Here is a 72,089-nt window from a genome sequence, read left to right as displayed (position 1 = left end):
AGGGGGGGTGGGAATGGCAGAGGAGAAGATAGAGAACAAGGGCAAGGGGCCGGAGGCCATAAAAGTGAAATAAAATGACAGCCATTTTGAAAATTTTGTCATACAATGTGAGGGGTTTGAATTCACCAATTAAAAGAGGGCGCCTATGGGTTGAGCTGCAACATTGGGGAGCTGATGTTGTTTTCTTGCAGGAGACCCATTTTAAGAGCAACTCAATCCCAAGCCTACCCCAGAATATGCTGAATCAGTGGTATCATGCGGTATCCCCAATAGCGAGGGCAAGAGGGGTCACAAATGCGTTCAAGAAATCATGCCCTTGGATTACGGAGACCTTGCAAAGTGACCCAGAAGGTCGGTATTTGTTTGTAAAGGGTACGCTACAGGGGAGACGCTATACCTTTGCTTCAATATATGCGCCAAATGTTGAGACAGCTAACTTTCTGGTTAAAGTATTTAGACAACTGGAAGAATTTAAGGAAGGGTGTGTAGTGGTAGGAGGAGATTTCAATATGGTGCTAGAGCCGAGCGTAGATACCTCTACGGGTAGAACTGCTATGTCTTTTAAAGCTATAAAGCGGGTTAAACAAACCTTATGCTCACAACACCTTGTGGATACCTGGAGAGCTTTACACCCAGGCACCAAGGATTATAGCTATTATTCTAAAATACACGATATGTATTCGCGGTTAGACCTCTTCCTGGTGGATCAATTCTACTTGGGGAATGTCAGCACAAGTACAATTGAGCCAATAACGATGTCTGACCACGCCCCAATAATTCTGACCCTTCAACCAACTCAAATGACTCGGGCGGAACGAATATGGCGTCTGAACGAGTCTTTGTTAGACAAGGAAGACATAGTACAGAAACTAAGGGGTAAGATAAAGGAGTATTTTGAAATAAATAAAATAGAAGGTGTGTCAGATCAAGTGGTGTGGGAAGCACACAAGGCGGTTGTGAGGGGGGATTTAATTGCCTTTGGTACCTATATAAAGAAGGAAAGCAAAAGAGAAATAGACAAACTACTAGAGAAGATCAGAACCCTAGAAATAAAACATAAGGAAAATCTTGACCCAATGGTTGGCAGATGTCTGGAGAGTGCACGGGCAGAGCTTTCGCAATATTTAGAGTATAAAGCGAAGAACAAAATTAGGTTCTTCGCAAATAGAGCATATGAACAAGGAAATAAATGCGGTAGGCTACTGGCAAAACAACTTAAAAAACAACAGGACTCAAGCCACGTGCATAGTTTACTAGTTCAGGGCAGGAAAATAATAGACACAAAGGCCATAGCAAAAGAATTTGGTAAATTCTATGAGGCACATTATAATATCTCCAAAACAGAACCATCTGAAAGGGAAAGCGAGGGACAAGGGAGGGATAAGATAGAGGAGTACATCGAGAACGCTGATATGCCCATACTACCTAGAGAAATAACCGAGATTATGGAACGTCCAATCACTGTGGAAGAATTGAGCGGAGTGATAGCGGCCCTGCCCCCGGGGAAAAGCCCAGGTCCGGATGGGCTGACAAAAATATATTACAAGAAATTTCTCCCAATTTTGGTAAAGCCACTTTGTGATTATTTCAACTCCATAGGTGCTGGAAGTCCACTTTCCTCAGAAGCATCACTGGCTTACATAACGGTTTTGCCGAAAGAGGGAAAAGATCCCCAGGTATGTGCTAATTACAGGCCGATCTCTCTGCTGAACTCAGACACCAAGATATTGGCAAAAATTCTGGCCCTGAGACTGCAGGAAGATGTAGGAGATCTAGTGCACCCAGATCAAGCAGGGTTTGTAAAGGGACGAGAAGCAAGAGACAACACTACCCGTGCACTCCATATACTGCATTGGATGCGATACGGCCCAGGTGAAGCCCCAGGAATCACTCTGTCGATGGATGCCGAAAAGGCCTTTGACAGAGTGAACTGGGGCTTTATGAGAGAGGTACTGGGGAGGATAGGAATGGGGGAGAGGATGCTGGGTTGGAATATGTCATTATATGCGAAACCAAGAGCAAGAATTAAGGTAAATAGGACAGTATCTGAATGTTTTAACATACAAAACGGTACCAGGCAGGGGTGTCCGCTGTCCCCCTTGATATTCGCAATAGTAATGGAACCATTTATGCGTAGAATTAGAAAGAATAAGGAGATAGTAGGGATGCATATAGGCCATACGGAACACAAAGTAGCAGCGTATGCGGATGATCTATTATTTTTTCTCTCCGCTCCCCAGACATCTATAGCCGCATTGATGGTGGAGGTACAGAAATTTGGAAGGGTATCTGGCTTTAAGATTAATTTCGAGAAATCAGTCATCCTTCCTAGTCATGTCCCAGTGGAGATAGAGAGATCACTGAAGGAGAAATACCCATTTATATGGAACAAGGAGTAGCTGACATATCTGGGGGTACAGATAAACGCAGACTATGAACTGCTGGTGGAGTATAATTATGGCTCATTAGTGAAAGAAATAACAGAAGAATTAAAGAAGTGGAAGGGGAAATACTTGACCTGGTTCGGAAGAATCAGTGCCATAAAAATGAGCATATTGCCCAGAATAGTTTATGTGCTGCATACAGTGCCAATCAGGTTGCCAGCGAGTCTCCTTAAACAAATACGTCGGCTATTCGTGGCCTTTGTGTGGAAAGATAAAAGGCCTAGACTGGCTTACGATATTTTAAGAAGGAGTAGAGCGGAGGGTGGCCTAGGACTCCCGGATATAACATTCTATTATAGGGCCATGGCGCTAGTTAGAATAATGGACTGGTGTCATGACCTAAATAGAAAACCATGGGTACAGGCAGAAATGGCGATGGCGGGGAGAAACCTGGCAGGCACCATGGATCCAAGGGCCATTGAGAGGGCTGTCACAATGGACATCACCAATGACCCTGAATACATTAGAAGTATGGGATAGAATGAATAAAGAGGGCAGGTATGCTCCTCAGACCTCCCCTCTGGCTCCTCTGGAGGGATTTCCGTGGTTCCCCCCGGGGGAGAAGACAGGAAGTCTGGGGGCTCGGGGACAAGATGGGAATATTAGATGCGGTAAGTTTGCCCCAAGTGGAGTCTTACTATCACTGACGAAGATGATATTGAAATTCGGGGAGACAAGAATGGCGGAATGGAAACACCGTCAAATGACAAGTTTCCTTAAGAAAATAAAACCGTTAAGACCCATAAATACACTTACCGCATTTGAGAGGCAGTGTGCACAGACATCAGAAGCTGGGCATACATTATCTCGGATGTACAGAATGATCCAAGGAGAGCAAGAAAAGAAACCTCCATACTTTATAATAGAATGGGAGAGGGAGCTAGGCCAAGTGTGGACAGTTAAACAAATAAATAAAATGATATCGTTAACATTTACTACTTCCATAAGTACAAAGGTGCAAGAAATGGCATATAAATTCCTAGCGAGATGGTATAAGACACCAGTTAAGATAGCACAAATCTCTTCAGAAGCTAATGACAAATGCTGGAGGGGCTGTGGACAGAGGGGAACTTTTCTTCATCTATGGTGGTCATGCCCGATAATTAAGCGATTTTGGGAATTAGTGGCCCCTTGGATTAAGAAAATGACGACGGACCACATGGAGTTTGGGCCGACACAATATTTATTTCATGGAACATCCGGTTCTGTCAAAAAGTATAGAGAATAGGGATGAGCCGAACACCCCCCGGTTCGGTTCGCACCAGAACCCGCGAACGGACCGAAAGTTCGCACGAACGTTAGAACCCCATTGACGTCTATGGGACTCGAACGTTCGAAATCAAAAGTGCTCATTTTAAAGGCTAATTTGCATGGTATTGTCCTAAAAAGGGTTTGGGGACCCGGGTCCTACCCCAGGGGACATGTATCAATGCAAAAAAAACTTTTAAAAACGGCCGTTTTTTCGGGAGCAGTGATTTTAATGATGCTTAAAGTAAAAAAAAAAAAGTGAAATATTCCTTTAAATATCGTACCTGGGGGGTGTCTATAGTATGCCTGTAAAGTGACGCGTGTTTCCCATGTTTAGAACAGTCCCTGCACCAAATGTCATTTTTAAAGGAAAAAATCTCATTTAAAACTGCTTGCGGGTTTAATGTCATGTCGGGTCATGGCAATATGGATGAAAATCAGTGAGACAAACGGCATGGGTACCCCCCAGTCCATTACCAGTCCCTTTGGGTCTTGTATGGATATTAAGGGGAACCCCGCACCCAAATTAAAATAAGGAAAGGTGTGGGGCCACCAGGCCCTATATACTCTGAACAGCAGTATACAGGCGGTGCAAACAAGACAGGGACTGTAGGTTTGTTGTTAAGTAGAATCTGTTTGTAATTTTGAACATTTTTAACGTGTTTAGCTCCAGCCAAAAAATCTTTTCTAAGCTTTTTGGAAAACATAGGGAAGGGTTATCACCCCTGTGACATTTGTTTTGCTGTCTTTCCTCCTCTTCAGAAGATTTCACCTCACTTTTTTGTCCCAATGAAAAATGTTTTTTGAAAATTTGGGTTTTTTTGTGGAACAAGGATTGGAAAGCATCAGTGGAAAGGAGAACTTGTTTTCCCATATTAACTCTTACAGGAGAGAATTTCCCTTCCTAGGGGTAGATTTCATCTCACTTCCTGTTGTCTCCTTCCGTTTGCAAGTAGGAGTCGTTTGTAAGTTAGATGTTTGAAAGTAGGGTCCTGCCCTATATACTCAGCAGAAATTTGGGCCTTAGGTGTTGCTGTGGCCACAACACTGTAAGCCCTCACAGGGCCCTGCTGTGAAATATTAGATCAAGAATTGTAATTACATGCCCCTGTTGAACAGGAGCTGAAAAATTAGGCCTTAGGCACTGGTGCTGGTGCCACAACACTGCAACCCCTCACAGACACTCTAGTTGGAACGCAGGAACGAGCCCTGCTGCAAATTATTGCTTCAAAAATTGTAATTACACGCCCCTGTTAGACAGGGGCAGAAAAATTGGGCCTTAGGCACTGGTGCTGGTGCCACAACACTGCAACCCCTCACAGACACTCTAGTTGGAACGCAGGAACGAGCCCTGCTGCAAAGTATTGCATCAAAAATTGTAATTACACGCCCCTGTTAGACAGGGGCAGAAAAATTGGGCCTTAGGCACTGGTGCTGGTGCCACAACACTGCAACCCCTCACAGACACTCTAGTTGGAACGCAGGAACGAGCCCTGCTGCAAAGTATTGCATCAAAAATTGTAATTACACGCCCCTGTTAGACAGGGGCAGAAAAATTGGGCCCTAGGCACTGGTGCTGGTGCCACAACACTGCAACCCCTCACAGACACTCTAGTTGGAATGCAGGAACGAGCCCTGCTGCAAAGTATTACATCAAAAATTGTAATTACACGCCCCTGTTAAACAGGGGCTGAAAAATTGTGCCTTAGGCACTGGTGGTGGCGCCCAGAACCAAAAATGTTCTTACAAGCTATCAGCGTGATGATTGAGGAGGAAGAGGATAATTACTCAGGGATAGTCACTCAGCATCAGCATAGGCAGTCTTTGAAGGGATCTGAGATTTCAAAAAAAATTATTCGGTTACATCAGCATCAGGTGCTTGGTAGCTGGTGGTGATCCAAGACTCATTCATTTTTATGAAGGTCAGCCGATCGACCGAGTCGGTGGACAGACGCACCCTGTGATCGGTTACCACGCCTCCAGCAGCACTGAATGTGCGTTCCGAAAGAACGCTGGATGCAGGACAGGCCAGTAGCTCAATTGCATACTGTGCAAGCTCTGGCCAGTGATCCATCCTCAAGACCCAGTAACCCAGAGGATTTTCGGTGGGAAAGGTGTCCAAGTCTGATCTTGCCCCTAGGTATTCCTGCACCATGTAAAACAGACGCTGGCGATGGTTGCTGGAACCGATCATACCTTGGGGCTGCGGACCAAAAAATTGTCTGAACGCATCGGTCAGACGGCCACCTTCTCCACCGCTCCTTCTTTGACTGACCGAAGCCTCAGCAACACGTTGTCCAGAAACAGGAGTTTGTAACCTCCCAGTCTCTGGGAACGCGTTGCACAGACCTTTCTGCAAGGCCTCCCGAAGATGTTTCATCCTCTGCTCCCTCTGCGATGGCAAGATAAGGTCCGCAACCTTACCCTTGTAACGTGGATCAAGGAGGGTTGCCAGCCAGTATTGGTCCTTCTCCTTGATACCACGAATACGAGGATCCTTACGCAGGCTTTGCAGGATCAGGGAGGCCATGCAGCGTAGGTTTGCTGAGGCATTCGGTCCGGAGTCCTCTGGGTCACTAAGAACGACATGGTCCGCAGCCACCTCCTCCCAGCCACGTACAAGTCCATGTGTTTCTTGGGACTGATCCCTTAAAGACTGCTGCTGATGCTGAGTGCCAGGCTCCACCTCCATACTGACACAATCTTCCTCCTCCTCCTCTTCCTCCTCGTCCTCTTCCTGTGTGATCGGCGGGCACGCAGGAACACTGTCTGGATAAAGGGGGCCTAGAGAGCTAAGGAAGTCCTCCTCTTCCTGCCTCTGTTCTGCCTCAAGTGCCCTGTCCATTATTCCACGCAGCGTGTGCTCCAACAGGTGGACAAGGGGGACAGTGTCACTGATGCATGCACTGTCACTGCTCACCATCCTCGTGGCCTCCTCGAATGGTGACAGGACAGTGCATGCATCCCTGATCATGGCCCACTGGCGTGGGGAAAAAAAACCAAGCTCCCCTGACCCTGTCCTGGTGCCATAGTCGCACAGGTACTCATTGATGGCCCTCTGCTGCGTGTGCAGCCGCTGCAGCATGGCCAACGTTGAGTTCCACCTGGTGGGCATGTCACAGATTAGGCGGTTCTTGGGCAGGTTAAACTCCTTTTGGAGGTCCGTCAGCCGAGCACTGGCATTATATGACCGGCGGAAATGCACACAGACTTTCCTGGCCTGCCTCAGGACATCCTGTAAGCCCGGGTACCTGCCCAAGAACCGCTGCACCACCAAGTTAAGGACGTGAGCCAAACAGGGCACATGGGTCATTTGTCCCTGTCGGAGGGCAGAGAGGAGGTTGGTGCCATTGTCGCAAACCACCATTCCTGCCTTAAGTTGGCGTGGCATCAACCACCTCTGAACCTGCCCCTGCAGAGCTGACAGAACCTCTGCCCCAGTGTGGCTCCTGTCCCCCAAGCACACCAGCTCAAGCACCGCATGGCATCTTTTGGCCTGCGTACTTGCGTAGCCCCTTGAACGCCTACGGAGCACCGCTGGTTCCGAGGAAGAGGCCATGGAGGAAGAAGAAGAGGAGGGGGTGGAGGAGAGAGGTGTGTCACAATCAGCATTTTGGAGGCGTGGTGGCGGAACAACCTCCAACACTACTGCACCTTGTCCTGCATCCTTCCCAGCTGCCAGCAGAGTCACCCAATGCGCCGTGAAACTTAGGTAACGTCCCTGTCCATGCCTGCTGGACCATGAGTCAGCGGTAATATGCACCTTACCGCTGACCGCCCTGTCCAGCGAGGCATGGACATTGCCTTCCACATGCCGGTAGAGAGCCGGAATCGCCTTCCGTGAGAAAAAGTGGCGTTTGGGTACCTGCCACTGAGGAACCGCACATTCCACAAACTCACGGAAGGGGGCAGAGTCTACCAACTGAAAAGGCAGCAGTTGAAGTGCTAGCAATTTTGCCAAGCTAGCATTCAACCGCTGGGCATGTGGATGGCTGGGAGCAAACTTCTTTCGGCGGTGCAGCAGCTGGGGCAGGGAAATTTGCCTGGTACAATCTGACGTCGGTGTACCAAAAGCAGATTGCCCACAAGTACTTGGCTGTGACACACCTAATTCTACACCTTCATTCCTCTCACTGCAGGTCTCAGAGAGGACTGAAGGTCTAGTGGGGTTGGAAATCTCAGCTGATGAGGAGCAAGGAGAGATCCTCTTTGTTCTTTGGTGTGGGTCTTTTAGATACGCTTGCCAACGAACTGCATGGCAGGTCAACATATGTCTGGTCAAGCATGTGGTACCCAAGCGGGAGATATTTTGGCCACGCGAGATACGCTTGAGACATATGTTGCAAATAGCAGCGGTGCGATCTGATGCACTCGTCTCAAAAAAGGCCCACACCAAAGAACTTTTTGAATAACGCGCAGAGACTGCAGCGCCCTGCACATGTGGAGCTTTGGGGTGTGATGCAGTCAATGTGCTGCCCTTAGGCTGGCCCCTGGAGGGCATCCTGCCTCGTTGGTGATGTGCTGCCGCCTCCTCCTCCTCCTCCTCCTCCTCCTCCTCCTCCTCCTCCTCTCTCCTATCAGGCACCCACGTTGAGTCAGTGACCTCATCATCCCCTCCCTCCTCATCACTGGAGCAAACCTGGCAGTATGCTGCAGCAGGGGGAGCATGACTGCCAGATTGCTGTCCTTCTTGGGCACCCCCTCTGTCCGCGCTCATGTTACTGCCTTCATCGAGCTCAGTATCGTCATCAGAGCCTTCCAAACGCTGGGCATCCTCCTGGAGCATGTACCCAACACTGTGGTCAAACAGTTCGAGGGAATCCTCATGAGGACATGGTGGAGCTAGGGAAGGAGTCACTGATGACATTGAGCTGAGGGAAGAGGCCGCTGCTTTGCCAGACAAAGCACCCTGGGCATGGGTGAGAGAGGATGAGGAGGATGAGGACGGCTTGGTCATCCACTCGACCAAGTCTTCCGCATGTTGCGGCTCAACATGGCCAGCTGCCGAAAAAAAGGCCAAGCGTGTCCCATGGCCACGTGCTGATGAGGATGCACCGTCTCCACGACCAGCACTAGACACAGAGCCTGCTTGCCCTCTCTTATTGGCTTGTGACTGTCTGCCTCTCCTTCTTGGCCTTCCAGACATACTAATGGCCTGTAGCTGCACTAAGCTGGGATAGAACACCTGTAATTTTCTTCAAGTAGCTTTATATACTGTAACCAGACAAGCCTGCCTGTCAGTAGGAAGATAACAGGAACGGATCTAGCTGAACACTGTGAGCAGGACGCACTGTACTAAATGTAAATAGTCTAGCTGCCTGACCGTGGTACTAATAGGATCAAATAGAACACCTGTAATTTTCTTCAGGTAGCTTTATATACTGTAACCAGACAAGCCTGCCTGTCAGTAGGAAGATAACAGGAAAGGATCTAGCTGTACACTGTGAGCAGGACGCACTGTACTAAATGTAAATAGTCTAGCTGCCTGACCGTGGTACTAATAGGATCAAATAGAACACCTGTAATTTTCTTCAGGTAGCTTTATATACTGTAACCAGACAAGCCTGCCTGTCAGTAGGAAGATAACAGGAACGGATCTAGCTGAACACTGTGAGCAGGACACACTGTACTAAATGTAAATAGTCTAGCTGCCTGACCGTGGTACTAATAGGATCAAATAGAACACCTGTAATTTTCTTCAGGTAGCTTTATATACTGTAACCAGACAAGCCTGCCGGTCAGTAGGAATTTAACAGGAACGGATCTAGCTGAACACTGTGAGCAGGACGCACTGCACTAAATGTAAATAGCAGGAACGGATCTAGCTGAACACTGTGAGCAGGACGCACTGCACTAAATGTAAATAGTCTAGAAGATAACAGGAACGGATCTAGCTGAACACTGTGAGCAGGACGCACTGCATTAAATGTAAATAGTCTAGATAGAAGATAACAGGAACGGATCTAGCTAAACTGAATACAGTGTATATATATATATGCAACACCTGGGATGCATATATATACACAATACACTGTAAGTGCAGCTAACTGACTGACTGTTCTGCCTAATCTATCTAACTCAAATCAAATGACACTGTCTCTCTCTCTCTCTATCTCTCAGCACACCGGAACACACACTACACAGGGCCGCCGTGCAGGCGGCCTTATATAGTGTGGGGTGTGTACTAAATGCCCTGAGCCGTAATTGGCCAAAGCCACCCTGGCTTTGGCCAATTACAGCTCTCTCTACTGACAGCGCTGTGATTGGCCAAGCATGCGGGTCATAGTGCATGCTTGGCCAATCATCAGCCAGCAATGCACTGCGATGCCGCAGTGAATTATGGGCCGTGACGCGCCACACGAATTTAGCGCGAACGGCCCATAACGTTCGCAATTCGGCGAACGATCGAACAGCCGATGTTCGAGTCGAACATGTGTTCGACTCGAACACGAAGCTCATCCCTAATAGAGAAAGTGTAATTCCACACTTATTAAATGCAGCGAAAAAATTAATTCCGAAGTACTGGAGACAGGACCGGATTCCGTCAGTCACAGAGTGGAGAAACAAGGTTAATATAATAAAGGAAGCAGAGAGATGGGTTCATGTGATTAAAAACCAAAGAAAGAAATTTGAAACGACATGGGCAAACTGGGATCAATGCGCCAAGGAGATATTAGAAGAGGGAAATATAGATGGGTAAGGGAGGAAGAAATGGTATAGTCATTTAGAATAGAGATATAAGAAGAATGGCCCTGAAGGGAAGACGTAAATAGTGAAATAACTTCTCTAATGCTAATCAAAGAGGGAAGGGGGTAAGATAATGTATGGTTGTATGTACATGTGGTTTTTGGATTTTGGATTTTTTATTACTTCCCTCTTGCCCCAGTCTTGACAGATACTGGAGATAGGGGTTTGTGTGGGTTTTTTTTTTTTTTTTTTTTTTTTTTACGAGGGGAGAGAGGGGGGAGGAAAGGGAAGGAAAAGGGAATTACACATATAAATAAATTTATGGACACTAAAAGATTAGAAGGGAGGGGGATTCCCCCCTCACTCATTATTTTATAAAGGGGGAAGGGAGGAGAGGGGGGAAAGGAATGGAAACACAGATACACGATTTATTATTTATTAATTATGAACTATAGGGATATTATTCCCTTCCTTAAGCACGATTGTACTCTGGGGGGGGGTTCTTTTTTTTTTTTTTTTTTTTCTTTTTTTTTTTCTCACAAATCACATTATTATGAATTGAATGAATAGTCATTTGACACGAATTAGAATAAAGGGGGATTTATTTCATAATGAATTGAAGTGATTAATGACACAAATTAGAATAAGGGGGGAATTTATTTATGATTTTACATTTAAAACACTTTATAAGCACGATTGTACACGGAGGGGGATGGGAAATTTTTTTTTTTTTCTCAAATACATAATTATGAATGGAAGGGATAATGACACAATTCAAATAAGGGGAAACTTATTTATAATTTTATTTTAAACACTTTATAATTATAAGCACGATTGCACACGGAGGGGGGTGTTGGGGGGGAAATTTTTATTTATTTTTTTTTTTCTCTCATCGCATATGCAAATGTCTGCTGCTGGGACAAGGGGGAAATTGCGGTAGGAGAGGAAGGATGTAATGTGCAGTATGTTTTTTTCTGTGGATTGAACATAGAGGTATAGAATGTTGTATAAATGATGTATATATAAATTAAATAATAAAATTTTGATTATTAAAAAAAAAGAAAGGATATGGAGGCTCTCCAGATTTTGGATTTCAGACACCGCAGTAGACTCCCAATTTAGAACGGAAATGCTTGACTTTTGGGCTGTAAATGTGGGCTCGGCTGATTCCGCAGTGGTGTGGGATGCCTTTAAAGGGACGACGAGGGGACATTACCAGACCATCATTGCCAGAGTCCGACGGGAGCGTAGGGCAGATTTGGTGAAGGCTGAGTGGGAGGCGAGTAGTGCGGAGGCTCTTTTTGTTCGTACCCGAGATCCTGTGCACTATTCGCACCTTATTCGCAACTTATGACGAAGGAGGTGGTTCATCTCCGTACTTCTCTTACTCAGAAGAAAATGTTGGCTCAATCCCAACGGATTTTTGAGCAGGGAGAGCGGTCAGGCCGTTTGTTGGCCTGGCTCTCTAGGGAACAGGCGGGCGGGATGAGCTTCTCACATATTAGGGACTCCTTGGGCCAGCTGATCCACACACCGGAAGGGATCAATTGCTGCTTCGCGGAGTTTTACGAATCCCTCTATAGGTCCAGGGTAGACTATGGAGGGGAGGATCTGGGGGCATACCTAGATGACATTGACATCCCAACCCTTACAGTAACGTATCGCGACAAGCTTGACGCTCCAATTACGTCCTTGGAGATACTACAGGCACTTAAATCAATGCAGACAGGGAAAACTCCGGGACCCGATGGCATCCCTGTGGAGTTTTATAAACAATATGCTACAGAACTAGTTGACAAACTACAGGTCCTCTTCTCTGAGTCATCGTGCCTTGGGAAGCTCCCGGACACGATGAGCGAGGAGATCATTGTAGTAATCCCCAAACCAGGGAAAGACCCCACGTTGTGCTTCTCGTACCGCCCTATATCCCTTCTGAACGTGGATGCAAAAGTACTGGCAAAAGTATTGGCCAAAAGACTTAACCTGGTAATTACCGCTCTCATCCATAGGGATCAAACAGGCTTCATGCCCGGCAGAGGAACTGACATTAATATCAGACGCCTCCATACTCACATAGACAGGGCGGACGAGGTGACTAACGGGACGGTGGCCTCACTCGATGCGGAGAAGCCTTTTGACTCCGTCGAGTGGGGCTACCTATGGGAAGTGCTCTCGCGATTCAGGTTTGGCCCGGGTTTCACGAACTGGCTCCGCATGCTTTACCATGGCCCCTCAGCTAGAATACGTACCAATGGATGCCTCTCGGGGAAGTTCCAATTGTCTCGTGGCACGTGACAGCGGTGTCCCCTTTCCCCGGGTCTATTTGCTCTGGCGATGGAGACCCTGGCTATATTGTTGAGGGCCGACCCTGGGGTAAGGGGACTTCAGGTAGGACCCATTGAGGAGAAGTTATCGCTGTATGCGGACGATGCTCTCCTTTATTTAGCGGATGCATCGTCCTCTTTGTGGACTGCACTCAATCTGATTAATCGATTCGGTGGGTATTCGGGGATTCGCATTAATTGGGACAAGTCGGTCCTATTTCTGCTCCATCCCTCGACCCCTAGGGTACCACACCGCAGCTTAAATGGGTAGATGATTTCAAATACCTGGGGATAAAAATTAACATTCAAGACTACATGGACAATAATCTGCGTCCACTTATGACACAGCTTACAGCTAGATGCACTGCTTGGCATTCCCTTCCATTGACTCCTGTTGGCAGAGTCAACTTGCTAAAAATGATTTACCTTCCCAAATATCTATATTTCTTTCGCAATACGCCCATACCCATCCCTAGAACTTTTTTCCGGAGGCTGGAGAGCCTGCTGATACATTTTGTCTGGGCTGGGAGGCCACCCAGGGTGGCCAAGCAGATCTTATATCTCCCACTTTCGGGGGGAGGAATTGGCGCTACTGAATTTTCAAATCTACTACTGGGCTGCAGTTCTGGTCACGATTCGGTGGTGGTTCTCCCAGCCCACACAGAATCCGGCGGTCACTCTGGAGGCAGCCATTCTGGGTTCCTTTGCCGCCTTGAGCAATCTCCCGTTTCGGGGTCTCAGGGCCAGTTTGTCCATGACAACTCCGATGCGAACCACTGTAAGGGTTTGGCAGGAGGCTAGGAAAATATATGGGAAACCCAATTACATTTCACCTCACATGCCCCTGTGGGGTAACCCTATGCTCCCTCATTTTTACACCTTTCTGGACCCCTCTCTCTGGGCACAAAAGGGAATTCTTACATTAAAGCATATAGTTAAGGATGGCAGGCTCATGACTTCCTAAGCCCTTAGACAATCCTTTGCTATTCCAGCCTCCTTCCAATTCAGATACTGGCAGCTGAAGCACGCCTTTGAGGCTCAGTTTCCTGCCCCCCCCATTCTGGAACCAGACTCTATTGAAAGGCTCTTGACTTCCAGCGTGATGGGGAAGCCCCTCTCTACACTATACCTATACCTGACAGTAGAGTACGATGCCAAACTAACTAAAACCTGGGAAAAGTGGAGGGTTGATATTCCCTCTTTGGAAGAGGAGGAATGGAAGGAGTGTTTAATATCCTACATTCCTTCCATGATAGCTGCAAAGGATAGGTTCATACAATTCAAGTTCCTACACAGGGCGTATTTTACCCCACAGAGGTTGGCACGCATCTACCCTCAGAGAGATCCCAATTGTCAGAGATGCAGACAGGAATTGGGTACTTTCTGGCATATGGTCTGGTCTTGTCCCAGTCTCCGACTCTTTTGGTCTGCAGTGGCATCCACACTGAGCAATGTCATAGGATCAAACTTACAGGTGGACCCCCAAATACTATTGCTCAGTCATCTGGAGGATGTTGAGGGTGATAGGTATAGCAAATTGTGTCTAACCTTCGCATTGTACTATGCTAGGCGGGAAATTCTACTGCGATGGAAAATGGTAGAGCCTCCTACCCTGGCCTCGTGGATAAGGTCGGTGAATAAGGTACTCCCTCTGTATAGATTGACGTATGAAAGTAGGCAATGCCCGGGGAAGTTTGACAAAATCTGGTCATCCTGGGTCGACGCCTCCGGAGACCCTGAACCCCCTACCCCATAAGCAGGACGTGAAACATAATGGAGGACATCCTACAACTCACGTCTAGTTCTCTTATGCCCGTTTCCCTTCATCCCATTCCTTCTCCTCCTTCCCTCCCCCCCTCCCCTTCCTCCTTTCTTCCCCTCCCCTTCTCCCTCCTTCCCTCTTCCTCTCTTCCCTCTTCCTCTCCTCTCTCCCCCCCCCCACTCCCCCCCCGCTGTCCTTACCAGGTTTGGTCGAATATTGGGCTATTCACTTTATACTATCTAAAAATGTATGATGATTTGAGCCTTGAGAGGTATGGTTAAGTGAAACTTCTGACGTTTGCACATCTGGAATATCTGATAAATAATGGCTATTGTTTAAAGGTAAATCTAACTGTCTTTATTCTCAGCGCAATGACTGTACTAAATTCTTGTATTGTAATGCTGATTTGTTAAATAAAATTTTCTGTTAAAAAAAAAAAAGTAGGTCATCAGCATATGCTGCTATTTTGTATTCTCTTTTGTCTATTTTAAAACCGTGAATTGATTGTTGTAAGTTAATTGTTCTGATCAGGGGTTCAATAGACAAAATGAACAATAAGGGTGATAGGGGGCAACCTTGTCTTGTTCTGTTGTGAATTTCTATTGAGTCAGAATAGGTTTCATTGATTTTTATTTTTGCACTTGGATTGCTGTAAAGGAATTTTATCCACATCATCATATTGTTACCAAACCCAATATGTTTCCAAGTGTCAAACATGTAATCCCAGGAAACCCTATCGAAGGCCTTCTCTGTGTCAGTTGACAGCAGGAGGCCTTCTTTGTCACTCTGTCGGATTCTATGAATCAAGTTGAGTGTTTTACTCGTATTATCTTTAGCTTCACGATTTGGCATAAAACCTACCTGTTTGGGTCCAATGAGTCTGTCAAGTAGGGCTCTAATTCTGTTGGCTAAAATTTTTGCTAGAAGTTTTAAGTTTAAGTTTAATACTGAAGACTTATATCCATGCTACCCCGACTTTCAGGTCATCAGATTGCCTGTTTGTGGCTCCCAGAAGTTCACACAAGGGGGCCAGAGCTTTGTGCAGAGTGACTGTGTCTTGGATTGTGAAAGTGAACTCCCTCTCATATAAGGATAAAGGGGTTGGTCCTGTCAGAAAGAATAATGGTGTACTCCACAAGAAGTGTCTCAACCTCCTACGCAGCAGCCTGTAGAGTCTCAATGGAGTCAATATGCAAGGCGGCAACATGGTTATCCATACACACCTTTATTTCTCATTATTGCATAGATCCGTCATTTTTGACAACTGTTAATTTTGTCAAAACAGTTATCTTGTTAGCTGGAGGCCATAATTAACCCTATTTTGTTTGCACATTATCCCACCCTGGTTAGCTAGTTAATTCCCAGTGGTGGGCTGACATGAAGCTGTAAGGAAAATGGAAAATTGAATATCAACTACTTACCGCAATTTTCCTTTCCTGACAAACTCCATGTCAGCCCAGACTCCCACCCTGGTGTGGAAATCTATTTATAGAATGCCGGCCTTATGTGGGAAAGCCAAATTTATGAGTTAGGTCCTGCAGGTGGGGTTATGGGCAGGACAACCCAGTGGTAGGCTGACATGGAGCTCATCAGGAAAGGAAAATTGCGGTATTTGATATTCAATTTTCCGTACAAAAGTCCTGTTCAAATTCTCTTGATTTTTGCCATCTACAAAAAACTTCAACTGAGGTTGCAGCCATAACAGGTGTTGGAGCACTTAGCAGAAAGTTCAGTGTCAGATGATGTTTTCTAAATATTTTATGTCAAATGTGTTAGCGGTAAAAGGTTTATCACAAGATTCTCTGCAATAACTGTTTAAATAGACCGTATAAATTACAATTTGTAGCAAGCTAAACAAATGCATAAATAATTTTTCCAATAAACAAAACCTTTTTGGCCAAGATTATGTTCTTTTTTAAGCTTCTTGTATATACAAAATCTTATAATAAAGTGTTACTAAACCCAGGTTCCTGCATTCACTATATCTGGTCTCCCACAGTACACAGAACATGGAAATGCAATAGTTTTAGTAATTATAAACTGCTAAATACCCTTTTTCATCAGCAATTAGACCAGTCTTGTGACTTCTCTCAGTGTCTGGTTAAAGCTTGTAGGAGGAGTTTTCATTCTCCCATGATTGTTCTATGAGGCTGACCCTTTGTCTAAACAGTGCTGATTGGCCCTGTGCTGAACGCATGCACTGTCCCAAGAACAAACAAAAAAAAAGCAGCTCTTCACTATGGCTAATAAATCAAAAGTCCTGTTGTATGCAATAAATAATTTAAAAAATATGTGACGTGACGTATATTCAAACGTTGCTCCAATAGTGATACATGTGATGTGCCAAACCACTTACCAGAAAACAGCAAAAATACAGCATCAAATAAATGCACTTCACCCAATGTGCTACGGAAAGATGTTCCACAAGTGTGCACCTCCACCAATCCAAACACTCACCAGATAGCCAGTAAAGATGTGCCTTGTACTGTTGCTATGAAGCGGATTAGCGTTTTACTCAGGTATGTTGATTGTATGGTGGACTCTAGTGGGATCAAGCACTTAGGAATGAAGACATGGATACAGGTCCTGGTGGCTAATGTTACTCATTCCATTGACCCTAATAAAAAATAAAGGTCAACTCAAAATGTGCTTGTTGCCTCACAATAGGCTATCACTTCTCCACTGGCCTCTAGTCTTCTTCTGGCAGCACTTCACTCTTATGTTAGATAGCTGGAGCAGGCAAGTGATCGATGTTGATGGCGTCCATTAACAAACATCAGCAATATGTCCTTGCACACAGAATGCGGTGTACTTGCTGTGGGCACACAACATGTTGCATGACTGATTTTACTGTTGTGGGTTTAGTAACACTTTAAATTGCAAAATAGGTTAACAGTTTACCCTTTGTATAACCACACCTAGTTTAAATTAATGCCCTGATTTAATCAAAGTACATCCTATGCCTACAATGGCTTGCTGGATGTGCAACAAAAAAGTTGTCAATGGAAATGTTTTTTGAACTGGCACAGAGCACAAAAGTACATGCATGCACCATTTCCTGTGTGCCCACATTTTTTAGTCTGGTAACACAGTGGCCTAATTTGCACATCAGTAGTAATTTATGAAGTTTATCATTTATGAATTCTTGATTGTAGTGTTTTTTTTTAATTGCATACTGCTGTGCATAGAGCATAATAGCAGCATATTTGAATCCAATCTGTTATATAAAACACTAAACACGCTTCTAACAAGGTGTATCATGAGCTTTAGGGCATTTTTTCACCTCCCTGCCAGCCCACTGCCCCAGTGTGAAAGCATTTATTGATTTTAATGGAAATAGATTTTCGTGAGCTTTTCAGGCGCTTTTTTTTTTTTTAGCATGTGAAAGGGGTCTGAATCTCACTTGGAAAGGAAAACAATTCCTTGAGCTATCATCAGACACCTCCCTCCAGGCAAATTTCAAATCAACACCTTAAGCCTCGTACACACAGTACAAAAATCAGAAGTGGATTGTCGTTTGACAGGCTGTTGTTCGAAATTCTTACCGTTAGTACGCTCCTTTCGACAATTGTTTTCCAATTTTCGGACAACAAATGTTGGATGACAGGCTAGTAAATTTTTGGCGAACGACGGCTCCACGTCTAATTTTTGAATGGCAGTACACAAATCCATCACACAAAAGTCGAAAGTACAAACACGCATGCTCGGAATCAAGGAACGACTGGGAAGACTTCGGTCTTGTAAAATACCGTTCGTAATTTAGAATTAACATTTGTGACGCGGCAATTGATGAAATGTCAAAATTCTCATCTTCTTTAATGGGATAATAATGAAGCTGCTTTGCATGTAGTTATGCCAAACGTATTTTAAAAGGCATTTGTTTTGTACGATCACCAACGCTCACCACACTTCTACTAACATGAAATTAGCAGAAGGGACCAAAGGGTGGCGCTTAAGAAATTAACTTAATCTTTATACTCTCAAAGTACGTCACTATGTTTGTGTTTGCCAAACGACAATTTGCGGATAGTTAGTATGCTAGACAAAATCCTGCACAGGCCCTTTTGACAAAAATCAGACGCTCGGTCGTCCAACAATCAGACCGTGAGTACGAGGCTTTACTCTAAATTATAGATTTTAATTTACACAGAATACCCAGAGCTGACAAGGAAAGATTTGTTAATTTTACTCTCCTTTCCCTCCACATAACTGTGAAACTGCATTTTTAGACTTAGCTGCCATAAACACAAAATAGGGATCCAGACTTCAGCTTGAGCCAGACCTTCATGTGGCTGTTTCCTCTGTCAAGCCAATATTTGAAACATTATCTCCCATTGCAAAGTCCAAATTTACTGTAAACAGGACTCTAGACACTACTATACTGTATTTTAAAGGTAATAAGCTGGGTAAGTGTCCATTTAAAGCAACAATATAAATTCATGCATACAATGGTAAATGACTGCACAAATTCATAACTGAAGAGATATATTTGTTTAAATATGTAGAGGTTGTTTAGATTGTGTAGACACTTGTATGCAAAGACTCAAGAGGAGGTATCTGGGAGAAATAGTCCTCCAACCATAAGAGATGAACAAGCACATTAGAAGCATCAAAGCTGAACTTTAGGCAGATACAATAGACACAAACGTTTGCAGTCCTGTAATTATTAATACATCCTTGAATGTATTTTTGTAATGCAAACAGTGTAAGTGCCTGAATTTTACATGGTATCATCGTCTTGCAGCCCCTGCAGCAGGGCTCTAGTATTAGCAGGAAAAAATAAGCAGAAGGAGCCAGTCACTTTATATGATGCCAAGCTGAAATCTTTTAAACAGATTACAATAAGATCAATGTAAGTATAGACTTATGCCACGTACACACGATCGAACATTCCGACAATGAAATCCTGGATTTATTTCTGACGGATGTGGGCTCAAACTTGTCTTGCATACACACGGTCACACAAATGTTGTTGGAAATTCCGAACGTCAAGAATGCAGTGACGTAAAACACATATGACGAGCCAAGAAAAATGAAGTTCAATAGCCAGTGCGCTCTTCTGCTTGATTCCGAGCATGCATGGAATTTTGTGCGTCGGAATTGTGTACACACGATCAGAATTTCTGACAACGGATTTTGTTGTCGGAAAATTTGAGAACCAGCACTGAAATTTTTGTTGTCGGAAATACCTATGAGACAATAATGATTTTCACTTTCTGTAGATATCCTAACTGATTGGATAAAACTTGGCAGATAGTAATCTGCATTTGACTAACCTGACCCCTGAACCTGCTGCAGTCGAATTACTAGGTGAAGTTTGTCTAAAGTTATGCCAATTAAGGAGAAATAAAATTACCAAATTCTAGGGTGTTATATCTAATGGGGTAGAAAATCAACTAGCATAAAATACTTGCACACAGAAAAATCAATAATAAATGTGGTAAATATACGTTCCCTGTAAAATGAATATTTGGCCAGACGCTCCTAAAATCGCTGCCGATTAATTGGTGGAGTTGATCTTCCCCAAAATGGCAGTGAGGTGTCAGATCTATATGAGGCGGTCTGATCTGGATAGTCTGGTGATATGTGATGCGACTCTTCCTGATGGTCTGTTCAAATGATGTATTAATGATCCCTAGATGATGGAGGTGTGTCCAGATGGTGTTCAGGTGATGTCCTGGTGTCTTCCTGACTTGCTCTCTTATTGAGTTGCAAACAATACATTCATAAAATGTTTGTGTTTTTCTGTCAATATGGGGTGCTGTGTGTACATTAATGAGGAAAAAAATGAACTTAAATGATTTTAGCAAATGGCTGCAATATAACAAAGAGTGAAAAATTTAAGGGGGTCTGAATACTTTCCGTCCCCACTGTATGTGTTTTTGTATATCAGTGTAGTGATTGCACGATTGGGTGGGAGCTGCTTTCAATTGTGACATAATTATACCTTATTTGTGGTATATTTTTTGCACTTATAATAGCGTGGGGTTTCTTCTATATATATTTCTTTGAAAAAAAAAACAAGTTTTTCTTAGTTTCTGTTATAAAATTTTGCAAATAAATAATCAGACATAATCAGACATATCAAGTCTCCCGCGACTCGTGGGATACTCCCGCATTTGACGGCGGGCTCACGGACACCCAAGAGTGCAGCAGGATCTGCCACTCAGCCTGGAGTAGGGCACCACAGGATACGGACTATCATCATACAGGACTTTGGCTTCCATCCGCCAGAAACCTCCTAGCGACGGCAACCAACTCATTACATAATTGTTTTATTATTAGATTAGTGAGATGTGTGCCCAGCCTTTGGATGAATTTCTTCAATTGTCCTGGTGGTGTGAATGTGTACACAGTGTACAGAGGTCAGCAGTGTGGGGGATGTGGGATGTGAGGTGAGTAGTGGTGTGCATGGTGCAACACTGTGTGCTACAATACATTGTGCACAATGAGATTGGTGGTGGGGGCAGTGAGGCTGCATTGATGGCTCAGTGAGGTTGCATTGATGGGCACTGACAAGGCTGCATTGTTGGCACAGTGAGGCTTCAGATGGGCACAGTGAGGCTGCATTGTTGGCACTGATGAGGATGCGAATGGGCTCAGTGAGGCTGCATTGTTGTCACTGATGAGGCTGCAGATGAGCACAATGAGGCTGCATTGATGGCTCAGTGAGGCTGCATTGATGGGCACAGTGAGGCTGCATTGATGGGCACCGACAAGGCTGCAGATGGGCACAGTGTGACACAACATTATCTTTTAAAGTATTATTTTATTATGGCATTACTGAGCTTGAAATAAGCTTGCCACCTCCCTGAAATGAGTTTGGAATGTCTGAATAATCTTTCTTCATAAATGTAGGTCAAAATGTATTCTGCGACATTTCTTTGGTAAAAATAACCCAAAATCCATGTATAGTATTTAGACTGTGTGAAAGTTATAGAGTCTAAAAACTATAGCATACGCTGTATATTTGATACTACAAGTACATGTAAATTACGCATCTAATTTCCTGATTACCTATCTCATTTTTGGAGGCTCTGGAGCATCAGGAAAACACCCAGAAAATGACCCCATTTTGGTAAGCAAACACTCCAAAATATGTTTCAAGGGGCATAATGAGTCTTTTAAAAATGTCATTATTTGCAACAAGTTTTTGGAAAATGCAGGAAAGAAAATTACAATGTTTTTTTTTACAAAGAGTTATCAATTAATAATATATTTCTAACATGCATCACAGGAATAATTATAGTTGTAGCACTGCCCCCTTGGGGGCTGCTTAGAATTGCATGTTCCTCTGCGCCACCTTGACCCTCTGAACTTTCCAGCCCTCCTAACACTCTAGATTCAAACATGTTGTGTATACCTTTAAATAACACACTGACAACAGGTACATGTATTAGCTCTCTTTTGGTTTTACTTACTCAAGAGGAGAGTCTTGTAAAAGGGTATAAGTCAGCCGAGTCCTGGATAAACAGCCAAGACTCAGTTGAGAAAGTCCGCAAAGCAATTAAATGACAATTGGCAATCACAGAAGAAATACAATATTAATGCATACAGAAAAACAGACAGTAAATGAATGGGTTTCAAAAGGGTTACTGATTGCTGAATATAATACCTCTGCTAAAGGGGAACCCCAGGCTGGCCTATTATACCTTCAATTATAATGATAGATGAAGTAATATAGTGGCTAGTAGTGTGCCCTTTAAGTAAGGATGGAATTAGCAGAGTTCAAAGATGCAAGGCTATCTTCACCGGCAAGTTGGAGCTCAAAGAAGCAAGACTTCTAAATATGGCACAGTGATTTGCAGTCAAGGCAAAGCAGCTGAAACTGACCAGTATCAATCCTTAAAGTGGATGTAAGCCCACTCTCATCCTTTCTAAACTACAGTACTGCCATAGTGGTTATCTATAAGGATATACATGCCTCTTGCATGTATCCTTACCTGTCAAATGTTTCCCCTCTGTCTGTTATGAGACCTGAAAAACTACAGATTCTGTGGGGTGGGTCTGTTGTCCGGAGCTCTGTGGGTGGAGTCGTGATGTCAGTAGACTCCCCACCCATCTCTACACTCCCCATCCCAACATGCATTTTCTCCTGTGTATTTCTTACACTGAACGTCTGCTATGATCACTAACATCCAGCAGCAGCCAATCCTGGGAGAGCTGGAGAAGAAAGGAGGAGGGGATCTGAAGTACAGAGAATGTCTTTCTCAGGCTTGTGCATGAGATATGTAAATCACCTGTCACTCACAGCAAGGGGGAAGAACTGACTACTTTTTCTCTGTGTGTCAGTTTTTATCTTACTGAAAAAAGATAAGAGGATTAACTCTTCGTGGCAAGACTGGGCGCAGATGACATAAAATCCTATACTGTAAAAAGGTGCAAGCCTTAATTAAAAAAATTTTTTTGGGTTTACATCCACTTTAAGGTAATTCAGAGCTAATATGTCTGTATACAGTGTCCTGTGGAGTATGATAGTGACTGGTACTGCATTTATGGGCAGGTGCTGCTCACCAATCTGGATATAGTGCAGGAACTTCCTGAAGAGCGATCCAAGTCGATTCTTACTTCTGCAGAACGAGCGGAGATGACAGACTGGCTTCTGGAACAGTGATTGTCTGGTCCTGCTGGTTTCAGCAATGCTGTGATGGTGCCCCTTGTGTAGCTTGCAGCATCGGACCTTCCCGAGTCACAGCAGTGAAGGGGATGCTTACTTGATGAGATCCGGGAAGCAAGAGGGCTTGGGCCTGGCCTGCCAACCCTTTTATAGCCTCCCCAGAATTCTTTCCTTGGAGCAGATGGCCTGCTGGGAGATGTAGTCCAGGGATAGTTCTGCTGATCAAGGATGTCTGTTCAGGAGACTATAGTTCCCACAATGCTCTCTGCTTGGCTCAGGAAGATGATGCATGTGATCCAAGCCCAGCACTAGAGGAATTCAAAACTAGAACTAGATTCAAAAAATACGGGGGTTTGGTCACATATGTGACCATATAGTGTGACCAAACCCCCGTATTTTTTGAATATGTTCAGGTGTTTTTAACTAGCCCTGCAGGAAATGTCATTCTTGTATGTGTGCGCTGTAAAATATTTTGTACTGTTTGTAGGTCTTATAGCAGCACCATCTTGAATTTAAATGCATTGTATGGTGTGCCCCCCAAATATGTTCTTGTATATTGTAATAGGCCCTGACCAGGTTTTTTGGGCTGGAGCACCCCTCCCCCTCCTCATTACCTCTTATTAGTGGCCACCAGTGTTTAGGATGTATCCCCTTCAGTTCTCCCACATAGAGGAGTTCAGCTCCCATGGTTGAGACAAAGGATCTTCCATTCTATTACTAGTGTAGGACCCACTAATTCGGGGTACTTTGTCGCAGTAAGTGGGCTTAGCACTATATGACCATATAGTGTGACCAAACCCCCGTATTTTTTGAATATGTTCAGGTGTTTTTAACTAGCCCTGCAGGAAATGTCATTCTTGTATGTGTGTGCTGTAAAATATTTTGTACTGTTTGTGGCTGCTGGAACAGTGATCGTTTGGTCATGTTGCTTTTAGCGATGCTGCGGTGGTGTTCCTTGTGTAGCTTGCGGAGTTGGACCCACCTGGGTTGGAGCTGGTAGCACCTTGTTGCCGCATGGTAGGTTGCAGTGCTCTCGCACAGCAGCAAAGGGGATGCTTACTTGATGAGATTTGGGGAGCAACAGGGCTTGGGCCTGGTCTGTTGACCCTTTTATAGCCTCTCCCAGAGTTCTTTCCTTGGAGCAGATGGCCTGTTGGGAGATGCAGTCCAGGGATAGTTCTGCTAATCAGGGATGTCTGTTCAGGAGACATTTTTGTTTTCCTTCTTCATTTTCCAGAAATGTGTGGCATCAAATTTAATATGCAAAATACTCGCTATGCCACTTAGCAAATACCTTGGAGTGTCTCCTTTCCAAAAAGGGGTAATTTGGGGGGTGTTTGTACTAGCCTGGCATTTTAGGGCCTCCAAAACTGTGATAGGTAGTCAGGAAATTATATGCTATGCCCTTTGAAAGCCTGAAGGTGATCATTGGACTTTGGACCCCTGTATGTGGCTAGGCTAAGTGTCACATGTGGTATCCCCATACTCAGGAGAAGTGTTTTGGCGTATAATGCCATGTATACCCATTATGTGTGTAAGAGAAATATCTCATTAAAGTGACCACTTTGTGTAAACAAAAATATTTATTTTTGTAATTTTTCAAAAACTTGTTGCCAAAAAATAAAATCTTCCAAAGACTCAACATGATTCCCATCAAATACCTTGGGGTGTGTACATAGTTAGTAGCAGTGTAGGTAGTCAGGAAAATCCAAAGCATAATTAACATCCCCGTAATTAACACCCCTTAAAAGCTTTAAGGTGTTTATTGGACTTTGGGTCTACCACACTCCTAATGTTGGGCATACATGTAATGTCCTTTTTTTTGTAAAGCCTGTGGGCTGAACAATAATATGAACCTAATAGATTCCTTCATTCACATCGATCGATGTGGATGCAGAAATCCTTGCCAGTAAAAGTGTATGGTATGCCCACTTTTAGAAGCTTCTGCCACACATCTATCCACTCTTTTATTGTTGTGCATAAATGTAATGTTCTTTTTTACATTCAGCCCATGGGCTGAATAAAAAAGAGAACTTAACAGATTTCTTCATTTACATTGATTGATGTGGACAAAGAAATCTCTGCCACACAAAAGTGAAAAAGATATATGGTGAAGCATAGGAGCTGCTGCCCACTGAACACCCCATGCTCCTAATGCTGGGCATACACATTCTTTTTTTTAACTGCAGGTGGAGACATCTCCCCCTGCAATGCTGCAGGCACTGATATACTGTACGTACTCTGAGAGCAGAACACTTAGTGTGACCTATAGCAGTCCCTGTTCCTATAAGCCAAGCAAGCCTAGCCTACTGGTATGTGGTTTCCCCCAGGAATGCCATGTTCATTGGCCAGGAAGTGTAGGAGGCTAAAGAAAGAAAGAACCAAAGAGTTCCTGTGGTTTCAGGACTGAAACCGTTCACAGGGGATGGCTGGAACCAGTGTCTTGTAGTAATATAGTCAGTCAGACGTGCAGATGGGTCCGTTCAGACTGCAGGCAGAGATAGGGTCAAAAAACAGGCAAATGATCGGACCAGGGAACAGGCAGAAATGTGGTCAATAAACAAGCAAATCAAGAACACTGATTCTAGCTACACCGGAGAACTTTGACTAACTGCGCTATTAGGGTTTGGGGGGAGGGATTATACCAGAGGGTCCTAAGTTACCAGAAACTTACCAGCGGGGTTGCCATGGCAATTTGCAATACAAAGTTTCTTTTGCTTTTGGATGATTTTTTTTTCTTTATCCAGAAGCTTTTGGACAATTTAATCCTAACTCAACATCAAGGGGACTTGCGTATAAACAAGACTTGCAGAATTTCATGCTGGATACGCTCCAGTCGTTTGTGGATGCAACTATATTTATGAATCCAATGGGTTATTGGTTAGGGAAAAATTCCAGACTATCCAGTCCTTCAGAAACAAAGGATGTAGGATATGGGGTTTTAAGTGAGGAATTAAAAGAAGGGAAGTATGTTTTTGTGTGTGGCATGACCAAATTGATATGATGCAGGTACCCAGGAGGCTGACACTTATGCCTCATACACATGATCAGACATTCCGACAACAAAATCCATGTTTTTTTTCTGACAGATGTTGGCTCAAACTTGTCTTGCATACACACGGTCACACAAAGTTGGTCAGAAGTTCCGAACTTCAAGAATGCGGTGATGTACAACACGTACGATGGGACTTCTGCTAATCTCGTGTTAGTAGAAGTTTGGTGAGAGACGATTCACGCTTTTCATACTCATGCTTTTCCGATCGTTACTGCTCCTCAGTTTGTGCTTGTGGGTTTGTATCTGTTCTTCAGTGCGTGTAGTCAGTTCGCATTTGTTTGTCAGTGCGTATTATTATTATAGTATGTATTTGATTTCCAGTGCGTTCTTGTTGGCTCGTTTCTGATTTTCAGCTCGCTCTTCTCAGGCCTTGCTGTTTTTCAGTGCTTTCTGATCGTTCTGACCAGCCGACCGTTTTGAAACCATGTTGCGGGTACGTACTCGTCGTAGAGTTCATGCTGTGCAGGGCTTGGTGTTGAGGTTCTTACTTTGACCCAAGTCCAGTCCATGAACAGGGCGAGGAGGAGTTCGTGGATGAAGAATTGGTGGCTCAAGCATAAGCAATTCTCTCATATGCCTTTGTTGCGGGAGATCCAGGAGAATAATCCTGATGATTTCAGGAATTATCTCCAGATGATGGAACCCGTTTTTCACCGTTTGTTGGCTTTGTTGTCCCCTTATATTACGAAGCAAGACACATGCATGTGGCAAGCAAGCCATCACTCCCAAGCAGAGGCTAGTCACCACGTTGTGGTACTTGGCGATGGGGAGAAGTCTGCAGGACATGGAGTTCTCGACAGGCATCTCCCCCCAGGCTCTGGGGGTCATTATTCCAGAGACCTGTTCTGCCATCATACAAGTCCTGCAGAAGGACTATATTAAGGTAAGTTTTCTCCTTTAACATCACATTATATGTATTTAATGTTTGCTAATGTATTGCATTTCTTTCATCATTCCCTAATTACCATGATTGTAATATTCTGTGAATGTCCTCTTTGTCCTCATGCATGCTGGAAGTTTTTAATGTTCTTTTTTGTCCTTCATGCATATTTGCCTTCACTAACCTTCCCAGCATGCTATCCTGGGCCCATACACACCTAGCCTAGTCACTTAATAATGTATTTTGTCGGCTCCATATTAGTGCTTTACCCTAAACACCCCCTAAAATGTGTACAAATGTTATTTGTGTGCTTAAATTCATGCAGAGTGCCAGAGGCTTTTTTTTTGGGTCCCAAAATCATTTGGAACCCTTTCTCCCCCCAACCGCTAAGTCAACCGATATCTGCTGACTTTGCCAAACCCATACCCACTATACCTACCTCTTTTGTGGTCATATTTATGGATTAATTCCCCAAAGCATGTAGTGAAAGGGCCTGCTTGAATACTTTCAAATGGTACTGTTTAAAGTTTTTTTCTCCTATTATCTTGATAGGTAATTGCAGAATGTAAAAATGTGCTTCAATTAGGACAGTGTGTATTTATATTTTTGTATTATGACACTTCTTACCTGTCCAGTGGGCTGCCAATAGTGTAAGTAAGGAGGGCTGGCCAAAGTAAAACACAAGTATAGTAAACTATAGTATAAGTGGACCTTATACTTTTGTCTTTAAATACTCCTTCAAATAAATGTTATACTGATGTTGGTCAAGAAGGTTTGTGTCTAATCTGCTTGCAATGTTTATGTGCAAAATGACTAATTTTTTTTTCTTGTTTGACTCCACAGTTTCCTTCAACGCCACAGGAATGGCAGACTGTGGCATCCCACTTTTCTGATTGTTGGGACTTTCCCAACTGTAGAGGGGCAATTGATGGGAAACATGTCCACATAGTCCCACCCCCCAACTCGGGGTCATACTATTACAACTATAAGGGGTTTAATAGTATTGTGATGTTGGCGGTGGTATCGGCGACATATGAGTTCCTCTATGTGTACGTGGGGAAGAATGGCCAGATGTCGGATGGTGGAGTCATCGCCCAGACCGAGTTCTACAGGCGCCTCCAGAGTGGTCGCTTGGGATTGCTACCTCCGGAAGAGAATGTGGAAGGACTGCAGTTTGTGTTTGTTGCCGATGAAGCATTTGGGCTGGGTGAACACCTGATGTGGCCATTCCCGATGAGGACCCTCACCCCGGAGCAGAGGATTTTTAATTACCGGCTGGCCAGAGCCAGGAGAGTAGTGGAGAATGCTTTCGGGATAATGGCCAGCCGGTTCCGCCTATTCCTCACTGCAATTAATATGTCGGAATATAAACTTAGCCACATAATTCTTGCTTGCTGCATTTTACATAAATTTTTGTGCAAAAATGCAGCAAACTATGTGGCCTCAGTTGGGCCTGAGGCCGGATTATTACCGGATACAACACTGACGGCTCTTGAAGCTGGCCGTCCTGGCTTGCCCCCCCAAAGCGCCCATGAAGTTCGCCAAAAGTATCTAGAGTACTTTGCGGGTAGGGGGGCCATTGATATGCCACCAAATGTCTGAGACATTTTTTAAATAAATATCTTTTTGAAACAGAACTAATAAAATTCATTTGATTTACTTCTTGGGTTTCTTTTAGCTGTCTCCAAGGTTCTCCAATGGGCTTTTTTTTTACCATTTTCTTCAATAGTGCAAACGTAATTTATTTGATACATGAGGTGAAAATCTCTTCTTCAGTGAAATATTATGTTGTGGGTCTGCTACACACAGCTTGTTTTTGTTGTTAATGTCTGTAATGCATTAATGATAAAAATATTCATCATTTTCAGCACCATGAATGAGATTTCTGGATTCACGAAAATGGGCTGATTGCGGCAAATTATAAACCACTGTGGGTGATATTTACTGAATGCAAATCCACTTTGCACTACAAACACTTGTAGTGCAAAGTGGATTTGCCTTTTGTAAATAACCCCCATTTTCAGTGTAAACACCAACTTACTCCAAAAACTGCTATTGAGCATTGAAAGAAGAAGCCACACATTGTTGAGCAGAAAACATTTTACCCAAAGCACATTCACATGTACGTTTTGAAAAGGGTTTTTGAACAGACCAACATCTTTGGTGTTTAACTTTTTTTTGTCACATTAGAAATAGCCTTTTTTTGGTTAAACAGGCATGTTTCAAAACATAACATACACAACTCAGGAACTTACAAAGTTCAACTTTGATAAATTGAAGGTAATATGAGACATTAGTATGTCCAAACTGTGTTGATGTTGCCTTCATCAGACGGGGTGATGTCACCCCTGTAAAAGCCAAATTTTTAAGATGCACACAACTTGGGATTCAAAATGGGGATTTCCCTCCTGATCCCATGCCTAATGTCAACATGTGCTATCTCGCATCATGGGGGATCAATGGACGTGTTTTAGGGGTACAACCCCTTCCTCTCAGCTACTTGAGTTGCGAGGAAGGGGTTGCACCCACAAAACGATATCCCGTGATAGCAGATAGCACATGTTGACACACTGTGTGCATCTTCAAAATTTGGCTTTTAAAATACTTTCAAACTTGTTTATAAAAGCAAAAATATACGATAAGATGGTAAAATTTTTGTGTGTTTTAGATTCTCCCTAAAACATCAATGATGTTCTTCATTCTTTTTGAACATCATTGATGTTTTCCTTTATATTTTATAAATCACGATTGCACCCCATTATCTCCCTGATGAAGATATGGGCACTTTCACTTGTGAAATGAGATTCTTCTTCCACAACATCCACATCACCTAAAAGAAAAAACACACCATGTATTATAAATATGCAGGCATCCATCTATTACCTGAAGCTGTGGTCTCAGACACTCACCTGTTGTGACAATTTCACCCACTTCATAATTGTCTCCCTCCTCATCCTCTGCTTGTGTTTTGGTGACTTCCCCTTCTTTAGGGGGTGCGGGGTCCCTGGTGTCCTCAGATGTCCCGAGTCTTTTCTCCCCTATGTGAATAAAAAAAAGTATACTTAGCACACAGATATTTGAGGGCAGAAATAGTAATATGAAACATTCCTTGGAAGTGTCGTACAATTGTCTGTTTTGGCAGAGTTCCAAGCTGAAGACATTTTTAGCTCCTTTCTAAAGCTGGAATACTTACCTTTTTTGTACACGTTTCACACATGGAGACACCCCTAGTATCCACTGGAGCACCTGTGTGAGACACCCTAAAAAGCTTGTTCTGGTGTCCCACACTAGTGCTCCTGCATCCAGATGTGTAAACAGCTGCTGAGTGTCCTCTCCTTACATTACACTGAATCAAGTTTGCATTTCATTCTAGTTACAAACCCATCTAGACAACAATGTCATAAACCTGCATCTGCCAAAAACATCATATTAGTGGGCGAACTAACGATGTTTCCTATGAACGATTACTGTGCCCACGAACATGAAAGTTGCCATTTTAAACTGTACAACAGTAAAGAAAAGCACATGGAGCAGCATGCAAGTAATACTAATAATAGAAACATACGACAAATACTTACTTTTTAAAAGCAGTTTCCGGATCTTTCTGTACTGATCGTGCTCCCTCCGTTTGAGGTCTAACCATCATTTCCTCAGTTGATCGTTGGATCGCCGTACCCCAAAATTCTTCTGCAGACTTTTCACAACTTTAGTCATGATCTTGGCCTTTCTCACATTTGGGTTGGGGGTAAGGTCCATGATTCCCATCATAGTTGGCCCTCTTCAAGATGTCCACCATCTCCACCATCTCTATAAAGGACATATTTGAGGCCTTAAATCTCCTCCGGGATCGGGACGTTTGTGGCTCCGGGCTTTCCTCGTTGCTGCTCTCCTCTGCATGCACCTGCTGTGTCTCCGCCATGTTCTCTACCCACTGCTCTAAAAGGGAAGGGGCGGGGAATACACTAGAATGAACATCAAGGGCGGGCGGAGTTTCACGCATGCGCGGTGTATATAAAGCGTAACACGCGTGCGTCGTACGTACGATCTGTGAGCGGAGGACAGAGTATCGGAAGCAACGATCATTATAACAAAGGTACAATTTTAACTTGGTGCATCAGTGGCCTATACTGCTTCTAGATTGAGGCCTATATTGGGTCAAGATTAGGAGAGTTTTGCCTGACATTAAGGTTTGTCTTGTGTTGTGTCTTGCAAAGAAAATGGATGGGTTCAAAGACCACAGCTTCCTACCAATATTCATATATAAGGGAGCTGCCCTGTCTGTGGCAGGTCAAACACCCACATTACAATAACAAAATAAAGAGGCAGGCAGCGCTGGAGAAACTGCTGGAGTTGGTGAAGCCACAGGTCCCCACGACAGACATCAACTATTTAAAAGAAAAAAATTGGTGGCCTGAGGAGCACCTATAATCATGAGCGTACTAAGGTCCAGAAATCCATGAGTTCAGGAGCAGCAGCAGATGACATTTATGTCCCCAGGCTGTGGTATTATGACAGACTTTATTTTCTGGCAGACCAGACTGAAGTCAGGGAATCCCTCTCAACCCTTCCTTCTACTCTTCCTTACACGCTTACTTCCACCCCAGCTGAGGCTTCCAACGCCCACCCTGGGCCTTCCAGCCAAGAAGAAGTGGAGGAGCCCAGCTTGAGCCAGGTATAGCATTGTTCAACATATTTCTTGTTGTAAAATAAATCATGTGAAATAGATGTTATTATTGATCACTAATTGCTGATTTAATAAAGTGTTTTACAAATCAATAGACAGTAGTAGCCAAAAAGGTTTGGGAAAGGAATGAAAAATGCTGGGGTCAGAATGATAGTCTTTTCTATTTGTTAACATTCAATTTGCAACAGTCATGAGCTGAAAATTGTGTGTGATTGATGACCAAAAAAATAAAACTATGTCCCTTTTTCTTACACAGGAAAGCCTCAGCCAGGAGGAGGCCGTGTAATGTGGCAGCCAAGAGGAGGCTGTGGAATGTAGCAGCCAGGAGGAGGCAGGGGTTAGTGGCAGCCAGGAGGAGACAGGGGTTAGTGGCAGCCAGGAGGTGGCAGGGGTTAGTGGCAGCCAGGAGGTGACAGGGCCCAGAAGCCTGACACAATCTCAGGTCCCTCCCCTCCGCCTTCCACAAAAAAGGGCCTGGAAGGGGAGTAATGTGGAGGAGGCAGTGCTCAGGTTGATTAGGGAGGCTAATGAACCCCCCTCAATCCTCAACAGGCCTTTGCCTTTATGGCAGCCAATGCAGGACATGGAGGAGGGCCAACGCCTCATGTGTGAGGAAATCATTTATCTCACATTAAATAAGGGGTTGAGGGGCCAACTCACACCCAAAACACACCTGTGTAATTTGGACCATCCTCCTCCTCCTGCCACACCTCCAACACCACAGCCACAGCCTAGAAGCAAGCGTGTAAGGAAGACAAGAAAGTGATGGCCTGGGTTCAGTCTGGTCTGGCAAAAGATGCAGGCTGTTGTATGACCACAGCCTGGGGACATAGATGTCATCTGCTGCTGTTCCTGATCTCTTGGAGTCCTGGACCGGATTGTGCTCACTATTATATGGACTCCTCAGGCCACCAATTTTGGTTGGCAAATAATTGATGTGTGCCCTGGGGTACAAAGTCTTTGCCAATTTCAGCAGTTTTTCCAGCGTTGCCTTCCTCTTTATTTTGTTATGACCCATAATAAATGGATATTTTTTTTCACAAATACTTGCCTATGTGTTGTTGGTGAGTAGGCAGGTACATTTCCAAAACACAATGTCAAATTAACAAGGGACACCAACACCAAACAACCTTCTTGAGATTAAAAAATACAAGATAATAATGATGTTGTGGTAATTTGTCACACAAAACAAGAAAAAAATATTAGGGAGAGCACTAAAAAAGAAAAAAAAAAACAGGAGATCGTGATTAAACCCCCCCCCCCCCCCTCAGAAAAAAATATCACTATAAAAACAAAAACAAAAAATTATTCTGGAGATCTGGCGAAAAAAAAAAATTATATTCAGGAGATCACGAGAAATAATAAAGAAATCAGTTTGTGAGAACTCTGTGTGAATATGAGCAGCAAAACAACTTCATTCTTCTAGCATTCTAAAGAAGAAGACAATGCGCTGCATTAAACTATTTAAAAAATTGCAACATGATGAATATGCTATCTCCATTACGAACGGTAGTTTTACCAGACATTTTTTGTCGGAAAGTCCAACCGTGTGTATGAGGCATTAGGCATAGTAAGGTGTCTGTAGGCCAAACTAGGGAGCTCCTGAGCAGTTGGAATCCTACACAGGTTATGCCAGTGACTACTCACAAAAACGTTCTGTTAGAGAAAGGGGAACCATTACAAGTAGATCTTTTTTTTTTTTCCAATATCTTTTATTATTATTAAATTTAAGTACAAAAAAGTTCCAATACAGTTTAATAACATACATTTCATCCCCCGAAAAACTTTCTTCTCTAGAACTATATACAAATTACCTCAAAGCTTTTAAAACCCCTCCCCCCATCCCCGTACTATCCTCTCCCGGGTCTCCCCTCCCCTCTCCTGCTCTGGAGCCAACATTTAATGTCGCTTACATCTATCTCAGTACCAGCTCCTAAACCAATCAGGCTCCTACCATCTCTGCAAACTTCAAAGTAAATGTAAAGTAAATTATTTATTTATTTATTTATTATATATTTATTTATTTATTATATATTTTTTATTGCACGGTTACTACACTGGTTTACCTTTTTTTGTTTAAACTTCAAAGTAAGCTTAAATAAGTGCCAATCCTTCCATGTTCTCTCAAATCCCGCCCAATCCTCCTCTCCACTAAATCTCAGGTATTCCAAATTATAAATATCATCTACTCTATTACTCCAGTTCCTCAGAGTGGGACTGCCATGGATCTGGATCTAGCCAATGTCTGGGAATTAAACTTTTGGCTGCGTTCAGGAGTGAGGGGACCAGGGTTTTCAGATATTGGTTAACTGGTGTTTTCGTCCGGTGGAATAAAAACTCCCACGGATGTTTTTGGATTTCCTCTTTTGTTATCTCTTTTATTTTCTGAATTATCTCTCTCCAAAATTGTCTAATTTTAGGAAATGTCCACCAAATATGAGACATAGTTCCCCGTTCTCCGCACCCCCTCCAACAGCACTACGAACTCTCCATTTGAAACTGGTGGGCTTTATCTGGAGTTATATACCACCGTGCTAAACATTTAAAACTAATTTCTATCATATTGCTATCCTGTGACGTTACAAAAACCAAACTCATAATTTTTCTCATCTCTGACTCATTCACTTGTGACCCTCCTCCCACTTGCTGATGTATGGCGGCTTTCCCATCCCAGTTCCCTCTTTTAGGATTTTATATAATACCTATATCCCCCTCCTTTTTTCTACCTCCGTACATAGTTTCTCCATTGGTAGAAGATTATCTGCTGACCTCACTGGTTGAGGGAGGGAATCAAAAAAATGCTTTAGATGGGAAAAACGCCATTCATCTATCACCATTATATTATTTTTTTGTTTTAACTCTTGAAATGTGCATAACCTTCCCCTTACCATCACAACTTTTAATTTGCGTTCAGTTTTTTAATCCAATTTCCAAACAAATTACTTTTCCCCAGTGGAAAATACTCTGTGTCCTTCAGTGCAATACATGGGGAGTTATAGCTCCATTTTTGTTTTTTGTGTATCATATCCCACGTCTCTAAGGTTTTGAGTGTCATCTTATGTGATTTCTTTCCTAAATTCCTCAAATGTGCAGGTACCCATATCATTTTCCCCAACTCTGACTTACTAATTGTATTTTCCAGTTCCACCCACCTTTTATTTTTATTGTTTTTTACCCAGTCGATAATCCGCGTGAGGAGAACTGCTTTATAATAGTTCTTTAAATCAGGGACTCTGAGCCCCCCCTGCTTTCTGTCTCTAGTTAGTTCTTGTAAGCTTATTCTTGGCTTTTTCCCTTTCCAAATAAACCTAAGGCAAATTGTTTTCCAAGTTTTAAAATACGCTTGTGGGAGAGGTATCGGCAGCATCTGAAATTGATACATGATCTTTGGCAATAAACTCATTTTAAATATATTGATTCTCCCCAGCCAAGACACATGTCTAGACGCTATCTTACTTAAGTCCTTTTTAATTTCCTTCAGTAAGGGCAGGAAGTTTGATTGGTAAAGCATGTCCGTGGACTTTGTAATCTTGACCCCTAAATGTTTTAGCTCTTTCTCTCTCCAGATAAATGGGAACTTCTCCTGATATACAAGTGCCTCCTGAAAAGGGACACCTATATTCAGGATCTCCGACTTAACTGGGTTTATTTTAAAATTTGAACAATCACCATACTGTTTCAGTTCTTTCATCAAGTTTGGCAGAGTTATCCTGGGACATGAAACGAAAAACAATATATAATCGGCATATGCGGCCATCTTATGTTCCACTTCTCCCACTCTGATCCCCCTAATGTCCGCATTCTGTTGTATTTTCGCCAATAATGGTTCAAGTGACAGGACAAACAGTAGGGGGGACAGGGGGCACCCTTGTCTAGTGCCGATATGCATTTCAAAGGGTTCTGAAGTGGAACTCTTCACTTTCACCCTTGCTGTGGGACAGTTGTAAAGCGCCCCTATCAACTGCATATATCTAGTACCTATGCCCATCCCTGCTAGGGCGTCCTGCATGAACCCCCAGTCTACCCTGTTGAAAGCTTTTTCAGCATCGATCGACAGGAGTAGACCGGGGGTCCCAGATTCCTTTATCTCATGCACCACCAACAATTTCCTGATTCCATTGTCACGACATTCTCTACCGGGTACAGGGCCGGACTTTCCATTGGGCTTGACGGGGCTTAAGCCTATGGGCCCTGACCAATAGGGGGCCCCATTCCGAAAGCAGCCGAGAGCGGCCGAAAGCCGCCGAGAGTGGCGAAAGCCGCCGAGAGCGGCTGAAAGCTAGCTCTGTATCTCAGCGGTGCCATTTTTAAACTGAAAGGCTGCAATAACAAGGCAGCAATGACACTGGAGCAAGGCTACACTGACAAGTCTGCAAATGACACTGGGGCAAGGCTACACTGACAAGTCTGCAAATGACACTGGGGCAAGGCTACACTGACACGAAGAAGGCTGCAATGACACTGACAAAGCTGCAGATGGACACTGATAAGGCTGCATTGATGGGCATTTAAAAGTTTTTTTCCTTAAACTTCCTTCCTAAAAGTTTTCTTCCTTAAAATTCCCTCCTAAACTTGGGGTGCGTGTTATACGCCGGCGCGTGTTTTTTTTTTTTTATCCATTTTTATTGCTTTTCTTAATCGTGGACCCTGGGCGAATACCAGTACAGTACCCCCTACTTATACACTTATATATTATCTACTTTTGTGAGTAGTCATTTGGCTGTTTTATTTATTTTTATTTATTTATTTCAGGTACTTATATAGCGCCGTCAATTTACGCAGCGCGAATGTACATTGTACATTCACATCAGTCCCTACCCTCAAGGAGCTTACACTCTAAGGTCCCTAACTCACATTAGTACATACTAGTAGGGACAATTTAGACAGGATCCAATTAACTTACCAGCATGTCTTTGGAGTGTGGGAGGAAACCGGAGTACCCGGAGGAAACCCACGCAGGCACAGGGAGAACATGCAAACTCCAGGCAGGTAGTGTCGTGGTTGGGATTCAAACCAGCAACCCTTCTTACTGCTAGGTGAAAGTGCTATCCACTACACCACTGTGCCGCCCCACACAGTTTTGTCTTGCCAATTAAACAGAAGTTCTTTAATACTGCACTGAGGCTGGCGCACCTTGTCCTTTTCTATTTCTGTTTTATAGAGCTGTGCATATGTATAGAAGGTAGGGCCCGAAAGTTACTCAAGCTCAGGGGCTCCCACCACCCTAAGTCCTGCCCTGACCGGGTACGAACCCTGCCTGGTCGGTATGTACTAGTTCGCTCATTAAAGGTTTCAACCTTCCCACCATTACCTTAGCAAACAGCTTAATATCGTCATTCAGCAAGGAAATTGACCTATAACTTGAGCATAAAGAAGTGTCTTTCCGCTCTTTTGGTATAACGGTTATGGCCGCCTCTAAAGCCTCCTTCCTTATTGCCCACTTCGTTCCAATCCCGTTTATGTATGAACATAATTTAGGGATAAGGATATCTCCAAACTTTCTATATTATAACGTTGTCAGCCCATCCAAACCTGGGCTCTTACCCAGAGGAGTCTCTCTTAGTATTCTCCTTATCTCTTCCTCTGTTACAGGTTCTTCCAACCCAATCCTTTGTTCCTCTGAGATTTTATTTAGATCTATCTCTTCTAAGAAAACCCTGATTTTATCCTTTCTGTTATTTTTCTGCTCGGGTGATACATTTTTATTAATCGTGTACAGTTTCGCATAATGTTCTTGAAAGATTTTAGCTATCCCTGCTGTGTTGTAAATCATAGTTCCTGTACTATCTTGTATTTTTTCTATGTAATTTACAGCTATTTTCTTTTTTAACATCCTTGCCAGGGGTTTTTATATTTTATTGCCCCACAGATACCTTTCCTTTTTGATCTTAATATAGGCCAACCGTGTATCTTGCTCGACTAGTTCTTTCAATTCTTTCCTTTTACGAATAAGAGTCGCCAGAATCTCTGCTTTTCCTATTTTTTTGTGTTGCTGTTCTATCCTCGCAATATCTTTTATCAGAGCATTCTTTCTCCTTATTCCCGCTTTTTTCCTTTCTGTGCCCATCTGGATCAGTATACCTCTAACATAAGCCTTGTGGGCTTCCCATAGTGTGGCTTCTGATATTTCTTCCGTATCATTAGTTTTAAAGTACCACTCTAATTCCTGCCTGATCTTCACTTCTGTCTCTACATCCTGTAATAGCTCTTCATTTAGTCTCCAGGGGGTTTTTCTGTTTGGCTTCTTCTCGTGCTTAATTCCCATCGTTACCGGCACATGATCCGAGAATGTGGCAATTTTAATGTCTACCTTAACAACTATATCGAGCAATCTATGATCTACCAAGAAAAAATCTATTCTTGAGTACGTCCTGTGCACTGAGGAGTGGAATGTATAATCTCGGCAGTTAGCTCTTTGCATTTGCCACACTTCTATCAGCTGGTTCTGTTTTAAGATCTTTTTTAAAACCTTCCACAGAACATTCCCAGTCTTCTGTGCACTTGATGTACTGTCCATCCCTTGAGTCATACAAAAATGTAAATCTCCACCCAGGATGGTATATCCTTTCTTAAAATCCATAAACTTTTTTATGATGTTAATTGTATATTTTATTGGATTATTATTGGGGCAATAGATATTTGCCAGAGAGTATTCTTCCTCATTAATTTTACCCTTCAGAAACAGATATCTCCCTTCCGGGTCTGTGACTCTGTCCTCTAGGGCAAACCTTACTCCTCTGGCAAATTCTATAGCAATCCTTTTAGCTCTTTTTCTTGGAGAGTCCCCGTAATACCAAACTGGATAGTCTCTTGATAATATTTTTAAATTTGAGTCATATAATATATGTGTCTCTTGTAATAGGACTACGTCCGCTTTATAATGTTTAAGTTCTCTTATTACATTATTTCTCTTTATAGGAGCGTTTAAACTACGGACATTGTAAGTCATGAAGTTAAGGGTGGTCATCTCTGCACACTGAGCTCCGGGACATCTCTTCCCCTCTCCCACTTCCGGGAGCACAGTGGGCAGAAACCCCCCCTCCCCTCATCTAAATCTTGATCCTTTCCAGAGCAGATCCCTGAGAGTGAACCCCTCCTTTTTTCTCCTCTCCCTTCTACCCCCCACCCCCCTTCCTTTGGGGTTATTCGGCCTTCCTGTGACCCATGGATCCAAGGCCCTCCTCCTCCTAGGCCCTTTGGTCCCCCCCGGAGGTTAGACTCTACCTGTGGGTCCCGTCGGACCAGCTGCCCCCCAAAAATAGGGATGACCCTTCCCCCGCCCCCTCTCCCCGCAGTATTTCACTCATTCTCCTACTCTTATTCTACAATCCCCCCGGTATGGTATGTTCAATTTACCACAAAAAATGGTTGTGTCTTCTGGGTATCTCAGGGTAGCTGACCGTCCCTCTTTTCTCCCTGTTAGGCATGCTGGAAAACCCCATGAATATTGTATATTATTAAGTTTCAGGTGCTCCAGTAAGGGTTTCAGTGTTCTTCTGCTGGCCAGGGTCTCGGCTGATAAGTCCGGAAATATCTGCAGGATGGACTCTTTGTATTTAATCAGTTGTTTGGTTTTCAGACTTTGCCAGATCTGTTCCTTTTCTTGGAAATAATGAAATCTTGCTATTATATCTCTTGGTATTTCTGCTGCCAGTAAAGCTGGCTTTCTTACCCGTAGCACCCTTTTAAACTTTATTTTTTCAGTCTCTTTTAGTCCCAGCAGGTTATCCATTTTTACCTGTAGATCTTCTCCCTGCATATCTGGTACTCCCCTTATTCGAAGATTTTTCCTCCTATTCTGATTTTCCTGGTCTTCTGGCCGATACATTGTATCTCTCTGGTCTCTTTGTAGTCTTACCATCTGCTCTTTCAAATCCTTTATTGTTACTGTTTGTACATCCAGTTGCTCTTCTGTGAGATATGGTTCAAATCCTCATGTAGGGTGGCCATTTCCCCCTTGATAGATGTTTCTAATTTTGCAAACATCTCCGCCATCTCTCCTTTGGTTGGCATCTGGTGTCTCTGGGTCCTTTGGTTGTTTTCTCTGTCCATTTTTTTGTACTACCTCTGGGGGTTTTTACTTTTAGCCCCTGTTGGTTTCCCCGGGCTCTCTGTCCCCCCATCCTGTGTCATATATTTTTTAATAGAGCCAGGGCTCGCACTCATTCTGAGTGGATTCGCACTTGCCCCTTTTATGGATTTCCCCCTCATCTTGTTCTTTATTTATATTTCGGGTATAAGTTCGATATAGTAATTTTATTAAAAAAATAAAATCTGCTGCTGGCCACAAACGGGTCCAGTAAGGTTGAGTAGCTGCTTAGTTAGTGTGTAACCTTATCCACCTACCTGTCACACAGGTTGATATTGATTAGTACAGGGTGTTCTTGACAGTAATTCAATGATTCACTACTATCCGATGAACAGCGCAATGCTTATTACAGTGCTAATATAGTGATTTCAAGCACTTTTCCTTTGTTAGAGATGAATATAGGAATGGGCTGAGAAGCTCGTATATGTTAGTGAGGGGAGGATCCCACCATCGGTGCCCGCCTGACCGTTTCCCGATAATTTTTGAAGAGATCAGCTACTGTCCACAAATGGATCCGGTGAGGTAGAGGGGGAAGTTAGGTGGCTGCTTAGTTAATTTCTAGCCTTATCCACCTTCCCGCTGTCACACTGGTTGTTTCTGATTGATACAGGTGTTTTTAACGGTAATTCAATGATTCACTGCTATGAGGTGAACAGCACAGTGCTTATTATCTTACAGTTCTAATTTATTGAATTCAGACACTTTTCCTTTGTTAGAGAGAGATTTAGGAGTGGGCTATGACACTCATATGTGTTGGTGAGGGGAGGCTCCCACCATCCCTGCTCTCCCGACAATTTCCCAGTAATTTTGGAAAAAAAAATCAGCTGCTGGCCACAATCGGGTCTGGCAAGGTGGGGAGAGGAGGGCGAATGACTGCTTAATTAGTGTGTGACCCAGTCCATCTTCCTGCTTTAACACTGGTTGGTACTGGTTGATACAGGGTGTTCTTAACAGTAATCCAACAATTCATTGCTATTAAATGAACAACGCAGTGCTTATTATCTTACAGTTCTAATATATTATATTCAGACATTTTTCCTTTGTTAGAGACAGGTGTAAGAGTGGGCTGTAAAACTCGTGTATGCTGGTGAGGGGAGGGTCCCACCATCCCTGCTCTCCCGGAACTCTCTTATCACCAGACCTTTCCAGTTAGTCTCTGCTTCCACTAATTATCCAAGATCCTCCTTTATTCAACGGGATTGCCTTGCTTATTTGCTTCCCATACTTTTACTGTTGTACATAACACCCCTGTGAACACAGTCCAGTCTAACATAAGACCCAGGAACTGGTTTTAAGGAACTTAATCCCTTTCACAGTTTTATTTCTTGTACCAGCGGGAGAGTCTCTCTATATCCTTATTTTTAATCCATCCAGTAATACTGCAGCGCAGATATAGTATGAGCAAATACAAAGCAGATCACTCACCCCTCTGTTGGCTCACTCCTGGAGGTTTCTGAAGGGAGTACCAGGTTAGCACAATATGAGATCCTGAGGGGGAGGGGGGGCGCCACGGACCTCTCCTGTCCCTCAGTCCAACCCGCCGTCCACTTTAGCAGCAGCACGTCTCCTCTCAGCCTCCTGTCCTCTCAGCCAGGACGGCTCCACCACGCGGCGGACCCGAGTGTCTGGTGAGCTCCTAGTACACTGTCTCTCTGTGTACGAGCCCCAGAGAACTGCTGTGTGCTCTCACCATCACCATTTGTTCTTGCTGGCGTTCCTGCAGATACTCTGTGAGCGCTCCGTTGCGTCCTGCATTCAGTCACTCATCCAATCACCAGGCAGCTAAGGGGGGGGGAGAAGACAGGAACAGAGAATGGAGAGGATGTTCATTCCTCACTCTCTCATGTTGGGGGAGGTTCACAGGATTCTCAGGTCATCAGCAGCAGCTGCATCCGTCAGGTTCCCTCATCATGCCCGCCCTCCACCACCTGCCATGCTCTCCCATTACAAGTAGATCTAAGCTCTTTCCAAATGCTGGCTACCGGGGGGGGCGGACTGGCCTACTGGGATACTGGGAAATTTCCCGGTAGGCCGCTGGCCCTGAGGCCGCTTTGAGCTGTGGCTGCAGCGCTTCCTCCCTCCCTCTCTCCTCCTCTTATGTGTCACACACAGCAGGCACCTCCTGCTGTGTGTCACGGAGCTGGGTCTGTGCTTGGCGGCGCTGTAACAAGGTCCCACCCCCTAGACCAGTTTATGTGATAGTAGATGGAACACTGATTGAATCAGTGTTTCGCCTATCACACAATGCAGATATATGATCCATGCAATGGTGAGTCTGTATTGATGGGCACAGTGAGGCTGCATTCATGAGCAGTGAGGATGCATTCTTGGGGAGTGAGGCTGCATTCATCGGCAGTGAGGCTGCATTGATGGGTACAGTGAGGCTGCATTTGATGGGTACAGTGAGGCTGCATTTAATGGGCACAGTGAGGATGCATTTGATGGGCACAGTGAGGCTGCATTTGATGGGCACAGTGAGGCATTGATGGGCTGGGGCTGTATTGGTGGGCAGTGAGGCTGCAATGATGGGCACAGTGAAGCTGCATTCATGGGCAATATGAGGCTGCATTTATGGGCACAGTAAGGCTGCAATGATGGGCAAAGTAAGGCTGCAATGATGGGCACAGTAAGGCTGCAATGATGGGTACAGTAAGGCTGCGATGATGGGCACAGTAAGGCTGCATTCATGGGCAGTGAGGCTGCATTCATGGGCAGTGAGGCTACAATGATGGGCACAGTCAGGCTGTATTCACGAGCATAGTGAGGCTGCATTGATGGGTACAGTGAGGCTGCATTCACAGGCACAGTGAGGCTCCATTCATGGGCATAGTAAAGCTGTATTTGATGGACACAGTAAGGCTGCATTGATGGGCTGAGGCTGTATTGATGGGCAGTGAGGCTGCATTCATGGGCACAGTGAGGCTGCATTCATGGGCAGTGAAGTTGCATTTATGTGCACAGTGAGGCTGCATTCATGGGCAAAGTGAGGCTGCATTAATGGGCACAGTGAGGCTGCACTGATGGGCAGTGAGGCTGCATTGATGGGCACAGTGAGGCTGCAATGATGGACACAGTGAGGCTGCATTCATGGGCACAGTGAGGCTGCTTTTGATGGGCACAGTGAGGCTGCTTTTGATTGGCACAGTGAGGTTGTATTGATGGGCACAGTTAGGCTGCATTGATGGAAACAGTGAGGTTGCATTGATGGAAACAGTGGGGCTGCATTCATGGGCACAGTGAGGCTGCATTCATGGGCACAGTGAGGCTGCATTCATGGCCACAGTGAGGCTGCATTCATGGCCACAGTGAGGCTGCATTGATGAGCATAGTGAGGCTGCATTCATGGGTACAGTGAGGCTTCATTCACAGGCACAGTGAGGCTCCATTCATGGGCATAGTAAAGCTGCATTTGATGGACACAGTGAGGCTGCATTGATGGGCTGAGGCTGTATTGATGGAAACAGTGAGGCTGCATTCATGGGCACAGTGAGGCTGCATTTATGGGCACAGTGAGGCTGCATTCATGGCCACAGTGAGGCTGCATTCATGGCCACAGTGAGGCTGCATTCATGGGCACAGTGAGGCTGCATTCATGGGCACAGTGAGGCTACATTGATAAACATAGTGAGGCTGCATTCATGGGTACAGTGAGGCTGCATTCCTGGGCACAGTGAGGCTCCATTCATGGGCATAGTAAAGCTGCATTTGATGGACACAGTGACATTGCATTGATGGGCTGAGGCTGTATTGGTGGGCAGTGAGGCTGCATTCATGGGCACAGTGAGGCTGCATTCATGGGCAGTGAGGTTGCATTTATGTGCAAAGTAAGGCTGCATTCATGGGCAAAGTGAGGCTGCATTGATGGGCACAGTGAGGCTGCATTTGATGGGCACAGTGAGGCTGCACTAATGGGCACAGCGAGGCTGCATTGATGGGCACAGTGAGGCTGCATTCATGGTCATAGTGAAGCTGCATTCATTGTGAGGCTCCATTGATGGGCACAGTGAGGCTTCAATGATGGGCACAGTGAGGCTGCATTCATGGGCCCAGTGAGGCTGCATTCATGGGCACAGTGAGGCTGCATTCAGAGGAAGAGTAAAGATGCATTTGATGGGCACAGTGGGCTGAGGCTGTATTGGTGGGCAGTGAGGCTGCATTCATTGGCACAGTGAGGCTGCACTCATGGGCACAGTGAGGCTGCATTCATGGGCACAGTGAGGCTGCATTGATGGGCATAGTGAGGCTACAATGATGGGCAAAGTGAGGCTGCATTCACGAGCATAGTAAGGCTGCATTGATGGGTACAGTGAGGCTGCATTCACAGGCACAGTGAGGCTCTATTCATGGGCATAGTAAAGCTGCATTTGATGGACACAGTGAGGCTGCATTGATGGGCTGAGGCTGTGTTGGTGGGCAGTGAGGCTGCATTCATGGGCACAGTGAGGCTGCATTGATGGGCAGTGAGGCTGCATTTATGTGCACAGTGAGGCTGCATTCATGGGCAAAGTGAGGCTGCATTTGATGGGCACAGTGAGGCTACATTTGATGGGCACAGTGAGGCTGCATTTGATGGGCACAGTGAGGCTGCATTGATGGGCACAGTGAGGCTACAAGGATGGGTACAGTGAGGCTGCATTCATGGGAACAGTGAGGTTGCATTCATTGGCACAGTGAGGCTGCAATGATGAGCAAAGTGAGGCTGCAATGATGGGCACAGTGAGGCTGCATTGATGGGCACAGTGAGGGTGCATTCATGGGCACAGTAAGGCTGCATTGATGGTGTAAGGGCTTACCTAGGTTGGAGTCCATGGCACAGAGATGTAAGCTCACCCTTGCAAATACACACAGCCCATGGTAACAAAGATAAGCTACCTGGGCTGTGAATCTGTGCACGGGGGCTTGACAGGAATTTACCAAAGGATAGTCAAAGTAAAGCCAAGGCAGGGATTCCAGAAGTCAGAATAAACGATAAGCAGAGCCAGAGTCAGAAGCCGGAGTCAGTCTTGGAATGCTGTAACTGGAACACAGGAATACTGGAACACAGGATCACAAGAATTCTGGAACACAGGAATACTGGCACACAGGAATACTGGCACACAGGAATACTGGCACACAGGAATACTGGAACCTTAGGCATAACAGGAGACAATGTACTGACAAAGGCCTCAGAGTGAGGCAGTATTTTTTAACCAGCAGATTGGATAAACTGCCTCAGCTGAACCAGGAGTGACTGGTACTAATTGCATCAAGATCCAGAGTATGGCCCTAGTATTTCATGCAGAACTAGGCAAAGCTGGAAAGCAGGCTAAAAGGAACTGAGGTGTGGCTTAGAGGCAAAGTAACAGGAGCACTAAACAGGTAGTCATAGGTTCAATAACTCTTTGAGCCACTTGGGGCATGACCACGCCTGGCTGTCTGCATGGCACGGTAGGGACCGTGACAGTTCCCTCCCCTTAGGAATGCCCTCAGAGCATGGAACAGCCTATTTCATTTGGGCTTTCTTTGTTTTAGAAGTTCCAGCTGGGGAGACTTTCATCGCTCGCAAAGCTCTTTCAAAAATCTATGGTGCCATTCGAGGCATACGTACAGTCAGGAGGTAGCGGCGACACAAGCACAGGAACTTCAAGCGGGGACACCGGCACAGGAACTTCAAGCGGAGACGCAGGCAAAGGAACTTCAAGAGGGGACGCAGGCACAGGAACTTCAAGCGGGGACGCAGGCACAGGAACTTCAAGCGGGGACACAGGAACAGGAACTTCAAGTGGGGACGCAGGCACAGGAATTTCAAGTGGGGACACCTGCACAGGAACTTCTAGCTGGAACATGGGCACAGGGACATCAGACTGGGTAGCAGGATCTGGGACGTCAGACTGGGGCACAGGAACTTCAAGCTGGATAGCAAGCAAAGATTCAAGGGTGGCAGGAAGGATCCTAGTAGTACCCACTTGCTGAAACTTTGGCTGAGGTGGATGAGTTGGGCAGAGAGAGATAAGGCGACCTCTTACTCCACAATAGAAACAGAGTACACAGCCTCTCCTCCGCTCTCTATCTCCCTTTAGATAGCTTGGACCGGATGGCCCTGATCTCCATGGGTTCCACATCTTACAGGGTAGGTGTGTGTGTATCCTCAGGAGCATCTTGGCTTTGCAGGGTTAGAGCTTCTTAGCTTGGCACATACTGGGATGGCTTGGAGTCGTAACTGTACAGGGTGTTCCTGTCCCTGGAAACCCGTAGGCCACGTGAACAGAGAGCAGACTTGGGCACCCTGGTTTTCAGTGAGGCTGCATTTGATGGGCACAGTGAGACTGCATTTGATGGGCACTGGTGAGGCTACATTGATCTCTTGTATCATGTCCGCAGTCTATGACCATCTATTGTACCATGTCTGCAGTCTTTGACCATCTCTTGTAGCATGGCTGCAGTTTCTTACCATTTTTTGTATCATGTCTGCATTCTCTTACCATCTTTAGTATGATGCAATGATGGGCACAGTGACGCTGCATTGATGGGCACAGTGACGCTGCATTGATGGGCACAGTGAGGCTGCATTTGATGGGCAAAGTGAGGCTGCATTCATGGGCACAGTGAGACTGCATTCATGGGCACAGTGAGGCTGCATTCATGGTCACCGTAAAGCTGCATTTGATGGGCACAGTGAGGCTACAATGATGGGCACAGTGAGGCTGCATTCATGGGCACAGTGCGGCTGCATTCATGGGCACAGCGCGGCTGCATTCATGAGCACAGTGAGGCTGCATTGATGGGCAGTGAGGCAGCATTGATGGGCACAGTGAGGCTACAAGGATGTTTACAGTGAGGCTGCATTCATGGGCACAGGGAGGTTTCATTCATTGGCACAGTGAGGCTGCAATGATGAGCACAATGAGGCTGCATTGACGGGCACAGTGAGGCTGCAATGATGAGCACAATGAGGCTGCATTGATGGGCACAGTGAGGCTGCAATGATGGGCAAAGTGAGGCTGCAATGATGGGTACAGTGAGGCTGCAATGATGGGCACAGTAAGGCTGCATTTATGGGCAGTGAGGCTGCATTGATGAGCACAGTGAGGCTACAATGATGGGCACAGTGAGGCTGCCTTCATGGGCACTGTGAGGCTGCATTCATGGGCACAGTGAGGCTGCATTGATAGGTACAGTGAGGCTGCATTCACGGGCACAGTGAGGCTCCATTCATGGGCACAGTGGGGCTGCATTGATGGGCTGAGGCTGAATTGGTGGGCAGTGAGGCTGCAATCATTGGCACAGTGAGGCTGCATTCATGGGTAATGCATTCACGGGCACAGTGAGGCTCCATTCATGGACAAAGTCGGGCTGCATTGATGGGCTGAGGCTGAACTGGTGGGCAGTGAGGCTGCAATCATTGGCACAGTGAGTCTGCATTCATGGGTAATGTGAGGCTGCATTCATGGGCAGTAAGGCTGCATTCACGGGCACAGTGAGGCTACAATGATGGGCACAGTGAGGCTGCATTCGTGGGCAAAGTAAGGCTGCATTCATGGGCAAAGTGAGGCTGCATTGATGGGCACAGTGAGGCTGTATTCACGGGCACAGTGAGGCTCCATTCATGGGCATAATAAAGCTGCATTTGATGGACACAGTGAGGCTGCATTGATGGACTGAGGCTGTATTGGTGGGCAGCGAGGCTGCATTCATGGGCACAGTGAGACTGCATTCATGGGCACAGTGAGGCTGTATTCACGGGCACAGTGAGGCTGCATTCATGGGCACAGTGAGGCTGCATTGATGGGCACAGTGAGGCTACAAGTATGGGTACAGTGAGACTGCATTCATGGGCACAGTGAGGCTGCATTCATTGGCACAGGGAGGTTGCAAAGATGAGCACAATGAGGCTGCACTGATGGGCACAGTGAGGCTGCAATGATGGGCACAGTGAGGCTGCATTGATGGGCACAGTAAGGCTGCAATGATGGGCACAGTGAATCTGAGTTCATGGGCAGTGAAGCTCCATTGATGAGCACAGTGAGGCTACAATGATGGGCACAGTGAGGCTGCATTCATGGGCACAGTGAGGTTTTATTCATGGGCATAGTAAAGCTGCCTTTGATGGACACAGTGAGGCTGCATTGATGGGCCGAGACTGTATTGGTGAGCAGTGAGGCTGCATTCATGGGCACAGTGAGGCTGCATTGATGGGCAGTGAGGCTGCATTCATGGGCACAATGAGGCTGCATTCATGGGCAGTGAGGCTGCATTTATGTGCACAGTGAGGCTGCATTGATGGGCACAGTGAGGCCGCATTTAATGGGCAGTGAGGCTGCATTGATGGGCACAGTGAGGCTGCATTTTTGGGCACAGTGAGGCTGCATTGATGGGCACAGTGATGCTGCATTGATGGGCACAGTGAGACTGCATTGATGGGCACAGTAAGCCTTCAATGATGGGCACAGTGAAGCTGCATTGTTGGGCACAGTGAGGTTGCATTCACGGGCCCAGAGAGGCTGCATTCACGGGCCCAGTGAGGCTGCATTCATGGGCCCGGTGAGGCTGCATTCAGACGAAGAGTAATGCTGTATTTGATGGACACAGTGAGGCTGCATTAATGTGCTGAGGGTGAAATGATGGGCATTAAGGCTGCATTGATGGGCACAGTGATGCTGCATTGATGGGCACAGTGTGGCTGCATTGGTGGGCAGTGAGGCTGCATTGATGAGCACAGTTAGGCTGCATTCATGGGCACAGTGAGGCTGCATTCATGGGCACAGTGAGGCTGCATTCATGGGCACAGTGAGGTTGCATTTGATGGGCACAGTGAGGCTGCATTTGGTGGGCACAGTGAGGCTGCATTGATGGGCACAGTGAGTCTGTGTTTGATGGGCACAGTGAGGCTATATTTATAGGCACAGTGAGGCTGCATTGATGGGCACAATGAGGCTGCATTGATGGGCACAGTGAGGCTGCATTGATGGGCACAGTGAGGTTGCATTGATGGGTACAGTGAGGTTGCATTGATGGACACAGTGAGGCTACAATCGTGAGCACAATGAGGCTACAATGGTGAGCACAGTGAGGCTGAATTAATGGGCACAATGAGGCTGCATTCATGGGCACAGTGAGGCTGCATTCATGGGCACAGTGAGGCTGCTGTCATGGGCACAGTGAGGCTGGATTCACAGGCAACAGTGAGGCTGCATCCACAGGAACAGTAAACCTGCATTTGATGGACACAGTGAGGCTGCATTGATGGGCAGTGAGGCTGCATTGATGAGCACAGTGAGACTGCATTCATGGGCACAGTGAGGCTGCATTCATGGGCACAGTGAGGCTGCATTCATGGGCACAGTGAGGTTGCATTTGATGGGCACAGTGAGGCTCCATTTGGTGAGCACAGTGAGGCTGCAATGATGAGCACAGTGAGTCTATGTTTGATGGGCACAGTGAGGCTGCATTGATGGGCACAGTGAGGCTGCATTGATGGGCACAGTAAGGCTGCATTGATGGGCACAGTGAGGCTACAACAATGATCAGTGAGACTGCATTGATGGGCACAGTGAGGCTACAATGGTGAGCACAGTGAGGCTACAATGGTGAGCACAGTGAGGCTGTATTCATGGGCACAATGAGACTGCATTCATGGGCACAGTGAGGCTGCATTCATGGGCACAGTGAGGCTGCTGTCATGGGCACAGTGAGGCTGCACTCACAGGCATGGTGAGGCTCCATCCACAGGAACAGTAAACCTGCATTTGATGGACACAGTGAGGCTGCATTGATGGACTGAGGCTGCATTGATGGGCAGCGAGGCTGCATTCATGGGCACAGTGATGCTGCATTCATGGGCACAGTAATGGCTGCATTGATGGGCAGTAAGGCTGCATTCATGGGCACAGTGAGGCTACATTCATGGGCACAGTGAGGCTCCATTCATGGGCACAGTGGGGCTGCATGGATGGGCACAGTGTGGCTGCATTGATGGGCACAGTGAGGCTGCATTGATGGGCAAAGTGAGGCTGCATTTGATGGGCACAGTGAGGCTGCATTTGATGGGCACAGTGATGCTGCATTTGATGGGCACAGTGAGGCTGTATTTGATGGGCACAGTGAGGCTGCATTTGATAGGCACAGTGAGGCTGCATTGATGGGCACAGTGAGGCTGCATTTGATGGGCACTGATGAGGCTGCATTTGATGGGCACTGATGAGGCTACCTTGATTTCTTTTATCATGTCCACAGTCTCTGGCCATCTCTTGAACCATATCTGCAGTCTTTGACCATCTCTTGTACCATGTCTGCATTCTCCAACCTTCTCTTGTATCATGTCTGCATTATCTTACCATCTTTAGTATGATGCAATGATCGGAACAGTGAGGCTGCATTGATGGGCACAGTGAGGCTGTATTGGTGGGCACAGTGAGGCTGCATTCATGGGCACAGTGAGGCTGCATTCGTGGGCACAGTGAGGCTGCATTCATGGGCACAGTGATTTATGGTCACCGTAAAGTTGCATTTGATGGGCACAGTGAGGCTGCATTGATGAGTACAGTGTGGCTACATTGATGGGCACAGTGAGGCCGCATTTGATGGGCACAGTGAGGCTGCATTTGATGGGCACAGTGAGGTTGCATTGATGGGTACAGTGAGGCTGCATTTATGGCCACAGTGAGGCTGCATTTATGGCCACAGTGAGGCTGCATTCATGGCCACAGTGAGGCTGCATTCATGGGCACCGTGAGGCTGTGTTGATGGGCACAGTGAGGCTGCGTTTGATGGGCATAGTGAGGCTGCATTCATGGGCAGTGAGTCTGCATTCATGGGCACAGTGAGATTGCATTGATGGGTACATTAAGGCTGCATTGATCGGCACAGTAAGGCTACATTGATGGGCACAGTGAGGCTCCATTTGATGAGTACAGTGAGGCTGCATTTATGGGCACAATGAGGCTGCATTGATGGGTACAGCGAGGCTGCAATGATGGGCACAGTGAGGCTGCATTCATGGGCAGTGAGGATGCATTCAAGGCCAGTGAGGCTGCATTCATGGGCACAGTGAGGCTGCATTTATGGGCACAGTGAGACTGCAATGATGGGCAGAGTGAGGCTGCATTCATGGACACAGTGAGGCTGCATTGATGGGCAAAGGAAGGCTGCATTGATGATCACAGTCAGGGTGCATTTATGGCCACAGTGAGGCTGCATTCATGGCCACAGTGAGGCTGCATTCATGGGCACCGTGAGGCTGTGTTGATGGGCACAGTGAGGCTGCGTTTGATGGGCATAGTGAGGCTGCATTCATGGGCAGTGAGTCTGCATTCATGGGCACAGTGAGATTGCATTGATGGGTACATTAAGGCTGCATTGATCGGCACAGTAAGGCTACATTGATGGGCACAGTGAGGCTCCATTTGATGAGTACAGTGAGGCTGCATTTATGGGCACAATGAGGCTGCATTGATGGGTACAGCGAGGCTGCAATGATGGGCACAGTGAGGCTGCATTCATGGGCAGTGAGGATGCATTCAAGGCCAGTGAGGCTGCATTCATGGGCACAGTGAGGCTGCATTTATGGGCACAGTGAGACTGCAATGATGGGCAGAGTGAGGCTGCATTCATGGACACAGTGAGGCTGCATTGATGGGCAAAGGAAGGCTGCATTGATGATCACAGTCAGGGTGCATTGATGGGCACAGTGAGGCTGCATTGACGGGCACAGTGAGGCTGCATTGATGGGCACAGTGAGACTGCATTGATGGGCACAGTGAGGCTGCATTTGATGGGCACAGTGAGGTTGCATTGATTGGTACAGGGAGGCAGCATTGATGGGCAGTGAGGCTGTATTGATGGGCACAGTGAGGCTGCAATAATGAGAACAGTGAGGCTGCATTGATGGGCACCGTGAGGCTGCATTTGATGGGCACAGTGAGGCTTCATTTGATGGGCACAGTGATGCTGCATTTGATGGGCACAGTGAAGCTGCATTTGATGGGCACAGTGAGGTTGCACTGATGGGTACAGTGAGGCTGCATTTATGGCCACAGTGAGGCTGCATTCATGGCCACAGTGAGGCTGCATTCATGGCCACAGTGAGGCTGCATTCATGGCCACAGTGAGGCTGCAATCATGGGCACCATGAGGCTGTGTTGATGGTCACAGTGAGGATGCGTTTGATGGGCACAGTGAGGCTGCATTAATGGGCAGTGAGTCTGCATTCATGGGCACAGTGAGATTGCATTGATGGGTACAGTAAGGCTGCATTCATGGGCAGTGAGGCTGCATTCATGGGCAGTAAGGCTGCATTCATGGGGACAGTGAGGCTACAATGATGGGCACAGTGAGGCTGCATTCATGGGCAAAGTAAGGCTGCATTCACGGGCAAAGTGAGGCTGCATTGATGGGTACAGAGAAGCTGTATTCACGGGCACAGTGAGGCTCCATTCATGGGCATAATAAAGCTGCATTTGATGGACACAGTGAGGCTGCATTGATGGACTGAGGCTGCATTGATGGGCAGCGAGGCTGCATTCATGGGCACAGTGATGCTGCATTCATGGGCACAGTAATGGCTGCATTGATGGGCAGTAAGGCTGCATTCATGGGCACAGTGAGGCTACATTCATGGGCACAGTGAGGCTCCATTCATGGGCACAGTGGGGCTGCATGGATGGGCACAGTGTGGCTGCATTGATGGGCACAGTGAGGCTGCATTGATGGGCAAAGTGAGGCTGCATTTGATGGGCACAGTGAGGCTGCATTTGATGGGCACAGTGATGCTGCATTTGATGGGCACAGTGAGGCTGTATTTGATGGGCACAGTGAGGCTGCATTTGATAGGCACAGTGAGGCTGCATTGATGGGCACAGTGAGGCTGCATTTGATGGGCACTGATGAGGCTGCATTTGATGGGCACTGGTGAGGCTACCTTGATTTCTTTTATCATGTCTAGGGATGAGCTTCGTGTTCGAGTCGAACCCATGTTCGACTCGAACATCGGCTGTTCGATCGTTCGCCGAATTGCGAACGTTATGGGCCGTTCGCGCTAAATTCGTGTGGCGCGTCACGGCCCATAATTCACTGCGGCATCGCAGTGCATTGCTGGCTGATGATTGGCCAAGCATGCACTATGACCCGCATGCTTGGCCAATCACAGCGCTGTCAGTAGAGAGAGCTGTAATTGGCCAAAGCCAGGGTGGCTTTGGCCAATTATGGCTCAGGGGATTTAGTACACACCCCACACTATATAAGGCCGCCTGCACGGCGGCCCTGTGTAGTGTGTGTTCCGGTGTGCTGAGAGATAGAGAGAGAGAGAGACAGTGTCATTTGATTTGAGTTAGATAGATTAGGCAGAACAGTCAGTCAGTTAGCTGCACTTACAGTGTATTGTGTATATATATGCATCCCAGGTGTTGCATATATATATATACACTGTATTCAGTTTAGCTAGATCTGTTCCTGTTATCTTCTATCTAGACTATTTACATTTAATGCAGTGCGTCCTGCTCACAGTGTTCAGCTAGATCCGTTCCTGTTAAATTCCTACTGACCGGCAGGCTTGTCTGGTTACAGTATATAAAGCTACCTGAAGAAAATTACAGGTGTTCTATTTGATCCTATTAGTACCACGGTCAGGCAGCTAGACTATTTACATTTAGTACAGTGCGTCCTGCTCACAGTGTTCAGCTAGATCCGTTCCTGTTATCTTCCTACTGACAGGCAGGCTTGTCTGGTTACAGTATATAAAGCTACCTGAAGAAAATTACAGGTGTTCTATTTGATCCTATTAGTACCACGGTCAGGCAGCTAGACTATTTACATTTAGTACAGTGCGTCCTGCTCACAGTGTACAGCTAGATCCGTTCCTGTTATCTTCCTACTGACAGGCAGGCTTGTCTGGTTACAGTATATAAAGCTACCTGAAGAAAATTACAGGTGTTCTATTTGATCCTATTAGTACCACGGTCAGGCAGCTAGACTATTTACATTTAGTACAGTGCGTCCTGCTCACAGTGTACAGCTAGATCCGTTCCTGTTATCTTCCTACTGACAGGCAGGCTTGTCTGGTTACAGTATATAAAGCTACCTGAAGAAAATTACAGGTGTTCTATTTGATCCTATTAGTACCACGGTCAGGCAGCTAGACTATTTACATTTAGTACAGTGCGTCCTGCTCACAGTGTACAGCTAGATCCGTTCCTGTTATCTTCCTAATGACAGGCAGGCTTGTCTGGTTACAGTATATAAAGCTACCTGAAGAAAATTACAGGTGTTCTATTTGATCCTATTAGTACCACGGTCAGGCAGCTAGACTATTTACATTTAGTACAGTGCGTCCTGCTCACAGTGTTCAGCTAGATCCGTTCCTCTTATCTTCCTACTGACAGGCAGGCTTGTCTGGTTACAGTATATAAAGCTACTTGAAGAAAATTACAGGTGTTCTATCCCAGCTTAGTGCAGCTACAGGCCATTAGTATGTCTGGAAGGCCAAGAAGGAGAGGCAGACAGTCACAAGCCAATAAGAGAGGGCAAGCAGGCTCTGTGTCTAGTGCTGGTCGTGGAGACGGTGCATCCTCATCAGCACGTGGCCATGGGACACGCTTGGCCTTTTTTTCGGCAGCTGGCCATGTTGAGCCGCAACATGCGGAAGACTTGGTCGAGTGGATGACCAAGCCGTCCTCATCCTCCTCATCCTCTCTCACCCATGCCCAGGGTGCTTTGTCTGGCAAAGCAGCGGCCTCTTCCCTCAGCTCAATGTCATCAGTGACTCCTTCCCTAGCTCCACCATGTCCTCATGAGGATTCCCTCGAACTGTTTGACCACAGTGTTGGGTACATGCTCCAGGAGGATGCCCAGCGTTTGGAAGGCTCTGATGACGATACTGAGCTCGATGAAGGCAGTAACATGAGCGCGGACAGAGGGGGTGCCCAAGAAGGACAGCAATCTGGCAGTCATGCTCCCCCTGCTGCAGCATACTGCCAGGTTTGCTCCAGTGATGAGGAGGGAGGGGATGATGAGGTCACTGACTCAACGTGGGTGCCTGATAGGAGAGAGGAGGAGGAGGAGGAGGAGGAGGAGGAGGAGGAGGAGGAGGAGGAGGCGGCAGCACATCACCAACGAGGCAGGATGCCCTCCAGGGGCCAGCCTAAGGGCAGCACATTGACTGCATCACACCCCAAAGCTCCACATGTGCAGGGCGCTGCAGTCTCTGCGCGTTATTCAAAAAGTTCTTTGGTGTGGGCCTTTTTTGAGACGAGTGCATCAGATCGCACCGCTGCTATTTGCAACATATGTCTCAAGCGTATCTCGCGTGGCCAAAATATCTCCCGCTTGGGTACCACATGCTTGACCAGACATATGTTGACCTGCCATGCAGTTCGTTGGCAAGCGTATCTAAAAGACCCACACCAAAGAACAAAGAGGATCTCTCCTTGCTCCTCATCAGCTGAGATTTCCAACCCCACTAGACCTTCAGTCCTCTCTGAGACCTGCAGTGAGAGGAATGAAGGTGTAGAATTAGGTGTGTCACAGCCAAGTACTTGTGGGCAATCTGCTTTTGGTACACCGACGTCAGATTGTACCAGGCAAATTTCCCTGCCCCAGCTGCTGCACCGCCGAAAGAAGTTTGCTCCCAGCCATCCACATGCCCAGCGGTTGAATGCTAGCTTGGCAAAATTGCTAGCACTTCAACTGCTGCCTTTTCAGTTGGTAGACTCTGCCCCCTTCCGTGAGTTTGTGGAATGTGCGGTTCCTCAGTGGCAGGTACCCAAACGCCACTTTTTCTCACGGAAGGCGATTCCGGCTCTCTACCGGCATGTGGAAGGCAATGTCCATGCCTCGCTGGACAGGGCGGTCAGCGGTAAGGTGCATATTACCGCTGACTCATGGTCCAGCAGGCATGGACAGGGACGTTACCTAAGTTTCACGGCGCATTGGGTGACTCTGCTGGCAGCTGGGAAGGATGCAGGACAAGGTGCAGTAGTGTTGGAGGTTGTTCCGCCACCACGCCTCCAAAATGCTGATTGTGACACACCTCTCTCCTCCACCCCCTCCTCTTCTTCTTCCTCCATGGCCTCTTCCTCGGAACCAGCGGTGCTCCGTAGGCGTTCAAGGGGCTACGCAAGTACGCAGGCCAAAAGATGCCATGCGGTGCTTGAGCTGGTGTGCTTGGGGGACAGGAGCCACACTGGGGCAGAGGTTCTGTCAGCTCTGCAGGGGCAGGTTCAGAGGTGGTTGACGCCACGCCAACTTAAGGCAGGAATGGTGGTTTGCGACAATGGCACCAACCTCCTCTCTGCCCTCCGACAGGGACAAATGACCCATGTGCCCTGTTTGGCTCACGTCCTTAACTTGGTGGTGCAGCGGTTCTTGGGCAGGTACCCGGGCTTACAGGATGTCCTGAGGCAGGCCAGGAAAGTCTGTGTGCATTTCCGCCGGTCATATAATGCCAGTGCTCGGCTGACGGACCTCCAAAAGGAGTTTAACCTGCCCAAGAACCGCCTAATCTGTGACATGCCCACCAGGTGGAACTCAACGTTGGCCATGCTGCAGCGGCTGCACACGCAGCAGAGGGCCATAAATGAGTACCTGTGCGACTATGGCACCAGGACAGGGTCAGGGGAGCTTGGTTTTTTTTTCCCCACGCCAGTGGGCCATGATCAGGGATGCATGCACTGTCCTGTCACCATTCGAGGAGGCCACGAGGATGGTGAGCAGTGACAGTGCATGCATCAGTGACACTGTCCCCCTTGTCCACCTGTTGGAGCACACGCTGCGTGGAATAATGGACAGGGCACTTGAGGCAGAACAGAGGCAGGAAGAGGAGGACTTCCTTAGCTCTCAAGGCCCCCTTTATCCAGACAGTGTTCCTGCGTGCCCGCCGATCACACAGGAAGAGGACGAGGAGGAAGAGGAGGAGGAGGAAGATTGTGTCAGTATGGAGGTGGAGCCTGGCACTCAGCATCAGCAGCAGTCTTTAAGGGATCAGTCCCAAGAAACACATGGACTTGTACGTGGCTGGGAGGAGGTGGCTGCGGACCATGTCGTTCTTAGTGACCCAGAGGACTCCGGACCGAATGCCTCAGCAAACCTACGCTGCATGGCCTCCCTGATCCTGCAAAGCCTGCGTAAGGATCCTCGTATTCGTGGTATCAAGGAGAAGGACCAATACTGGCTGGCAACCCTCCTTGATCCACGTTACAAGGGTAAGGTTGCGGACCTTATCTTGCCATCGCAGAGGGAGCAGAGGATGAAACATCTTCGGGAGGCCTTGCAGAAAGGTCTGTGCAACGCGTTCCCAGAGACTGGGAGGTTACAAACTCCTGTTTCTGGACAACGTGTTGCTGAGGCTTCGGTCAGTCAAAGAAGGAGCGGTGGAGAAGGTGGCCGTCTGACCGATGCGTTCAGACAATTTTTTGGTCCGCAGCCCCAAGGTATGATCGGTTCCAGCAACCATCGCCAGCGTCTGTTTTACATGGTGCAGGAATACCTAGGGGCAAGATCAGACTTGGACACCTTTCCCACCGAAAATCCTCTGGGTTACTGGGTCTTGAGGATGGATCACTGGCCAGAGCTTGCACAGTATGCAATTGAGCTACTGGCCTGTCCTGCATCCAGCGTTCTTTCGGAACGCACATTCAGTGCTGCTGGAGGCGTGGTAACCGATCACAGGGTGCGTCTGTCCACCGACTCGGTCGATCGGCTGACCTTCATAAAAATGAATGAGTCTTGGATCACCACCAGCTACCAAGCACCTGATGCTGATGTAACCGAATAATTTTTTTTGAAATCTCAGATCCCTTCAAAGACTGCCTATGCTGATGCTGAGTGACTATCCCTGAGTAATTATCCTCTTCCTCCTCAATCATCACGCTGATAGCTTGTTGCAGTGTTGTGGCACCAGCACCAGTGCCTAAGGCCCAATTTTTCTGCCCCTGTCTAACAGGGGCGTGTAATTACAATTTTTGATGCAATACTTTGCAGCAGGGCTCGTTCCTGCGTTCCAACTAGAGTGTCTGTGAGGGGTTGCAGTGTTGTGGCACCAGCACCAGTGCCTAAGGCCCAATTTTTCTGCCCCTGTCTAACAGGGGCGTGTAATTACAATTTTTGAAGCAATAATTTGCAGCAGGGCTCGTTCCTGCGTTCCAACTAGAGTGTCTGTGAGGGGTTGCAGTGTTGTGGCACCAGCACCAGTGCCTAAGGCCCAATTTTTCTGCCCCTGTCTAACAGGGGCGTGTAATTACAATTTTTGAAGCAATAATTTGCAGCAGGGCTCGTTCCTGCGTTCCAACTAGAGTGTCTGTGAGGGGTTGCAGTGTTGTGGCACCAGCACCAGTGCCTAAGGCCTAATTTTTCAGCTCCTGTTCAACAGGGGCATGTAATTACAATTCTTGATCTAATATTTCACAGCAGGGCCCTGTGAGGGCTTACAGTGTTGTGGCCACAGCAACACCTAAGGCCCAAATTTCTGCTGAGTATATAGGGCAGGACCCTACTTTCAAACATCTAACTTACAAACGACTCCTACTTGCAAACGGAAGGAGACAACAGGAAGTGAGATGAAATCTACCCCTAGGAAGGGAAATTCTCTCCTGTAAGAGTTAATATGGGAAAACAAGTTCTCCTTTCCACTGATGCTTTCCAATCCTTGTTCCACAAAAAAACCCAAATTTTCAAAAAACATTTTTCATTGGGACAAAAAAGTGAGGTGAAATCTTCTGAAGAGGAGGAAAGACAGCAAAACAAATGTCACAGGGGTGATAACCCTTCCCTATGTTTTCCAAAAAGCTTAGAAAAGATTTTTTGGCTGGAGCTAAACACGTTAAAAATGTTCAAAATTACAAACAGATTCTACTTAACAACAAACCTACAGTCCCTGTCTTGTTTGCACCGCCTGTATACTGCTGTTCAGAGTATATAGGGCCTGGTGGCCCCACACCTTTCCTTATTTTAATTTGGGTGCGGGGTTCCCCTTAATATCCATACAAGACCCAAAGGGACTGGTAATGGACTGGGGGGTACCCATGCCGTTTGTCTCACTGATTTTCATCCATATTGCCATGACCCGACATGACATTAAACCCGCAAGCAGTTTTAAATGAGATTTTTTCCTTTAAAAATGACATTTGGTGCAGGGACTGTTCTAAACATGGGAAACACGCGTCACTTTACAGGCATACTATAGACACCCCCCAGGTACGATATTTAAAGGAATATTTCACTTTTTTTTTTTTACTTTAAGCATCATTAAAATCACTGCTCCCGAAAAAACGGCCGTTTTTAAAAGTTTTTTTTGCATTGATACATGTCCCCTGGGGTAGGACCCGGGTCCCCAAACCCTTTTTAGGACAATACCATGCAAATTAGCCTTTAAAATGAGCACTTTTGATTTCGAACGTTCGAGTCCCATAGACGTCAATGGGGTTCTAACGTTCGTGCGAACTTTCGGTCCGTTCGCGGGTTCTGGTGCGAACCGAACCGGGGGGTGTTCGGCTCATCCCTAATCATGTCCACAGTCTCTGGCCATCTCTTGAACCATATCTGCAGTCTTTGACCATCTCTTGTACCATGTCTGCATTCTCCAACCTTCTCTTGTATCATGTCTGCATTATCTTACCATCTTTAGTATGATGCAATGATCGGAACAGTGAGGCTGCATTGATGGGCACAGTGAGGCTGTATTGGTGGGCACAGTGAGGCTGCATTCATGGGCACAGTGAGGCTGCATTCGTGGGCACAGTGAGGCTGCATTCATGGGCACAGTGATTTATGGTCACCGTAAAGTTGCATTTGATGGGCACAGTGAGGCTGCATTGATGAGTACAGTGTGGCTACATTGATGGGCACAGTGAGGCCGCATTTGATGGGCACAGTGAGGCTGCATTTGATGGGCACAGTGAGGTTGCATTGATGGGTACAGTGAGGCTGCATTTATGGCCACAGTGAGGCTGCATTTATGGCCACAGTGAGGCTGCATTCATGGCCACAGTGAGGCTGCATTCATGGGCACCGTGAGGCTGTGTTGATGGGCACAGTGAGGCTGCGTTTGATGGGCATAGTGAGGCTGCATTCATGGGCAGTGAGTCTGCATTCATGGGCACAGTGAGATTGCATTGATGGGTACATTAAGGCTGCATTGATCGGCACAGTAAGGCTACATTGATGGGCACAGTGAGGCTCCATTTGATGAGTACAGTGAGGCTGCATTTATGGGCACAATGAGGCTGCATTGATGGGTACAGCGAGGCTGCAATGATGGGCACAGTGAGGCTGCATTCATGGGCAGTGAGGATGCATTCAAGGCCAGTGAGGCTGCATTCATGGGCACAGTGAGGCTGCATTTATGGGCACAGTGAGACTGCAATGATGGGCAGAGTGAGGCTGCATTCATGGACACAGTGAGGCTGCATTGATGGGCAAAGGAAGGCTGCATTGATGATCACAGTCAGGGGGCATTGATGGGCACAGTGAGGCTGCATTGACGGGCACAGTGAGGCTGCATTGATGGGCACAGTGAGACTGCATTGATGGGCACAGTGAGGCTGCATTTGATGGGCACAGTGAGGTTGCATTGATTGGTACAGGGAGGCAGCATTGATGGGCAGTGAGGCTGTATTGATGGGCACAGTGAGGCTGCAATAATGAGAACAGTGAGGCTGCATTGATGGGCACCGTGAGGCTGCATTTGATGGGCACAGTGAGGCTTCATTTGATGGGCACAGTGATGCTGCATTTGATGGGCACAGTGAAGCTGCATTTGATGGGCACAGTGAGGTTGCACTGATGGGTACAGTGAGGCTGCATTTATGGCCACAGTGAGGCTGCATTCATGGCCACAGTGAGGCTGCATTCATGGCCACAGTGAGGCTGCATTCATGGCCACAGTGAGGCTGCAATCATGGGCACCATGAGGCTGTGTTGATGGTCACAGTGAGGATGCGTTTGATGGGCACAGTGAGGCTGCATTAATGGGCAGTGAGTCTGCATTCATGGGCACAGTGAGATTGCATTGATGGGTACAGTAAGGCTGCATTCATGGGCAGTGAGGCTGCATTCATGGGCAGTAAGGCTGCATTCATGGGGACAGTGAGGCTACAATGATGGGCACAGTGAGGCTGCATTCATGGGTAAAGTAAGGCTGCATTCACGGGCAAAGTGAGGCTGCATTGATGGGTACAGAGAAGCTGTATTCACGGGCACAGTGAGGCTCCATTCATGGGCATAATAAAGCTGCATTTGATGGACACAGTGAGGCTGCATTGATGGGCTGAGGCTGTATTGGTGGGCAGCGAGGCTGCATTCATGGGCACAGTGAGACTGCATTCATGGGCAGTGAGGCTGTATTCATGAGCAGTGAGGCTGTATTTGTGTGTACAGTGAGGCTGCATTGATTGGCACAGTGAGGCTGCATTGATAGGCACAGTGAGGCTACAAGGATGGGTACAGTAAAGCTGCATTTATGGGCACAGTGAGGCTGCATTCATTGGCACAGGGAGGCTGCAAAGATGAGCACAATGAGGCTGCAATGATGGGAACAGTGAGGCTGCAATGATGGGCACAGTGAGGCTGCATTGATGGGCACAGTAAGGCTGCAATGATGGGCACAGTGAATCTGAGTTCATGGGCAGTGAAGCTCCATTGATGAGCACAGTGAGGCTACAATGATGGGCACAGTGAGGCTGCATTCATGGGCACAGTGAGGCTGCATTCATGAGCATAGTGAGGCTGCGTTGATGGGTACAGTGAGGCTGCATTCATTGGCACAGTGAGGCTTCATTCATGGGCATAGTAAAGCTGCCTTTGATGGACACAGTGAGACTGCATTGATGGGCACAGTGAGGCTGCATTTGATGGGCACAGTGAGGTTGCATTGATTGGTACAGGGAGGCAGCATTGATGGGCAGTGAGGCTGTATTGATGGGCACAGTGAGGCTGCAATAATGAGAACAGTGAGGCTGCATTGATGGGCACAGTGAGGCTGCATTTGATGGGCACAGTGAGGCTTCATTTGATGGGCACAGTGAGGCTGCATTGATGGGCACAGTGAAGCTGCATTTGATGGGCACAGTGAGGTTGCACTGATGGGTACAGTGAGGCTGCATTTATGGCCACAGTGAGGCTGCATTCATGGCCACAGTGAGGCTGCATTCATGGCCGCAGTGAGGCTGCATTCATGGCCACAGTGAGGCTGCATTGATGGGCACAAGGAGGCTGCATTGATGATCACAGTCAGGGTGCATTGATGGGCACAGTGAGGCTGCACTGACGGGCACAGTGAGGCTGCATTGATGGGCACAGTGAGGCTGCATTGATGGGCACAGTGAGGCTGCATTTGATGGGCACAGTGAGGTTGCATTGATTGGTACAGGGAGGCAGCATTAATGTGCAGTGAGGCTGCAAAATTGAGAACAGTGAGGCTGCATTGATGGGCACAGTGAGGATGCATTTGATGGGCACAGTGAGGCTTCATTTGATGGGCACAGTGAGGCTGCATTTGATGGGCACAGTGAAGCTGCATTTGATGGGCACAGTAAGGTTGCACTGATGGGTACAGTGAGGCTGCATTTATGGCCACAGTGAGGCTGCATTCATGGCCACAGTGAGGCTGCATTTATGGCCACAGTGAGGCTGCATTCATGGGCACCATGAGGCTGTGTTGATGGTCACAGTGAGGATGCGTTTGATGGGCACAGAGAGGCTGCATTAATGGGCAGTGAGTCTGCATTCATGGGCACAGTGAGATTGCATTGATGGGTACAGTAAGGCTGCATTGATGGGCACAGTGAGGCTGCATTCATGGGCAGGGAGGCTGCATTCAAGGGCAGTGAGGCAGCATTCAAGGGAAGTGAGGCTGCATTCATGGGCACAGTGAGGCTGCAATTATGGGCACAGTGAGACTGCAATGATTGGCACAGTGAGGCTGCATTCATGGGCACAGTGAGGCTGCATTGATGGGCACAGGGAGGCTGCATTGATGATCACAGTCAGGGTGCATTCATGGGCACAGTGAGGCTGCATTGATGGGCACAGTGAGTCTGCATTGGTGGGTACAGTGAGGCTGCATTGATGGGCACAGTGAGGCTGCATTGATGGGCACAGGGAGGCTGCATTGATGATCTCAGTCAGGGTGCATTCATGGGCACAGTGAGGCTGCATTAATGGGCACAGTGAGGCTGCATTCATGGGCACAGTGAGCCTGCAATAATGGGCATAATGAGGCTGCATTTACGTACACAGTGAGGCTGCATTCATGGGCAGAGAGGCTGCACTGATGGGCACAGTGAGGATGCAATTGATTGGCAGAATGTGGCTGCATTTGATGGGCATAGTGAGGCTGCGTTTGATGGGCACAGTGAGGCTGCATTGATGGACAGTGAGGCTGTATTGATGGACACAGTGAGGTTGCATTGATGGGCACAGTGAGGCTGCATTGATGGGCACAGTGAGGCTGCATTTGATGGGCAGTGAGGCTGCATTTATGTGCACAGTGAGGCTGCATTCATGGGCAAAGTGAGGCTGCATTTGATGGGCACAGTGAGGCTGCATTTGATGGGCACAGTGAGGCTGCATTGATGGGCACAGTGAGGCTACAAGCATGGGTACAGTGAGGCTGAATTCATGGGCACCGTGAGGTTGCATTCATTGGCACAGTGAGGCTGCAATGATGAGCAAACTGAGGCTGCAATGATGGGCACAGTGAGGCTGCATTGATGGGCACAGTGAGGCTGCATTGATGGGCACAGTGAGGGTGCAATGATGGGCACAGTGAGGCTGCATTCATGGGCACAGTAAGGCTGCATTGATGGTGTAAGGGCTTACCTAGGTTGGAGTCCATGGCACAGAGATGTAAGCTCACCCTTGCAAATACACACAGCCCATGGTAACAAAGATAAGCTGCCTGGGCTGTGAATCTGTGCACGGGGGCTTGACAGGAATTTGCCAAAGGATAGTCAAAGTAAAGCCAAGGCAGGGATTCCAGAAGTCAGAATAAATGATAAGCAGAGCCAGAGTCAGAAGCCGGAGTCAGTCTTGGAACGCTGTAACTGGAACACAGGAATACTGGAACACAGGGATACTGGAACACAGGATCACAAGAATACTGGAACACAGGAATACTGGAACACAGGAATACTGGAAAACAAGAATACTGGCACACAGGAATACTGGCACACAGGAATACTGGAACCTTAGGCAAAACAGGAGACAATGAACTGACAAAGGCCTCAGAGTGAGGCAGTATTTTTTAACCAGCAGATTGGATAAACTGCCTCAGCTGAACCAGGAGTGACAGGTGCTAATTGCATCAAGATCCAGAGTATGGCCCTAGTATTTCATGCAAAACTAGGCAAAACTAGGCAAAGCTGGAAAGCGGCGTCTCCTTGGCCTAACCCCCAGACGACGTCCTATCATGATGAAACGCGTAGGGTGTGGCCTACGACGCTGACGTCACTACGCTGTTCTTCTCTGCTGAGCTGGATGGGAAGTGTATGCACAGCGGGAAGCCTGTGGAGACGCCGCATCGTGATTACCTGTATACTCGTTTATTGGATTTGCTTGTAAGTGCAGCTTTTTATTCATTAAAATTTATTGGTTGGAATGATTACACTATAGGAGCCTTTCTTGCTTTTATTTCCGGAGCCATACAGCTTCAGCCACAGACCCAGATGCTGGTATAGGTTGTTGGGAAACTTGTAATCTCCCATATGCCTGGTCAGACCGTTGTTGGTCTTCTGAGTCAGTAAGGAGCCTCATATTTACTTGGGTGCACTCATCTCTTTTAGAGATTGGATTTTCCTTATAACGGATTCTGGATCAGCTCTTCTTTTTTTATGCTTATGAACTTTATTTTTTGGAATTGCACTATTTGTGATGGGACTCTTTGTGTGATTTTTTCGGTTTATTTGACACTATCTTTTTGAGTTTTTTTATTATACACAATCCTTTAGTGGTCATAATAATTTTATGGTATGTTTTTCACGTTATCAGTCATGAAATTATGGTTCACAAATTTTTCATAATTGTTTTCTTTTTTCACTTATTGGTTATCATTACCCCGCATAACTTTATTACTATTATCTGGAGTATATGTCTGACTTTTTTATGCTGGCTGCTTTGGTAATTTAGGGTAAAACCTCTGATTTTCATTTACCTTTGTATTAATTTGCTTTAGTCTGTAAGGGTTAATCCTTCATAGTTACCAATCAATTACTGGGTTTCTAGCGCAGCGTTAACCTTTTGGTTTTTTATACAAAGCTGGAAAGCAGGCTAAAAGGAACTGAGGTGTGGCTTAGAGGCAAAGTAACAGGAGCACTAAACAGGTAGTCATAGGTTCAATAACTCTTTGAGCCACTTGAGGCATGACCACGCCTGGCTGTCTGCATGGCACGGTAGGGACCGTGACAGTTCCCTCCCCTTAGGAATGCCCTCAGAGCATGGAACAGCCTATTTCATTTGGGCTTTCTTTGTTTTAGAAGTTCCAGCTGGGGAGACTTTCATCGCTCGCAAAGCTCTTTCAAAAATCTATGGTGCCATTCGAGGCATACGTACAGTCAGAAGGTAGCGGCGACACAAGCACAGGAACTTCAAGCGGGGACACCGGCACAGGAACTTCAAGCGGGGATGCAGGCAAAGGAACTTCAAGTGGGGATGCAGGCAAAGGAACTTCAAGTGGGGACGCAGGCACAGGAACTTCAAGTGGGGACACAGGCACAGGAACTTCAAGCGGGGACACAGGAACAGGAACTTCAAGTGGGGATGCAGGCACAGGAACTTCAAGTGGGGACACCAGCACAGGAACTTCTAGCTGGAACATGGGCACAGGGACATCAGACTGGGTAGCAGGATCTGGGACGTCAGACTGGGGCACAGGAACTTCAAGCTGGATAACAAGCAAAGATTCAAGGGTGGCAGGAAGGATCCTAGTAGTACCCACTTGCTGAAACTTTGGCTGAGGTGGATGAGTTGGGCAGAGAGAGATAAGGCGACCTCTTACTCCACAATAGAAATAGAGTCCACAGCCTCTCCTCCGCTCTCTATCTCCCTTTAGATAGCTTGGACTGGATGGCCCTGATCTCCATGGGTTCCACATCTTACAGGGTAGTTGTGTGTGTATCCTCAGGAGTGTCTTGGCTTTGCGGGGTTAGAGCTTCTTAGCTTGGCACATACTGGGATGGCTTGGAGTCGTAACTGTACAGGGTGTTCCTGTCCCTGGAAACCCGTAGGCCACGTGAATAGAGAGCAGACTTGGGCACCCTGGTTTTCAGTGAGGCTGCATTTAATGGGCACAGTGAGGCTGCATTGATGAGCACAGTGAGGTTGCATTGATGGGCACAGTAAGGTTGCATTGATGGGCACAGTGAGGCTGCATTGATGGACACAGTGAGACTGCATTTGATGGGCAAAGTGAGACTGCATTTGATGGGCACTGATGAGGCTGCATTTGATGGGCACTGGTGAGGCTACATTGATCTCTTGTATCATGTCCGCAGTCTCTGACCATCTCTTGTACCATGTCTGCAGTCTTTGACCATCTCTTGTAGCATGGCTGCAGTTTCTTACCATCTCTTGTATCATGTCTGCATTCTCTTACCATCTTTAGTATGATGCAATGATAGGCACAGTGATGCTGCATTGATGGGCACAGTGACGCTGCATTGATGGGCACAGTGAGGCTGCATTTGATGGGCAAAGTGAGGCTGCATTCATGAGCACAGTGAGACTGCATTCATGGGTACAGTGAGGCTGCATTCATGGTCACCGTAAAGCTGCATTTGATGGGCACAGTGAGGCTACAGTGAAAGGCACAGTGAGGCTGCATTCATGGGCACAGTGCGGCTGCATTTATGGGCACAGTGCGGCTGCATTCATTAACACAGTGAGGCTGAATTGATGGGCAGTGAGGCTGCATTGATGGGCACAGTGAGGTTACAAGGATGTTTACAGTGAGGCTGCATTCATGGGCAGAGTGAGGTTTCATTCATTGGCACAGTGAGGCTGCAATGATGAGCACAATGAGGCTGCATTGATGGGCACAGTGAGGCTGCAATGATGGGCACAATGAGGCTGCAATGATGGGCACAGTAAGGCTGCATTCATGGGCAGTGAGGCTGCATTGATGAGCACAGTGAGGCTACAATGATGGGCACAGTGAGGCTGCATTCATGGGCACTATGAGACTGCATTCATGGGCACAGTGAGGCTGCATTGATAGGTACAGTGAGGCTGCATTCACGGGCACAGTGAGGCTCCATTCATGTGCATAGTAAAGCTGCATTTGATGGACACAGTGGGGCTGCATTGATGGGCTGAGGCTGAATTGGTGGGCAGTGAGGCTGCAATCATTGGCACAGTGTGGCTGCATTCATGGGTAATGTGAGGCTGCATTCATGGGCAGTAAGGCTGCATTCATGGGCACAGAGGGGCTACAATAATGGGCACAGTGAGGCTGCATTCGTGGGCAAAGTAAGGCTGCATTCACGGGCAAAGTGAGGCTGCATTGATGGGTACAGAGAAGCTGTATTTACGAGCACAGTGAGGCTGCATTCATGGGCATAATAAAGCTGCATTTGATGGACACAGTGAGGCTGCATTGATGGGCTGAGGCTGTATTGGTGGGCAGCAAGGCTGCATTCATGGGCACAGTGAGACTGCATTCATGGGCAGTGAGGCTGTATTCATGAGCAGTGAGGCTGTATTTGTGTGTACAGTGAGGCTGTATTCATGGGCACAGTGAGGCTGCATTGATGAGCACAGTGAGGCTGCATTGATAGGCACAGTGAAGCTACAAGGATGGGTACAGTAAAGCTGCATTCATGCGCACAGTGAGGCTGCATTCATTGGCACAGGGAGGCTGCAAAGATGAGCACAATGAGGCTGCAATGATGGGCACAGTGAGGCTGAAATGATGGGCACAGTGAGGCTGAATGGATGGGCACAGTAAGGCTGCAATGATGGGCACAGTGAATCTGAGTTCATGGGCAGTGAAGCTCCATTGATGAGCACAGTGAGGCTACAATGATGGGCACAGTGGGGCTGCATTCATGGGCACAGTGAGGCTGCATTCATGAGCATAGTGAGGCTGCGTTGATGGGTACAGTGAGGTTGCATTCATGGGCACAGTGAGGCTTCATTCATGGGCATAGTAAAGCTGCCTTTGATGGACACAGTGAGGCTGCATTGATGGGCCGAGACTGTATTGGTGAGCAGTGAGGCTGCATTCATGGGCACAGTGAGGCTGCATTGATGGGCAATGAGGCTGCATTCATGCGCAGTGAGGCTGCATTTATGTGCACATTGAGGCTGCATTGATGGGCACAGTGAGGCTGCATTTGATGGGCACGGAGGCTGCATTGATGGGCACAGTGAGGCTGCATTTTTGGGCACAGTGAGGCTGCATTGATGGGCACAGTGATGCTACATTGATGGGCACAGCGAAGCTGCATTGTTGGGCATAGTGAGGTTGCATTCGCGGGCCCAGTGACGCTGCATTCATGGGCCCAGTGAGGCTGCATTCACGGACCCAGTGAGGCTGCATTTAGAGAAAGAGTACTGCTGTATTTGATGGACACAGTGAGGCTGCATTAATGTGCTGAGGGTGAAATGATGGGCATTGAGGCTGCATTGATGGGCACAGTGATGCTGCATTGATGGGCACAGTGTGGCTGCATTGGTGGGCAGTGAGGCTGCATTGATAAGCACAGTGAGGCTGCATTCATGGGCACAGTGAGGCTGCATTCATGGGCACAGTGAGGCTGCATTCATGGGCACATTGAGGTTGCATTTGATGGGCACAGTGAGGCTGCATTTGGTGGGCACAGTGAGATTACATTGATGGGCACAGTGAGTCTGTGTTTGATGGGCACAGTGAGGCTATATTGATAGACACAGTGAGGCTGCATTGATGGGCACAGTGAGGCTGCATTCATGGGCACAGTGAGGCTGCATTGATGGGCACAGTGAGGTTGCATTGATGGGTACAATGAGGTTGCATTGATGGACACGGTGAGGCTACAATGGTGAGCACAATGAGGCTACAATGGTGAGCACAGTGAGGCTGAATTCATGGGCACAATGAGGTTGCATTCATGGGCACAGTGAGGCTGCTGTCATGGGAACAGTGAGGCTGCATTCACGGGCACAGTGAGGCTGCATCAACAGGAACAGTAAACCTGCATTTGATGGACACAGTGAGGCTGCATTGATGGACTGAGGCTGCATTGATGGGCAGTGAGGCTGCGTTCATGGGCACAGTGATGCTGCATTCATGGGCACAGTGTGGCTGCATTGGTGGGCAGTGAGGAAGCATTGATGAGCACAGTGAGGCTGCATTCATGAGCACAGTGAGGCTGCATTCATGGGCACAGTGAGGCTGCATTCATGGGCACAGTGAGGTTGCATTTGATGGGCACAGTGAGGCTGCATTTGGTGAGCACAGTTAGGCTGCAATAATGAGCACAGTGAGTCTATGTTTGATGGGCACAGTGAGGCTGCATTGATGGGCACAGTGAGGCTGCATTGATGGGCACAGTGAGGCTGCATTGATGGGCACAGTGAGGCTACAATATTGGGCAGTGAGACTGCATTGATGGGCACAGTGAGGTTGCATTGATGGGTACAGTGAGGCTGCATTGATGGGCACAATGAGGCTACAATGGTGAGCACAGTGAGGCTGTATTCATGGGAACAATGAGGCTGCTGTCATGGGCACAGTGAGGCTGCATTCAGAGGCATGGTGAGGCTGCATTGATTGACCGAGGCTGCATTGATGGGCAGCGAGGCTGCATTCATGGGCACAGTGATGCTGCATTCATGGGCACAGTAATGGCTGCATTGTTGGGCAGTGAGGCTGCATTCATGGGCACAGTGAGGCTGCATTCATGGGCACAGTGAGGCTACATTCATGGGCACAGTGAGGCTACATTCATGGGCACAGTGAGGCTGCATTGATGGGCACAGTGGGGCTGCATTGATGGGCACAGTGGGGCTGCATTGATGGGCAAAGTGAGGCTGCATTTGATGGGCACAGTGAGGCTGCATTTGATGGGCACAGTGATGCTGCATTTGATGGGCACAGCGAGGCTGCATTTGATAGGCATGGTGAGGCTGCATTGATGGGCGCAGTGAGGCTGCATTGATGGACACAGTGAGGCTGCATTTGATGGGCACTGATGAGGCTGCATTTGATGGGCACTGGTGAGGCTACCTTGATTTCTTTTATCATGTCCACTGTCTCTAGCCATCTCTTGTACCATATCTGCAGTCTTTGACCATCTCTTGTACCATGTCTGCATTCTCCAACCTTCTCTTGTATCATGTCTGCATTATCTTACCATCTTTAGTATGATGCAATGATGGGCACAGTGAGGCTGCATTGATGGGCACAGTGAGGCTGCATTGATGGGCACAGTGAGGCTGCACTAATGGGCACAGTGAGGCTGCATTCGTGGGCACAGTGAGGCTGCATTCATGGGCACAGTGATTTATGGTCACCGTAGAGTTGCATTGGATGGGCACAGTGAGGCTGCATTGATGAGTACAGTGTGGCTACATTGATGGACACAGTGAGGCTGCATTTGATGGGCACGGTGAGGCTTCATTTGATGGGCACAGTGAGGCTGCATTTGATGGGCACAGTGAGGCTGCATTTGATGGGCACAGTGAGGTTGCATTGATGGGTACAGTGAGGCTGCATTTATGGCCACAGTGAGGCTGCATTTATGGCCACAGTGAGGCTGCATTCATGGCCACAGTGAGGCTGAATTCATGGGCACCGTGACTCTGTTTTGATGGGCACAGTGAGGCTGCGTTTGATGGGCACAGTGAGGCTGCATTCATGGGCAGTGAGTCTGCATTCATAGGCACAGTGAGATTGCATTGATGGGTACAGTAAGGCTGCATTGATCGGCACAGTAAGGCTACATTGATGGGCACAGTGAGGCTGCATTTGATGAGTACAGTGAGGCTGCATTAATGGGCACAGTGAGGCTGCACTCATGGGCAGTGCGGCTGCATTCAAGGGCAGTGAGGCTGCATTCATGGCACAGTGAGGCTGCATTGATGATCACAGTGAGACTGCAATGATGGGCACAGTGAGGCTGCATTCACGGACACAGTGAGGCTGCATTCATGGGCACAGGGAGGCTGCATTGATGATCACAGTCAGGGTGCATTGATGGACACAGTGAGGCTGCATTGACAGGCACAGTGAGGCTGCATTGATGGGCACAGTGAGGCTGCATTGATGGGCACAGTGAGGCTGCATTTGATGGGCACAGTGAGGCTGCATTGATTGGTGCAGGGAGGCTGCATTCATGGGCAGTGAGGCTGTATTGATGGGCACAGTTAGGTTGCAATAATGAGAACAGTGAGGCTGCATTGATGGGCACAGTGAGGCTGCATTTGATGGGCGCAGTGAGGCTTCATTTGATGGGCACAGTGAGGCTGCATTTCATGAGTACAGTGAGGCTGCATTAATGGGCACAGTGAGGCTGCATTCATGGGCAGTGAGTCTGCATTCAAGGGCAGTGAGGCTGCATTCATGGGCACAGTGAGGCTGCATTGATGATCACAGTGAGACTGCAATGATGGGCACAGTGAGGCTGCATTCATGGACACAGTGAGGCTGTGTTGATGGTCACAGTGAGGATGCGTTTGATGGGCACAGTGAGGCTGCATTCATGGGCAGTGAGTCTGCATTCATGGGCACAGTGAGATTGCATTGATGGGTACAGTAAGGCTGCATTGATGGGCACAGTAAGGCTACATTGATGGGCACAGTAATGCTGAATTTAATGAGTACAGTGAGGCTGCATTAATGGGCACAGTGAGGCTGCATTCATGGGCAGTGAGGCAGCATTCAAGGGCAGTGAGGCTGCATTCATGGGCACAGTGAGGCTGCATTTATGGGCACAGTGAGACTGCAATGATGGGCACAGTGAGGCTGCATTCATGGGCACAGTGAGGCTGCATTGATGGGCACAGGGAGGCTGCATTGATGATCACAATGAGGCTGCAATGATGGACACAGTGAGGCTGCAATGATGGGCACAGTGATGCTGAATTGATGGGCACAGTAAGGCTGCAATGATGGGCACAGTGAATCTGAGTTCATGGGCAGTGAAGCTCCATTGATGAGCACAGTGAGGCTAAAATGATGGGCACAGTGAGGCTGCATTCATGGGCACAGTGAGGCTGCATTCATGAGCATAGTGAGGCTGCGTTGATGGGTACAGTGAGGCTGCATTCATGGGCACAGTGAGGCTTCATTCATGGGCATAGTAAAGATGCCTTTGATGGACACAGTGAGGTTGCATTGATGGGCCGAGACTGTATTGGT

Source organism: Aquarana catesbeiana, linkage group LG04 (assembly GCF_042186555.1).
Source record: "Aquarana catesbeiana isolate 2022-GZ linkage group LG04, ASM4218655v1, whole genome shotgun sequence".
Classification (NCBI taxonomy): Eukaryota; Metazoa; Chordata; class Amphibia; order Anura; family Ranidae; genus Aquarana; species Aquarana catesbeiana.
The sequence above is the reverse complement of the archived record's forward strand: the minus strand, read 5'-3'. Positions refer to the sequence as shown.